This window comes from Cololabis saira, chromosome 5, assembly GCF_033807715.1.
Source record: "Cololabis saira isolate AMF1-May2022 chromosome 5, fColSai1.1, whole genome shotgun sequence".
Taxonomy (NCBI): Eukaryota; Metazoa; Chordata; class Actinopteri; order Beloniformes; family Belonidae; genus Cololabis; species Cololabis saira.
The window spans coordinates 2,902,602-2,974,690 of NC_084591.1; the positions used below are offsets into that span (position 1 = coordinate 2,902,602).

General features: G+C 41.6%; 15 non-coding genes across 15 annotated transcripts; 7 read left to right on the forward strand and 8 right to left on the reverse strand.

The window, feature by feature from the left end:
* Nucleotides 1-15,574: 15,574 nt before the first annotated feature.
* On the reverse strand, nucleotides 15,575-15,650 carry trnat-agu (transfer RNA threonine (anticodon AGU)). Its single transcript has one exon. It is a non-coding gene; the product is annotated as a tRNA-Thr (tRNA).
* A 57-nt stretch (nucleotides 15,651-15,707) lies between these two features.
* Nucleotides 15,708-15,779, forward strand: trnac-gca (transfer RNA cysteine (anticodon GCA)). The gene has a single exon. It is a non-coding gene; the product is annotated as a tRNA-Cys (tRNA).
* Nucleotides 15,780-18,994: 3,215 nt separating this feature from the next.
* Nucleotides 18,995-19,068, reverse strand: trnat-agu (transfer RNA threonine (anticodon AGU)). The gene has a single exon. It is a non-coding gene; the product is annotated as a tRNA-Thr (tRNA).
* A 284-nt stretch (nucleotides 19,069-19,352) lies between these two features.
* On the forward strand, nucleotides 19,353-19,424 carry trnac-gca (transfer RNA cysteine (anticodon GCA)). Its single transcript has one exon. It is a non-coding gene; the product is annotated as a tRNA-Cys (tRNA).
* A 3,496-nt stretch (nucleotides 19,425-22,920) lies between these two features.
* trnat-agu (transfer RNA threonine (anticodon AGU)) lies at nucleotides 22,921-22,994 on the reverse strand. The gene has a single exon. It is a non-coding gene; the product is annotated as a tRNA-Thr (tRNA).
* Nucleotides 22,995-31,366: 8,372 nt separating this feature from the next.
* trnac-gca (transfer RNA cysteine (anticodon GCA)) lies at nucleotides 31,367-31,438 on the forward strand. The gene has a single exon. It is a non-coding gene; the product is annotated as a tRNA-Cys (tRNA).
* A 1,972-nt stretch (nucleotides 31,439-33,410) lies between these two features.
* Nucleotides 33,411-33,484, reverse strand: trnat-agu (transfer RNA threonine (anticodon AGU)). Its single transcript has one exon. It is a non-coding gene; the product is annotated as a tRNA-Thr (tRNA).
* A 739-nt stretch (nucleotides 33,485-34,223) lies between these two features.
* Nucleotides 34,224-34,297, reverse strand: trnat-agu (transfer RNA threonine (anticodon AGU)). The gene has a single exon. It is a non-coding gene; the product is annotated as a tRNA-Thr (tRNA).
* A 6,612-nt stretch (nucleotides 34,298-40,909) lies between these two features.
* Nucleotides 40,910-40,983, reverse strand: trnai-aau (transfer RNA isoleucine (anticodon AAU)). The gene has a single exon. It is a non-coding gene; the product is annotated as a tRNA-Ile (tRNA).
* Nucleotides 40,984-52,043: 11,060 nt separating this feature from the next.
* Nucleotides 52,044-52,117, reverse strand: trnat-agu (transfer RNA threonine (anticodon AGU)). The gene has a single exon. It is a non-coding gene; the product is annotated as a tRNA-Thr (tRNA).
* A 285-nt stretch (nucleotides 52,118-52,402) lies between these two features.
* trnac-gca (transfer RNA cysteine (anticodon GCA)) lies at nucleotides 52,403-52,474 on the forward strand. Its single transcript has one exon. It is a non-coding gene; the product is annotated as a tRNA-Cys (tRNA).
* A 658-nt stretch (nucleotides 52,475-53,132) lies between these two features.
* On the forward strand, nucleotides 53,133-53,204 carry trnac-gca (transfer RNA cysteine (anticodon GCA)). The gene has a single exon. It is a non-coding gene; the product is annotated as a tRNA-Cys (tRNA).
* Nucleotides 53,205-54,018: 814 nt separating this feature from the next.
* On the reverse strand, nucleotides 54,019-54,092 carry trnat-agu (transfer RNA threonine (anticodon AGU)). Its single transcript has one exon. It is a non-coding gene; the product is annotated as a tRNA-Thr (tRNA).
* A 285-nt stretch (nucleotides 54,093-54,377) lies between these two features.
* On the forward strand, nucleotides 54,378-54,449 carry trnac-gca (transfer RNA cysteine (anticodon GCA)). The gene has a single exon. It is a non-coding gene; the product is annotated as a tRNA-Cys (tRNA).
* Nucleotides 54,450-55,095: 646 nt separating this feature from the next.
* trnay-gua (transfer RNA tyrosine (anticodon GUA)) lies at nucleotides 55,096-55,167 on the forward strand. Its single transcript has one exon. It is a non-coding gene; the product is annotated as a tRNA-Tyr (tRNA).
* Nucleotides 55,168-72,089: the final 16,922 nt, after the last annotated feature.

The following is a 72,089-nucleotide window of genomic DNA, read 5'->3' on the forward strand; positions in this document are numbered from 1 at the left end:
GCTTCATGGATACGTACGTGGGCTGGCCTGGGTCAGTACATGACTCCAGGGTACTACGGCACAGCCCACTGTACCTCCGGGCAATCTACCCTCCTCCAGGGCACTTGCAGACGACCTTGCAGACGGCGGGTACCCGTGCCTCCAACATCCACTCCCCCTCATCATTCCCTACAAATGACCGGTAGAAGGTGTGGGAGCCCAGCGCTTCAACAGCCGTCATTCCAGGGCACGCTCCATTATAGAGCGCGCCTATGGAATGATGAAGACCAGGTTCAGGGCCATCTTCCTCCAAGCGCTGGAGGTGCACCACACCTTTGTACCTCAGGTATTTCATCACAACAGGATTTTTTTTTTTTTTTTTTTACACAATACTGAACAAGAGTAAATTGTGGCGGGACCAGCTGTCTGCAGAGGTGTCTGCCCTGGAGGAGTTGCCATGTGACCATGATTATCTTTAGAAGGCAGGTGAAATAATTGTAAAGCTATTATTCCTATTTAAACTGTTTTGTAGACAGATTTGTTTGTTGAAATAATTTGTGATGGGATTTCTTTTATGTAAATAAGGTTGTGAAGTAGTATTTTGTATGCACGGTCTTTTATTCTCGCCTCTTTCTGAAAAAAATCTCAGTGACATGGCAGCCGTCGATTGCGTCAGCCCTGCAAACCCAGTTGATGGACGATGCGGTGGACAGTGGAGACACTCTGGAGACCATAGATGATGTCCCACTACCAGCAGAAGAAGACACCAGGTCATTGTGGCCTCCCATCAAGCCCAGCAGCTTGTCAGGGACTCCTGCTCAGCAACAACATTCACATTTCTATATTCATTTTCTTTATATATTATTTTTTGGTATTTGTATTTATTCATTTATATTTGTTTTTTTTTGCTGTAAATAGTTGTTTTAATTGTACTTTTGTAAATAGTTGTGAATGTTCAGACAAATCTAATAAAACAAAGAAAATCTATTGTTCTATTGTAACTATCTATTGTAAATACTTGATCTCTACTGTTGTGCTTTATCTGTAAATAGTAACAAATAAAGTGTACAATTATATTTTTAATAACAATATTTTTATTCAATAAACTTAAAAGGTAATAACTCAAATTGGAAAAATAAAAAACTATGTACAAAATTAACATGTAAAAAGTGAACTGTTTGATTAACAAATTAAAAATTAACAACCTAACAAATTAACATTTACAACAAAAAAACAACTATTTATTTAAAAATCTTTCGAGCAGGGAAAAAAGTCTGTCAGTTCTTTCCCTGCTCTCTTGCGCCCTCCTTTCTTCCGCCTCTCTCTGCAGCCTCATGTCCTCTTTTATCAGCTCGACAATGTCGCTCTCCCTACTCCTCTTTCTCCCTGCTGCTGCTGCTGAAGGCCCTGGCCGGCTACCCTCCTCTTCCTCTTCCTCCTCCTGGTCACCCACCGCTGCACTTGGCCCCGGTGTGTCCTCATGGATGGAGTTAATCAGGACAGGGGGGGCCACAGAAGGCCTCTGTCCCAATACCTCATCCATGATTTCAAAGAAGGCCCATTTTCTCCAGAATTGTCCTCAACACAGAGAGAAAAGAGAAAAAAAGGGAAACACAAATCAATCATGTTAACACAAGGACACAAATATTGGAAAAGGTGACAACAAGACAGACACAAAATCCCCCAAATAATCACTGGATGTGTTTTTTTCTCTACTGGATTGTCTTTTTATTTTAGTCTTTGTATAGGATTCGGGCTAATTAAAATAACTTTTAAATACAAGATGTAGATATTTGTTTATTGTCTTACCTCCATGCCACATTGGCACTATTCCTGGCCCCCGTAAACATGTTTTCATGCACCGCTCTGAGCCTGATGAACTTCTCTGTAAGCTCCTTGCTCCCTAAAACAAAATGGAAATGTTGAGGTTTTGTTGTTGTTTCATGTCAACAGACAATATGGTTCTTCAACAGCAAAATAATACTAATAATCCTCAGGTTAGCAATGTAATCAATACAAACATTTTACTGGACTTAGATACTCAACAGTCAACCAGGGTTCACAACCTAAATGTATTCATCTTGGTCCAGTTATGTACGTAATATTAAGGATAAAAAATAAATAAAAGTCCACAGTAACGATAAAATATATGTCAATCTCTTGAATGCTGTGACGAATGTGGAGGCAGCAGAGCCTCTGATGATTATCAGCAAAACTAACGCCGAGTATTTGAACTGATTTTTTATGTTTTAAAGTCCCTTAAACTTTAACATATATCTACCGTTACCTATTAGAGCGATGTGAAACCCAGTACTTACATTTAAAAGTGTATTTCTGACTCATCTCTCCTTCTCCGTTGCTTCCTTCATCTGCCATTGTTAAATATCTGTGTGCGCAATGCATCTTGGGATATGGTGGGCCGCGAAGGATACACCGATGGATCCTTCAAACGGCGGGAAAAGAAGGCTGCATCTGTAGGCTGCATCTGAAGGAGCCTTCGAAATGGGACAGCCTTCGGCGCGCCGCCGTGACGTAATCGGCCTTCAAATGCAGCCTTCGAAGGACGCAGCCCCTGAATTGAGACACAGCCCGTGATACAAGTGGCTGTGTCATCAACAGAAGTGTCAAGACCTTGATGACAAGCTAATTAGGACCATTAATTAGAATCAGGTGTGATGATGAAGGGAAACATCTAAAACATGCAGGATAGGGGTGCCTCGAGGACCAGGGTTGGGAAACACTGGTCTAAATGACTTGGTAGTAACTGCCATCTCTTATGTAAATTTGCTTTTCTTGTGAAAGTTGCACCCAAAACTAACCAGAGGAACTTTGACTATAACATTTATGGGTTCATATTCGCAGGAATCGTAGGTTATTTTGGGAGATGTTGCATAATTTCAATTTCAACATTTAAATAAACCTTTTTCCATCCAACTCTCTTTGTGCAACCTTTATTGGTGGTTAGGTGAAAAATCTTGTCTTAAATGTAATGAGATTTTCTTGGAATAAAAATTAGACATTTTAACTAGAAACCTAAGACAAATATTCTTGTTAAGATTTTGAGTTTTTGCAGTGTATGATAACTAGTGAAATCGATCATGTTGTTCTGATTTGCATTTGTAGTTATTCTATATGTATTAAGTAATAGAATAATCAATACAAATGGACACAGAGTAATTCCATAAATGTATTTAAAAAAACAAACATTTACATTCCCCCTGAAGCCAAGGTGTGGCGGCTGCCGTACCCAATTGACGCCCCTGAGACAGAGCACTAGTAAATGTGTAATTGAATGTATAAAAAAAGTCAGTACAACAGGACTCAAATTAAACATTTATTAACATATTAAACAGTAAACATATAAAACAGTAAACAGTAAAATGTATTTTATTTTTAAGCTGGTGTGGAAGCTGAATAAAGCATGTTACGCTTCACCTGCCAGGACCTTCTGAACAAAGCTGGTGCAACACACTGTGGTTGCATGTTCCATAGACATCGACTACGGATCCTTCCTGGTCTCATTTAGGGTCCGACAATACATTACCAGCTGAGTGAAACATGGCAAGACTTTTTGTTTTCAATACAATCAGTACCTTTCAAAACATGTGATGTACTGTACTTCATGTGACCTAAAGCCGTAAATATAGGGTTAGTACAGTACATCACATGTTTTGAAAGGTACTGACAAAAACTACATGAAAATCAATATCTTTTTCCAAATTAAATGAATATAAAAATAATATAAATAAAATAAATTAAATCAAATTAATATAAAAATAATATAAATTAATATAAAATTAATATAAAATGTGGGTTTTATATATATATATATATATATATATATATATACCGAACCCAGGACCCTCTTGCTGTGAGACGGCTGCACTACCAGCTCAGCTAAACCTAACGTTAACCCAAACCCCGAATTCTAACCACATAGAGAAAGCCATTATCAACCCAAAGAATAATGAGCTGGTAATGTATTGTCGGACCCTAAATGAGACCAGGAAGGATCTGTAGTCGATGTCTATGGAACATGCAACCTAAAACCAACATCACCACAGTGTGTACACAGTAAAAAGGGCGAAATGCAAAAAAAAAAACTATTGATGATAGCCTTGAATGAGCTGGGTAATTTCTCTCATCAGTCGCATTGCAGCATCTGGAGGTAGTCCCTGCATAAACGCCCCCGCCCAGTTTATAAAACTGGCGAAGACGTTCTGTGACGCACGCCTCTCCTCCTCATCCCGTGCACGCCTCTCCTCATCCCGTGCATGCCTCTCCTCATCCCGTGCATGCCTCTCCTCCCGTGCATGCCTCTCCTCCCATGTACGCCTCTCCTCCGCCCATGTACGCCTCTCCTTGTCCTCCCATGCACGCCTCTTCTCCTCCTCCTCCCGTGCACACCTCTTCTCCTCCTCCTCCCGTGCACACCTCTTCTCCTCCTCCCGTGCACGGCTCTCCTCCGCCCATGTACGCCTCTCCTCCCATGCGTGCCTCTCCTCCTCCCGTGCACGCCTCTCCTCCACCCATGCCCGCCTCTCCTCCACCCATGCCCGCCTCTCCTCCACCCGTGCCCGCCTCTCCTCCCATGCGTGCCTCTCCTCCTCCCGTGCACGCCTCTCCTCCTCCCATGCCCGCCTCTCCTCCTCCCGTGCGCACCTCTTCTCCTGCTCCTCCCCTGCACGCCTCTTCTCCTTCTCCTGCCTGTAGCCCTCGAGATGGTGGATCAGGGCTGCATCCAAGTTGTCCTGGCCCCGCTTCCTTTTCCGCCTTGGACCCGACGGTGTAGCAGGCGTGCATGGCTGTTCTGTTGTGGCTGATGGCGATGGCTCGTCAGTGGAGAGACAGTCCGTCGGTGCTGGTGAAGCAGCGGCCTGTGTGAGACTGGGTGTGGAGACGTCGTCATCCTCCTCAGCAAGGACCTGACATGAAAGTTTACGAATGACACAACTTAGTTAGTGATACTTGATACAAATGTAGGCAATTTATTAATTTTATATTCTATATTAATATGTGAATTATATCACATTTGTGGAAACACCACAAACAAAAACAATCTAAAACTAGAAAATTTCAGGAAATTTTGATATGGGCATGCCCTACTGCCCATTCGACCCCTCTCGCTGCTTTGGTTTGGGGCTGTAGTGGTTGTGTTTAGGGTGGTTCTATGTCAGTTTGAGGTGTTTTTACGCTTGTATTTCATTAATTCCTGTGCTCCCAATAGTTATTAATGGGGCGCACTTTTTGGCATCTAGCGTTGCCCGGTAACGCTTTTGACTGAGAATAGTAATGCCCATTGAGGCAAGATGGAGATGCATCTAACGATGTATGCCGTGCATGCGTGCATGTTCCGGTTCAGCCTACATTAACGGATAGGTTTTTTTTTCACCATGGTAAAAAACTCCATCCGAATGAATGGGGCCACTTGGCCTGGATTTTGACATAAAATTTCCTTAAATCCCAGCTTCATGAAATTTGAGTATGTTGAAGTCCACAGCGTGCCGAGTCGGGAAACATTTGTACCATGTCCCTACGATAACCTGTTGCATAGCAACAAGCTTCCAAATTCAAACAGAAATTTAAAAAAAAATGAAAGGTCAATATCGCAAAAACTGTAATAATTAGTATAATGAGGTTGTAGGGTCCGTTAGTGCCAATCGGGCCGAGTGTTTGAAAGTTTGAACGATGTCTCTACGATAAAGTTCGGCCGAGCAATAAGCGTCCGAATTTTCGCCTTTTTTTTTGCTTTTCGGCATCTAGCGTTGCCACGGTAACACTTTTTACTGAGAAAAGTAATGCCATCGAGGAACGATGGAGACGCATCTAATAGTGTTGTCCCGATCGATCGGGTGGCCGATCGATCGGGCCCGATCACGTCATTTTCAAAAGATCGGGATCGGCCAAAAAAGTATCGGGACATACTGTTATGGCTCGGCCGGCTGGTTTCCGACTCCGCGACCCGGTAGCGCTGGGAGCGCAGAGTCGGCGCAGCGGCCAGAAGAGCCGGGCGGCTCTGCTCTGAGCCCCAGCTGCAGCTCAGAGCGGCTCCAGCAGCTCCAGGCCAGTTCGTCTTATTTGTTTGCTTATTGCTCTGTGCCTATGTTTTAACATATATTAATTATTTAATCATTTTATAATTGCATTTAACAATACAGACAGTTGATGTGTGTTTATTGTAAGATTTTGGGCAGCGCCGGCGGCTGAAGAATCGTTTGTGCTGGTGGGGAAGGAAGCGTGGCTAACAGAGAGCTAACAGCAGCTAGGCTACGCTCAGATAAACGGTCTGAAAGTTTTAAAAACAAAGAAAAGCTGTCGGAGAAAAGTGACTGTAGTGTTATGTAAATGATTATCCGTCACTCGTAAATCATCTTTTGGTCCACTTTATTGACTCGGTAACAACACAGGGATGACGGACTGCTATTTTGCAGGCTGGTGTTACGGTCTAAAGGGTCCGTGTCTGAACAACCACAATTGGTTCCTACACTCTGCGTGACATCAGCACAACATAGTGACAGAAAACTATAACAGCCACAATGAATATCTGCTGCTATTCATTTCATGCTGTTGAGAATTCTGCACTACGGTTAAGCCAAAATGTATTTTCATTTTCTTATTGATTGTGAGTTTGACTGGATGTCATTCAACTTTTAAACCTCGTAAGTAAACTACCTCCTTTTGAAGTGAAATTGATTTATTTTTGTTATTTTACTATTCTGAACTTTTTGTTTTAGTTTACAATTTCATGTTTCTACATTTTGTGGCACCAGAGCTGATAAGCTTTGTTTTGATCCAATGATGCAGTCAGTGAAAAAACAAAAATATGTCCATGTTGGAGAGAATGGACAATACAGTTTTTTACTTAATTTACTTTACTTTTTTTTACTTTACTTTTTTACTTAATTCTTTGCCAAAATGTATCTGATTGGGAAAAAGTATCGGAAATGTATCGGGAGCCAAAAAAAGTGATCGGATCGGGAAAAATCGGGATCGGCAGATACTCAAACTCAAGTGATCGGGATCGGATCGGGAGCTAAAAAATCCTGATCGGGACAACCCTAGCATCTAACGATGTATGCCATGTATGGGTGCATGTTCCGGTTCAGGCTATGTTAACGGATAGGTTTTTTTTTCACCATGGTAAAAAACTCCATCCGAATGAATGGGGCCATTTGGCATGGATTTTGACATAAAATTTCCTTAAATCCCAGCTTCATGAAATTTAAGTATGTTGAAGTCCACAGCGTGCCGAGTCGGGAAACTTTTGTACGATGTCTCTACGATAACCTGTTGCCTAGCAACAAGCGTCCAAATTAAAACAAATAAAAAAAAAAAATGAAAGGTCAATATCACAAAAACTGTAATAAGTGGAAGAATGAGGTTGTAAGGTCCATTAGTGCCAATCGGGCCGAGTGTTTGAAAGTTTGAACGATGTCTCTACGATAAAGTTCGGCCGAGCAATAAGCGTCCGAATTTTCGCCTTTTTTTTTGCTTTTTGGCGTCTAGCGTTGCTACGGTAACACTTTTTACTGAGAAAAGTAATGCCCATCGAGGAACGATGGAGACGCATCCAACGATGTATGACATGCATGGGTGCACGTTCCGGTTCGGGCCGCATTAACGGACGAAAAAAAGTGCGGAATAAGAATAAGAAAAGGGAAACCTTTTCTAGATACTAATATATCGCCTTCATTTTTATGTTTTTCCTCGTTTTTCCGGCCGTGTTTTAGTTTTTGGGGATTTTTTTTTTCCACATACGAGCGGGGTCATGCTGTACACCCGCTGGTGCGCAGTGGGACTTTTGCGACTTTAGCTTGTTAGCAAAATGCTAGCAACATTGCCCTTTGGGCCATTCTGGACGATTGCAATATGGTCATGCCACTACTTGGCATGCCCATAATAAAACAAATCATTTCTCTGAATCCGTGTCAGTTATTGTCATATGTGCAGTACTCAAGTTGTAAAAAAAAAAAATTCGGGGGATGGTGGATTTTATCATATGGGGATAGATAATTTGTGCTGATTACAAATAATATAATATATTACAAATAATAGCAGATAACCTTCAGAAATACTGCAGGAATGACATAGCAGCAGTTAAATGCAGCCTTCTGTAAGCTTTAAATATCCACTGGGCTTACATCAAATACATCAAAACACAACAATAAAAAACACTTTTCTGAACTTATCAATATGACTCTGTCCTTCACAGGATAAGTAACATGGATCACTGCAAAAACTCAAAATCTTAAGAGTAATATGTCTTACCCCCCCCCCCCATAAACAAAAGGCTGTGCTGTACATGTGCATGCTTTCGGGAGAATCACTAATTATAATTAAATTAAATTATTACATTATTTATATACACTTACTTTGTCTGGACAAAAGTTGGTGTCCGTTGCCCGATGGTTTACAAACTTTTGGAGCCAGCTCAGACGTCGTATGATCGGCAGACAAAACGATCCCTCTGCTCCATCACCGCTGCGTCTGCCCTGCATCTTCCGACGTGCTCGGACATAGCGGTCACGCAACTGCTTCCATTTATTTTTTCATGTCAGCATATCAACCGCCAAAACTGTGCTTATCTCTCGCCAGGTGTTCTGGCAGGCATGTTTGTCACTATGCAGTGGCAGAGTCACATCATAAATGTGTTGCTAATTCCGAACCTGGAGGAAGACGGCTCTCAAGCGTGTTTTGAGCATCCCAAAGGTGCGCTCAATGACATTCCTGGCCTTGGCATGGTGCCTGTTAAATCTCGCTTCAACTTGGCCTGTTGATTAAAATACAGGTCACATAAAATACATGTAGTGTTTCAAATGGATAGATAGAAACGTCAGTGATCCCGAGGGAAATCCAGGAATGCAAATGCAAAGTAACAACTGTAATAAACGATTTATTCTGTGTTTTCTTACTTGCTACAGGAAGGCGGTGTCATGAGGGTCACAGGGTGCTGCAGGCAAGGGTATCCCCCGTCTCCGAGGAGGAAGAAGCCAGCTGGTGGATAGAGGGACTCCTTATACATAGGAGATCTCCTGAGGACTAGGGCATCATGGACAGACCCCGTGTTCCCAATATAAGTATCCAAGAATCTACCCCTCCTATCACACACACCCTGGAGTAAGACTGATGGGAAGAGCTTCCGGTTTATGTAGCTCTTCTTTTGTGGTTCAGCAGGTGGCACGATTCGGATATTCGATTCGACCCATCTATGGCACCAGCCGCACAATGGAATGCCTCATGGCCGGCCATGCGAGCAAAGCCTGCCCCCACCTCCTCCATCTCTTCTGGCTTGGGGAAACGGATGACGCGGTGAAGGATGGCCATCATCCCCTCCACTACGTTGTGGACTATCCTGGCAACTGTGGCTCTGGGCATTGCAAATACGTCTGCTGACACTCTGTAGGATGTTCCACATGCCAGCCAGTACAGACAGACAGACACCTCCATGTCATGGCTCCATCCGTGTTGCTTTTGCAACATAAGTAATGTGACTGTCCGTACAACTTGTACAACTTGTGATACTGTTCAACGTATTAACTTCTATAAGGGGAATACACCTCAGGTGACATATGACACTGATAGTTCTCGTGTGGGAGGTAAACATGAGGGTCATTCCAAAGACAACTATTTGGGATATGCTGAAACCTCAACCTCACATCACGCAGTTTCCTCTCCAACTGTATCATGCTGCCAACAAGAACAGCATTAACACCAGTTTGGACGAACTGTACATGCTAGAGTGTGCAGATGCACGTTGGCTGGCTTGCCTGGTATGCATCTTTGTAAAAGGTCACCAATCAATGTATAAAATGATATAAACACACAAATTCGTTTTATCAAAGGGGGAGATATAATGGACCGAAGTCAAGTTTCCTTATTTTTTGTGAGCAGTTCATGTGCAACCACCGCTGCTGTTGCTCTACTTGCATTGTTCTGTTCACACTAGTGGTGCAACAATTCAGTTAGCCCACGTTTCAGTTTGAACCTCTGTATTTGGATCACTGCTTCGCTTAATATGTAGTAAACTCCATTAAAAAAAAAAAAAATCTAACTCGTAGTGATGCAGCGTTCATGGATTTTCCATTTCGAAACGCGATATACGATATGGCAGCATCTAAATCGATCGAAGTAATTACCGATCCGATATGCATTTTTTTATTCTTAAAAGTATCTCTATGCTGTCTGCTATCTGGCAGGCAGCACACTTTTATATCATTACAATTTAATTTTGATTTTGTAGTCTGGAGCGTAAAATGAGAGAACATCCCCAGAATTTATCTGTGCATTTCATTGGTGATTTCCATCCGATTCCTGTGTTGTTTTTTTTTATATCGTCTCCGATATCCGATCAGCATATAATATCGCTGCATCACTAAAATTCCCCTAGTTCACAGGGATGTGATTTTTGAAATACACTCACAGTGTCATCCATAGCCAAATACCCAGGAAAGGAGACATCACATACTTCATGGAAGTCCAGCTGTGATGGGAGCGAGGTCGTCTGTGGTGGCCACTGAAGGCTGTTATACTCGGCAATGTTTTTTTTTAGTCTCCTGATACAGCTGTTGATTTGCTTTGACAGCCTCACAGCAATGCCCTGTCCATCTGCAACAGGATATCAAAACACAATGAGACTAAAGCCAGAGTGAATGTAACAAACACAATCTCTGAAATAACACACAACTGACGTTGGAAATATTGGTTAATTAATACCCAAGCATTACAAATTGGAAGAGACCTTGAAATATTACAATGTATTGTCTAGTGGAGGGGTCTCGGACTCCAGTCCTCGAGGACTGCATGTTTGAGATGTTTCCCTGCTTCAGCACATCGGGATTAAAGGAGCTGTGACACCAACAGAGCTGTCCAGACCTTGATGACAAGCTGGTGACGACCATTAATTTGAATCAGGTGTGTTGATGCATGGAGACATCTAAAACATGCAGGATTGCGGCCCTCGGGGACTGGAGTCCGAGTAGAAACTCAGCTCAGACATGTTATCACATCTTTAAACATCCAAATCTCCCCAGATTGTACGCAATCACCTCCTGCTTAATTTTGATAAACCAGAACCGGAAACTCAGAATTTAGTTTTTGCTGGATTTCAATGAGAACATCAGAATCAGTGCTTGGACCTGGATAGCAATATTTTAACTACACGAACCCCAGCATTTATAATAAAAGGAATAAAGAATCAGACTATCAGAATTACCTACCAAGACAAATCTTCAGTTAGTCCTAAAGCAATAAAGTTTGGGGATTTTATGTGACAAGATAATATTTACACGCATGCCTAAAAAGTATTTGAAATAGAGATTTCCCCAATTCACACTAAAATGGGCATTTTAATTAACAGTATAAAACCGCTTAGCAAAATGCATTGATTGATATATGGCTCATGTATATAGTAGTTATTCTACCTGAGTATTTGCGTTTCAGCTGGAGGAGAGTGGCTCTCTCCCTTGCCTCTTGCCTCTTGCCGTGCTCTGAGAAGGAGATCAGCCCTGACTTCCCGGTCCAGCTTTCCCAGTGTTGACTGGAACACGTCATCTGACTGACGCCATCTCTTTTTTATATTGTGTTGTCTCTCGATTGTCTGAAGAAAAGACTCTACCCTAAGCACAAGAAACATCAAGTTAGTGTTAAATCTGTAGCTGCAGCACATCCATGGAGTTAAATTGAAACTGAATACTTTGGCTTACTGCATTTCATCTGCATTTGATGACTCCTCAGCATGCAATCTGCAAAGGAAGATGTTTATGTTAAAACCAATAAAGGGGTGATTATCTGAATTCGGTGCCCTTTGGGTTGTCTTGGTTTGGAAAAAAATACTACAAATAATCATATTTCTGAACATTGCATCTGATAAAGGACTATCTGAACCTTTGAGAAATTACCTCTGTCCACCTCAGACTTGAAATCCCAAACATTATTAGTGTTACGGCCCTGTGGCCTCTGTGTCTGTTTGTGTTGCTCTGCTCTGCCTCTTCCCAGGTCCCGCCCCCTGCCTTCCCACTCATTGATCACACCTGCAGCCAAGCAGCCATGATTGGGCGTGGCCAGCTACAAATACCTGGGGAGAGCTGCAGTTCAGGGCTCTGTGTGGGCCTTTGTGTGTGACGAAGCCGTGTGTGTGGCAGGTTTCTCCAGGCTGCTGTGGTTGAAGTCCGGCAGACCAGCTTATTTCAGATTTGCATCCGTCGATGGACTTCGGTGCTGCATCACATCAGTGGTGTGCATCGATGGGAAGAAGACGGTGTTGAGTACACCTGCCATCATCAACCTTTGATGGACGAGCAACAGAAAGAAGTGGATTGAACCTGGTTCACCTGCTTCCAACGCCCTCAAAGACATCGTGACAGACAAAAATCTCCTGCGGGATCTGAAGCAGATGGCACTTTTCAAACACACTGGTATGTCCCTTTTTCAGAGTTATAATGTTTATGTTTAATAATTTCTCAATCGTTTATTCTAAATGTGTGGAACTGCAATCTGACGCGGCCGGCTTTGAATCACTAATGTTTTTCAGAGTCTTTATCTAGCCTACCTGTTTTGCAAAAAGGTGGCGCCCTGGCACAGAAAAAGCTACAGTTCAAATAACTTTACAGTTCACCAGATAATCTAAAATATACTAATCAAATAAACACATATATATTTATCTGTGGTTGTCTGTCATTCACTAACAGGATCTCTGGCGGCGTATCACTCCTTGGTGCTGAAATACGCTCCGAAAAGATTGCATTTCGGATATGACTCCATGTGGGCACGCACACAATTGGCAATAATGGACCACAACGAAAATGTAGGCACTTGTTTTGGGCGTTTCTTTAGAGCTAAACCATATTAGCCTCCGTGAATGTGGATGGTGTTTACTGACAGAAAGAAATAAAGACCAATAAACAACTGTGTTTTTATCATTTTTTTATTAGCATGAGTAATGAAATATAACAGTTCTCTGTATAAAATAGCTTATATTAATTGAGTCATTTATAGGCTATGTTTGGTCATGTATTTTGATTATCAAATGATATTGAAAATCTCCTCTGCCTCTGTGAATCCAACGTAGCTGTCTGTGGGTGATGGATATTTGCTTCTGATGGCTGTAACAATGCAGCTTGGAATCACTCTCCTGTGACCAGGTCCAAGGCGTTCCCCTCCTAGTGCCCACTCCAGCACAATGCGATATGCTACAAGTCTGCACTGCCTGTAAGACAGAGGGTCAAGTTGATTAGAATAAAGTAAATACAGAGAAGGGACAAAAGTTTGCGCTGTTGAAGTCTGGCTTTCTATGTGTAAAGCTGGTGCATAATGCCAGAGGAGTGTCAAATGGCTTGTGTCGAATGGGCCACACACTGCAAAAAAATCAGAGGCAATTTGTAAAGACAATCTTCTTTACAACCTGAACGTTTTCCTTTTTCTCACTGAGCACTATATGTAGTAAATCCACGTTTTGCATAAGTGCCTTTGATTATTTTGCAGTGTACGTGTCCTTCTAGGAAAATCCATGAGAATATACCAAATAAAAGTAAATTATTATAGTTATTTACTTATGAAGCAAACAAATTCAACGCAAATAAACACTTTTATGCATGTGTGTAGCCTACTTACTCCATCGAAAGTTGCCCGTTCGGTCCTGCAGGCTTTGGCTGGTTCTTCCAGTTTACTTTGGGGACCCGAAAAAAAGTCTCTACCACTGCCCGGTGGATCATGGACGTGAAATCCTCTGTTGTTGTGATGCATTCATTTATGGAAAGATCCAGGCGTGCATCTCCTGGCCTCAAATCCCATTCGGAGCAACAAAGGCATTCCTCCTCTGTTGGCAGAGGCGAACATTGTCCACACGAGCACCACCAGTTACTATCCATCCATGGACGTGCATGTTGTTCTGTGGCCAGCTGTTCCTCTCTGCCTCCGCATCCTCCGTTCAGTGAGCTCTTCAGCCGTATACTCTGGCTCAAAACGGTAAGGACGTCCATCATATTCAAAGTCGTCGTCCACAACCTCAGAACCTGACAAATATTCAGACATGTTTCAAATAACTAACGGTAAACTAACAGTAGTGAACTCCAGCTGTACACGGAGCTGTGTCTGCGATGCCCGCACAGAGATGACGTCATGAGTTCAGAGGTCTTGTTTACAAACTGATTTATTTGTTACACACACAGCCCCGGATGAAGACAACAGGTCCTGGAAGCAGATCTAGTGATTCATAAAATAAATGAAGAGTTTCGCGGCAATCATGTGTTATTTAGACACTGCATCGTCTGTGTCCCGCTGTGCCCCGTTCACTACCGTTATATGGAGAAGCGGCTCGCAAAAAACTAATATCTTCCGAAGGACTCCAAATGACACCAAACTTGCCTGGGTGAGTATACAACCATAAAAAATTTCATAAATAAGGTCCAGGTTGTTAAAAAAACGAACTTTCCCTTTAATCCCCAATAACAGGTCAGGTTTTGTAAAAGGGAGTGGTCAACTTTCCTCCTTTTCATGCTTGCAGGGGAAGATCCCTGCCTTTATTGGGAAAGAGGCAACGTATTTTCCTAAAAATGTTGCCACTTTGATCAGAAAAGTTAGTGCAACTGAGCTTCACTCTTACAAGAGACTTGAGACAGTAAGTTCTAGTGTCCTACCTCACATTCACTCTTTACAGGTCACTTCAGTTTGGCTACCGTCTCGGGTTATTGCAAATATACGGAGAGAGTAGAGATTCTCCAAAAACTTGAACTCTTGACTTCAAACTTTACATTTTGTTGACTAATGTTTCTGATTCAATCAAACATACACGTTTATTTCAGCTTTACAGAATTGATAACTGATGTACTTCCACTTTATGGACACTTTTGTTAAATGGGTGAGTATGTCAGAGAAAGTACTTGATGGTACATCCATTCATTATCTATGCTATAATCTTTGCAGGGTCACGGGGGTCTGCTGGAGCCTATCCCAGCTCATTTTCAGGCGAGAGGCAGACCCCTGGATAGGTCAATTTTTATAATCTGAAACTTTCAACAATAACCCAAGATTTAGTAGTAAACAGTTTGGACAGTATGGGGATGGAACCCATGACCTTGGTGTTATTAGCACCACGCTCTGACCTTCTGAGATAACCAGCCTTCGTGGTGAGTGATTCTTTTTCGTATGTACGTATGTATGCATGTGTATGTTTGATCCAGGCCTGGTTTACAACATCTTGAGTTCCATGCACAGTCTCCCAAACCAAGTAGAGACCTTTTTAGGTGAGGTCAAACTTGGGAAGTAACTGTCTGTCAGACACACCACGTAAAGAAATACACATTTGGTCAAGAAGAATTGGAGGAGTACCCCACCTTGTGGCACGAGTGAAGAACAGGAAAGCATTAAAGTGACTAAAAGGAGAAGAACCAGACACTACTGTACCTCCCTCTCAAGCAGTCCACATCTCTTAGAAGAACTTTAAGACTGGAATGTGTGAATTAACTTTGGTTAAGAAACCTTCAATGTGCCTTTCTTTTCTTTAAGCTACATGTCATTTTTCCATTTCACCACCATGGTTGAACTATGAATGAATGAGACATCTCTAATCTTTCTCTCATCCAAAAACAGATGAGTTTAGAGGCTCTGCTGGGATTTGAACCCAGGATCTCCTGTTTACTAGACAGGTGCTTTGACCAACTAAGCCACAGATGATCAGAATAGTTAGTGCAACTGAGGTCCACCCTTACAATCTGGCTCCACCATAGCAGATAGGGGGTATAGCTCAGTGGTAGAGCATTTGACTGCAGATCAAGAGGTCCCCAGTTCAACTCTGGGTGCCCTCTGTTGTGCCACACAGGTAGCTAAGCTGGTCAGTTATCAAAGGCTAATGATAATTCTATTAAAGAATTATTAATAATTAATTAAGTTGACTATTTATCAAATTGAATTACCAAAATGATAATAATTCTCGTAGGGGCACCACCACGGGGCCTTAATCCAGGGAAAAATGATAACTTCACAGCAGAAAATCAGTCTCATATGATTTGAACTATCCTGCAGAACAGCAAATCTTACTATCACTTACAGAATAACAATTGAAGGCGTGAGATCCGAGCACTGGTTCTGCTTAAACAATCAGTTTCTGACCAAATCTTGTATGAAATAACCGAAACCACTCATTAAAAATCAATCAGAATTTATTTACATACGGGTATCAAAGAAGATGTAAATAGATACCCAATAAATCCTGACGGCACACGACATTGTTATAAAACCATTAACTAACTAGAAAAACAACAATCAATAAAAATGAAATGACAGTTAAATGCATGGAATGAAAAAAAAGGAAATCAAAGCAATAATAAACATGGTATCAACGAACATGTACGGTTCAACAACGTGGGTGAAAGATGGCTGCCGTATTTAAAGATGGCGGGATTGTAACCACGCCACGTGCAATCAGACCGGATGGTGATCCCGGTGTTTAAACCGTGATCAACTGGCGAAACGGCGCTTTAAAGCATGAGTGACTAGCAGAAAGTGGTGACTACAAATTAATGACAACAGTCTTGATAATGATGCTGATGTAATCTCAGCTCTGAACACAGATTTAGCTCTGAAAACGCTCTTAAGTTACTGATAAACAGGGATCACGACTTCACACAGTTCTGAACCGCTTAGTCCTACTGATCACTGCTCACGGGCTCACGTCTCCTCTGGGATCCGGATCGGGTGCCTGCGGGTTTTGTCGACTGCGGGTCGCGGTCCTGCTGGGGGGTTTCCCAGTCAGGTTCTCACGTCCCGTCCCTTCCCCTGAAACGGATTAGACAGCGGCGGGGCCGCCTCGTGCCGGGCCGTGCTTCCGGACCAAACGGAGGCTCACACGCATTCCTAGGCGCGGCGGGGGGGCCGGTCTCTCCTGCCGTGCTTCCCTGCTCGCCGGTCGCCGACGCGCAGCCGTCCAGGCCCCGGGAAAGCTCACAACCGGGCGAGACGCCGGCCGTCCGCCCCGATCCCTGCGCGGTCAGCAGACAGGGGCTCGGAGCGGGGAGGGGGGCTTCAGTCGGAGCGTTCAGTCGCAGCTGTGTCCCGATCTGATTGCCGGGAGCGCGTGGGCGTCGGGAGCTCGGATCTGTAAAACTTAAAGAGGACAGAGTTTAGTGGGCAACTCCAACTTTCATGTTGTGGTTTTTTAGGCTTTGGATGCTACTGGTTTTCAATACAAAGAAAAACTTCTAGCGCGTTTGCTAAATTACAAAACTCTCAAATCACCAAGTATTTCATCCGCCTAACAAGTCCAAGTCCTGCAATCACTATTTATAACTAAGTCTTAATGGAAAACTCAGACGAGCCGCATTTCCAGTTTGCTTGCACGCAAAAGAAAGTAGAATCTCTGAAAGTTGGGTAAAGGCAGCGCTGTGGGGGTGTCGGAATTTCCCAGTTCATCCTTTTCAGGGTTTCAGGAGGTCAGGTGCTTATCCCTACTTTCATCAGCAAAGAGGTAGCATACATCTGGAACATTGTGGCAGAGTTGACCACAGTCAATAATCAAATAATAAAGAGTCTCCAAGAGAGTGTGAATATTCAGGTTAAAATTCTTCAGTTAACGTTGGTCCTAACGATTTTTCAACTTGATCGGAGCAGTTGGTTTAACTAAGGTCCAGTCTTACAATCTGGATCCACCAATTTCAAGTCATGGTAGTAAGGGGGTAAGCTCAGTGGTAGATCATTTGACTGCAGATCAAAAGGTCCCCAGTTCAACTCTCGGTGCCCCCTACTTGTGTTCAGTGTCTTAAAACTTGATTTCATAGCGAGTTTGAAGTTCAAAAGCTGTTCAAGACTCCTTCCAGCACTGTCGTGTTCAAGGATGCAAGCAGTTTGCTAAATTGAGTCCTGAATCCCAAATAACAGGTTGGGTTTTGTAAAATGGAGTGGTCAACTTTCCTCCTTTTCATGCTTGCAGTGGAAGATCCCTGCCTTCATTGGGAAAGAGTTAACGTATGTCCTAAAGATTCTTCCACTTTGATCAGAATAGTTAATGTAACTGAGGTCCACTCTTACAAGAGACTTGAGACAGTAAGTTCTAGTGTCCTACCTCACATTCACTCTTTACAGGTCAATTCAGTTTGGCTACCGTCTCGGGTTCTTGCAAATAAACGGAGAGAGTAGAGATTCTCCAAAAACTTGAACTCTTGACTTCAAATTTTACATTTTGTTGACTAATGTTTCTGATTCAATCAAACAAACACGTTTATTTCAGCTTTACAGAGTTGATAACTGATGTACTTCCACTTTATGGACACTTTTGTTAAATGGGTGAGTATGTCAGAGAAAGTACTTGATGGTACATCCATCCATTATCTATGCTATATTCTTTACAGGGTCACGGGGGTCTGCTGAAGTCTATCCCAGCTCATTTTTCAGGCGAGAGGCAGACCCCTGGACAGGTCAATTTTTATAATCTGAAACTTTCAACAATAACCCAAGATTTAGTAGTAAACAGTTTGGACAGTATGGGGATTGAACCCATGACCTTGGTGTTATTAGCACCACGCTATGACCTTCTGAGATAACCGGCCTTTGTAGTGAGTGATTCTTTTTCATATGTACGTATGTATGCATGTGTATGTTTGATCCAGGCCTGGTTTACAACATCTTGAGTTCCATGCACAGTCTCCCAAACCAAGTACAGACCTTTTTAAGTGAGGTCACACTTGAGAAGTAACTGTCTGTCAGACACACCACGTAAAGAAATACACATTTGGTCAAGAAGAATTGGAGGAGTACCCCACCTTGTGGTAAGAGTGAAGAACAGGAAAGTATTAAAGTGACTAAAAGGAGAAGAACCAGACACTACTGTACCTCCCTCTCAAGCAGTCCACATCTCTTAGAAGAACTTTAAAACAGGAATGTGTGAATTAACTTTGGTTAAGAAACCTTCAATGTTCCTTTCTTTTTTTTAAGCTACATGTCATTTTTCCATTTCACCACCATGGTTGAACTATGAATGAATGAGACATCTCTAATCTTTCTCTCACCCAAAGACAGATGAGTTTAGAGGCTCTGCTGGGATTTGAACCCAGGATCTCCTGTTTACTAGACAGGTGCTTTGACCAACTAAGCCACAGGGCCTGATTTCACTGTAAGTTTGAAGTATCAAAGCTGTCCAAGACTACTCCAGCACTGTCGTGTTCAAGGATGCAAGCAGTTTGCTAAATTGAGTCCTGAATCCCAAATAACAGGTTGGGTTTTGTAAAATGGAGTGGTCAACTTTCCTCCTTTTCATGCTTGCAGTGGAAGATCCCTGCCTTCATTGGGAAAGAGGCAACGTATGTCCTAAAGATTCTGCCACTTTGATCAGAATAGTTAGTGTAACTGAGGTCCACCCTTACAATCTGGCTCCACCATAGCAGATAGGGGGTATACCTCAGTGGTAGAGCATTTGACTGCAGATCAAGAGGTCCCCAGTTCAACTCTGGGTGCCCCTTGACCATGAGGGTTGACTGATCGGATATTTCTTAAAACAACCTACAGTAAAAGTGCAGGTGGCATCTTAAATTCTATAAACTCAATCCTGCACTTATTGTTTATAAGTAACTTTATAGGCAACACCAACTTTCATGTTGTGGTTTTTTAGGCTTTGGATGCTACTGGTTTTCAATACAAAGAAAAACTTCTTGCGCGTTTGCTAAATTACAAAACTCTCAAATCACCAAGTATTTCATCCACCTAACAAGTCCAAGTCCTGCAATCACTATTTATAACTAAGTCTTAATGGAAGACTCAGACGAGCCGCATTTCCAGTTTGCTTGCACGCCAAAGAAAGTAGAATCTCTGAAAGTTGGGTAAAGGCAGCGCTGTGGGGGTGTCGGAATTTCCCAGTTCATCCTTTTCAGGGTTTCAGGAGGTCAGGTGCTTATCCCTACTTTCATCAGCCAAGAGGTTTATTTGTTTATTTGTTTATTAGGATCCCCATTAGCTACTACCTAAGTAGCAGCTATTCTTCCTGGGGTCCATACACATAAAAGAAAATACAATACATAATATACAATATACAATACACGATATACAAAGGTTTTACTGAGCAGTATAGAAAATGAAATACATGATTGCAATTTATTCTATTAAAAAAATGATTAAAAATAATTAATGTAATGCATTCTACAGTATTAAATTACAAAGAACACATGATCATAATCCACTCTACAAAATCAAATACAACAAAACAAAAATAACACTCTAGTCATGTAGTAAATGACAACAAGTGTTTCTTTATAGCATATTTAAATGAAAATTTACTTTGTACTATTTTAATGTGGGGTGGTAACCTGTTCCAATAAGTTATTGATCGATACATAGCTGTTTTTTTGAGGAGGTTTGTTTTTGGAGCAGGGAGTGTCAGATGCCCAAGGCTGGCAATTCTGGTGTTATAATTATGTCTGTCACTTGACTTTAATAACTGTTTGAAAAAGTACTCCGGTGCTTGATTTGAAATAATGTTTCTGGCAAACATGAGGACACTGATTTCAAGTTTGTTTTTAACTGTTAACCAAGACAGGCATGCATGCATATATTCTATGTTTGTGCGAAGAGAACAGTTAAGTGCCAGTCTGGCAGCTCTGTTCTGAACAAGCTGAAGTTTGTTCAGGTCTCCTTGCGTCGTTGCTGACCATACTACAGGACAGTAATAAAGGTGACAGAAAACTAAGGACTGTATCACTTGACCCATGCTTGAGGATGTCAAGTAGGAGGAGCACTTCCTGACCATGGCTATGCCTCTGCCCATTTTAGTTACAATGCCATCAATATGGTCCGACCATGACAATTCACTGTCCAATAGGACACCAAGCAGCTTAGTTTTCTTTACCTGTTCTATAGGTATGCCTGACATTGATAGATGCAGTGGGGATCACCAATAAGCATATGTCTGGTGCCAAAAACAATACTTTTTGTTTTGGCCACATTCAGTGCTAGTTTGTTGTTATTCACCCAGTTGGACACCCTCTCTAGGTCCAGATTTAAAGTAGTTACTAACTCATTTAATGAAGGGGCAGTACTATACAGAGTTGTGTCATCAGCATACATAACCATGTTTGTATTCATAGTAGCATAAGGAAGATCATTAGTAAAAATAATAAAAAGTAAGGGACCTAAACAGCTTCCTTGAGGAACCCCACATTTGTTATAGTTACTTTCAGATAGGCTACCATTAAAAAACACTCTCTGTGACCTATCTGACAAGTAGTTCACCATCCAATCAAGTGCCTTACTACTAAGTCCATATTTTCTTAATTTGGATATCAATATTTCATGGTCTAGGACATCAAATGCAGCACTAAAATCAAGCAAGACAGTGCCAACCATCTTCTTGATGTCGATTTCAGTCAGCCATTCATCAGTTAATTGAGCTAAAGCGGTTGACGTAGAGCGAGGTAGCATACATCTGGAACATTGTGGCAGAGTTGACCACAGACAATAATCAAATAATAAAAGGTCTCCAAGAGAGTGTGAATATTCAGGTTAAAATCCTTCAGTTAACGTTGGTCCTAACGATTTTGCCACTTTGATCGGAGCAGTTGGTTTAACTAAGGTCCAGTCTTACAATCTGGATCCACCAATTTCAAGTCATGGTAGTAAGGGGGTAAGCTGAGTGGTAGATCATTTGACTGCAGATCAAGAGGTCCCCAGTTCAACTCTGGGTGCCCCCTACTTGTGTTGTGCAACTTAGAACTTGCTTTCAGAGCAAGTTTGAAGTCCAAAAGCTGTTCAAGACTCCTTCCAGCACTGTCGTGTTCAAGGATGCAAGCAGTTTGCTAAATAAAGTCCTTAATCCCCAGTAACAGGTTAGGTTTTGTAAAATGGAGTGGTCAACTTTCCTCCTTTTCATGCTTGCAGTGGAAGATCCTTGCCTTCTCCTTGCCTTTCCTAAAAATGTTGCCACTTTGATCAGAAAAGTTAGTGCAACTGAGCTCCACTCTTACAAGAGACTTGAGACAGTAAGTTCTAGTGTCCTACCTCACATTCACTCTTTACAGGTCACTTCAGTTTGGCTACCGTCTCGGGTTATTGCAAATATACGGAGAGAGTAGAGATTCTCCAAAAACTTGAACTCTTGACTTCAAATTTTACATTTTGTTGACTAATGTTTCTGATTCAATCAATCAAACACGTTTATTTCAGCTTTACAGAATTGATAACTGATGTACTTCCACTTTATGGACACTTTTGTTAAATGGGTGAGTATGTCAGAGAAAGTACTTGATGGTACATCCATTCATTATCTATGCTATATTCTTTGCAGGGTCACGGGGGTCTGCTGGAGTCTATCCCAGCTCATTTTCAGGCGAGAGGCAGACCCCTGGACAGGTCAAAATACAATTTTTATAATCTGAAACTTTCCACAATAACCCAAGTTTTAGTGGTAAACAGTTTGGACAGTATGGGGATGGAACCCATGACCTTGGTGTTATTAGCACCACGCTCTGACCTTCTGAGATAACCGGCCTTTGTAGTGAGTGATTCTTTTTCATATGTACGTATGTATGCATGTGTATGTTTGATCCAGGCCTGGTTTACAACATCTTGAGTTACATGCACAGTCTCCCAAACCAAGTAGAGACCTTTTTAAGTGAGGTCACACTTGGGAAGTAACTGTCTGCCAGACACACCACGTAAAGAAATACACATTTGGTCAAGAAGAATTGGAGGAGTACACCACCTTGTGGCACGAGTGAAGAACAGCAAAGCATTAAAGTGACTAAAAGGAGAAGAACCAGACACTACTGTACCTCCCTCTCAAGCAGTCCACATCTCTTAGAAGAACTTTAAGACAGGAACGTGGGAATTAACTTTGGTTAAGAAACCTTCAATGTGCCTTTCTTTTCTTTAAGCTACATGTCATTTTTCCATTTCACCACCATGGTTGAACTATGAATGAATGAGACATCTCTAATCTTTCTCACATCCAAAGACAGATGAGTATAGAGGCTCTGCTGGGATTTGAACCCAGGATCTCCTGTTTACTAGACAGGTGCTTTGACCAACTAAGCCACAGGGCCTGATTTCACAGTAAGTTTGAAGTATTAAAGCTGTCCAAGACTCCTTCCAGCACTGTCGTGTTCTAGGATGCAGTTTGCTAAATTGAGTCCTGAATCCCAAATAACAGGTTGGGTTTTGTAAAATGGAGTGGTCAACTTTCCTCCTTTTCATGCTTGCAGTGGAAGATCCCTGCCTTCATTGGGAAAGAGGCAACGTATGTGTAAATGCATTCATGAAATGTATGTAACGGTGCATATAATTTATTAACATTATTATTATTATTTTTTATTTTTTTCATTGTTTTCTGTATTTATTTGTAATTTGAAGAAAACATGATTAGTTTATTTGGGACTATTTTCCGTGATGTGTTTTCAAGTCTCGCGGGTTTTCAAGTCTTGCGGGTTTCAAGTCTCGCGGGTTTTCAAGTCTCGCGTTGTTTGGGCTCTTCCGGCTGTTAACTTCCGGTTTCGGCTCCAAACAAATAGGAGCATGGATGGACTTCATGTTACCTTGCGGTCATGATAGTTTAATGCTGATAACAAAGGCAGCTGATCACCCAAGTTGCAAGGATAAGCTCAACAACCTCACCACGTGCAAAGGACTCTTAATTCCCTCTTGTGCATGCAGCCAACGAGGTATTTGTACATGTCTTTATTTTTTTTGTAATTGTATTGTTAACTTCATGTATATTTGCTATATGTTTGTTTTTAGTTTCACGGTGTAATGGAGGAGTAAGGAAGATTGCCTTCATTAAATCAGTCAAGAAACCACTTGTGTTTGATGTGCTTGGAGGGAGTTACAGTGAAACTCGCCACTGTTTCAATGCAAGTGTAAAGGAAGATGGCGCCAGAGTCCCTCTGATCGCTCTTCATGGCTATGCGGCGGTGCATGGACTACGGTGACAAGTGAAAGCTAAGCTGACTTCACACTTCAAACACACAAATAAAGGCAAGAAGATTGCAAAGGAACTACATTTCATAAGAAGCCATAAGGAGCTTGGACACTTATCAAGTTTGTGAACCAAGTAAAAGGGTGATTTTATGAATGTACTAAAGTGAATTGTGTATTGCGAAGTGTGGGTTGTTAAAAGAAGGCAGTAATTTTAAGTTACCACTAGAGGGCGCAATTTTCCACGTTTTGAAGCATTTACGTCACCAGCCTGTGTTTTGTGCGACTTTTATGATAACCAAAGCTGACTGAATCCATTTGATGCATACATTGAAACAACTGTCCTTTAAGGTTTGGTATAATTTATTGGGTATATTTATTTGATGTATACAACTTCATAGGTCTAGCCTATACAAATAAAAAATATTAAAAAAAAATAAAAATAAAGTAAAAAAATAAAAATAAAATAAAAAATAAATAAATAATTAAAAAAAAAAAAAATTCACAATAGCAATAAAAGGTTTGATTTATAAATCCTTTATTCACTTTAGGTTTACATAGTAACGGGTATAAATTTAGTCTACATTGGCAAGCATTATAACATGTCAGGCACAGGAAAACGTACAGTTCAAAAGCAGGTTGCCACTAGTGATGAAAATGATTCCCAAGAACTTCCTGAAAGGAGTGAAGTTGGTGACATTGCTGAAAATGAGGAGTTAAGACGGAGTGAAAGACCAAGAGCTCTAACAGAGAAGGGCAAAGGAATGCTGGAGGAGAAGATTAAAGGTCTTCAGAGAAGGTTCAATTTCACATATGAGAAATGGAAATTCAGCATGAGATTTGCCAAGAAGACACTTTCACAAGAAGAGCCAATAACTGATGAGGAGCTCCATGAAATAATTAGTGAAGACCAAGGTCTATCTTCAGATGTGCAGCGTGCATATGAAGAACTAAGGAAAGTAATTACACCAGACCAGGAAACACGCCGAAGAGCCGATCAGTGCATCCAAGTATCTCATCTAATTTTCAACAGAGCCTCCAAACGACTTGGTGGACATGTGCCCGAAGAAGACGATTGGCCCGAAGGAGGATCTCTGTTTGCTTCTAGTGTCAATTCTCTCATCTCTGGCTCAAAAAGAAGCTCGTCACGTACGACTGGATCTATAGAAAGACGTCAAGAAGCTGCCGCCGAGGCCGCTGCTATTCAAGCCTTTATGAAAGTTTCACAAGAGCAAGAACATGAACGTCAGGAAATACAGCGACTGGAAGAAGTAGCTCAGAAAAGAATTGCTGAGGAAGAGGCAGCAGCGGTAAAACGCCGCTTGGAACGAGAAGCTGAAGAGCTTAAGCTTAGAATCCAAAGAGAGGAGAACGAAGCTAAGATCAAAGCTCAGCTGATGGAAGAACATGCTGCTCTCCAAAGAACGCTGGATGAAAAGAAAAGAAAGGTACAGCAATTGGAGGCAATCAAAAACCTAAATGCAGCCCAAGCAAGAATACAAGTCTACGATCATATGGATGTCAAAGAAGAAAAGAGAGACATACTAGAGAGACGGCTGAGAACAGTAAAACAAGCAGCTGCTCCCACAAGTCCTACTTCGCCGTATGTTCTCTCTGCCCAAAAAACCATGACCCCTTCCCCAGCTGATGGTATAGCAGAGCTTGTCAAAATGCTAGCAGATGCTGTGAGTACCAGTAGAATCCCAATTCCTGAACCTACAGTATTCAGTGGGGATCCATTGATGTACAACGACTGGCGACTGTCATTTCAAACACTGATAGATCAGAAGAACATCCAAGAAAATGAGAAGATCTACTACCTCCGCAGATATGTGAATGGAGATGCAAAGAAAGCGATTGAAGGCTATTTCCTGCTGGGCACCCCTTCAGCCTATGTTGCAGCATGGGAACTCTTGGATGAAAGGTATGGGAACCCATTCACCATCGCACAGTCCTATCGTGACAAGCTCCACATGTGGCCCAAGATAGGACCCAGAGATAGCCTTGAGCTCAGAAGATTCACAGATTTCCTCCGCAGTTGTGAAGCAGCTATGACTCACATAAAGACTCTGGAAATCCTGAATGATAGCAATGAGAACAGGAAGATTCTAGTGAAGCTACCAGACTGGCTAACGGCTAGATGGAATCGCAAGTCGACAGAAATTGAAGAACACAATGGCCAGTTCCCTAATTTCAGTCAGTTTGTTGCATTCCTTAACAAAGAAGTCAAGATCACCTGTCATCCTATCACCTCTTTGCAGTCACTCAAGCAAGGCGACGCAGAGCAAGCAAGAGGCAGTAGGAGCCGGATGGTAGGAGCCAAGGTCCTGGCTACACGCTCAGATGACAAAGAGGTCATCACATGTGTCTTCTGCAAGAGGAATGGACACACCTTGATTAAATGTTGGAAGTTCATGAAGGAAGAAGTTCAAGAGAGAACAACCTTTGTCAAAGTTAATAAGTTATGCTTCGGTTGTCTCAGGCCTGGACACCATTCGAAGAAATGCAGCAACAGAAGTGAGTGTGATGTGTGCCACAAGCAGCACCCCACCTGCTTGCACTTGGATAGAGCCAATGGAGACAACAGACCAGCTCAAGCTAAAGAAAAGCAAAGCCAAGAGGAGCCTGAATCGTCGCCTCCTGAAGAAAGTACAGCAGCTACTTCACACAGAGCAATAGTCGGTGATCCTGGCACACATACGTCAGCAATACTTCCCGTCTGGCTTTCATCTACAATGGTTCCAGAAGACGAATTTCTTGTGTATGCGCTGCTGGACTCCCAAAGCGACTCGACGTTCATTTTAAGTGAAGTAGCCGACAAGTTAAAGGCTAACAAGGACCAGATCAAGCTCAAGCTCACCACGATGACCGCAACTACCACAGTCAACTCACAAAGAGTGAAAGAACTACAAGTACGTGGCTTCCACTCAAAAAAGAAGATCTCTCTACCCCCAGCCTATACAAGGGAGTTCATTCCAGCCAACCGAGCTCACATACCAACCTGCGAAAAGGCTAAAGCCTGGCCTCACCTGCAACACCTTCAGGAGAAGATCGCGCCCCTACTAGACTGCGAGGTAGGTCTGCTCATTGGATACAACTGCTCCCAAGCACTTTTACCACGAGACGTTGTATCTGGCAAAGCCAATCAGCCTTACGCACAACGTACTGACCTGGGGTGGAGCATCGTGGGATGTGGAAGTCCTTGTGTAGAATATGGAGATGCCATTGGTACAAGTCATCATGTAGAAGTGAGACAGGTCACTCCTGAGTCTTCTATCAACCTTCGGACAGAAGTACACTATGTAAGCCGGATCAGCGTGAAAGAAGTCACCCCCACGGAAATCATCAAGGTCCTCGAGTCTGACTTCTCGGAAAGAGCCAAGGAAAATAACCCCATCTCACAAGACGACCTGAAGTTCCTGTCAAAGCTGAAGAACAACATCAAACAAAAGGAGAACGGTCACTATGAGATGCCACTCCCGTTCAAAGGGGAACGACCTGAGCTACCTAACAACAAGGTCAGCGCTATACACCGTCTGAACTGTCTTGAAAGAAGACTGAAAAAAGATGCTAAATACTACAAGGACTACTGCACCTTTATGGATGATATCATCTCCCGTGGTGATGCTGAGAGAGTCCCTGAGGACGAAATCGACAACAGCCCAGCCTGGTATATACCTCATCACGGGGTGTATCACCCGAAGAAGCCAGGAAAGATACGCATTGTATTTGACTGTTCTGCCAGGTTCAAAGAAACATCCCTCAATGACCATCTGCTCACTGGTCCCGATCTGACCAACGCACTGGTTGGTGTGCTCTGCCGCTTCCGTAAAGGCCACGTTGCAGTCATGTGTGACATCGAAAGGATGTTCCACCAGTTTGAAGTGCAGAAAGAAGATCAAGATTACCTCCGCTTCTTATGGTGGGAGAATGGCCAAATGGATTCTGCACCATCAGTCTATAGAATGAAGGTTCACCTGTTTGGGGCAGCATCGTCTCCTGGCTGTGCCAATTTCGGCCTCAAACATTTGGCAGCACACAGAAAGGGTCAGTTCAATGAAGAAACCAGACGCTTCATCCAAAGAGATTTCTATGTGGACGATGGTCTGGCAAGTGTGGAAAACAAAGAGAAAGCTATGCAACTTGTCAAAGAGTCAAGAGAACTTTGCAGCACTGGGAAGTTGAGACTGCACAAATTTGTCTCAAACAGCAAAACTGTCATGGAGAGCATCCCAGAAGAAGAATGTGCTGCAGTGAAGGAACAAGACATGGACTTTGGAGGACAACATGTGGAGAGAGCTCTTGGAGTAGAGTGGTGCGTCACATCTGACACCTTCCAGTTCAGAGTCCAAGTAAAGCCTCATCCACTAACGAGAAGAGGTGTGCTCTCTACCGTGGCCTCCATATATGACCCCTTGGGGTTTGTGGCGCCCTTTGTCCTTGTGGGGAAGCAAATTCTCCAGCAGATGTGCAGAGACAAAGTCGACTGGGATGAAGATCTACCAGAACCCCTCAGACCTCAGTGGGAGTCATGGCTCAGAGACTTGCCCAATCTCTCTGGGATACACATCAACCGATGCTACTTACCTCCAGAATTTGGCGATGTCAAAGGCTGTGAACTTCATCATTTCGCAGACGCAAGCATTTCAGGATTTGGCGAATGTACCTACCTGCGCTCCATCAACAAAGCTGATGAAGTCCACTGCTGTCTCGTAATTGGAAAGGCAAGAGTTACTCCAACGAAAGTCACAACTATACCCAGACTCGAACTCGCCGCTGCAGTAGTTGCAGTTCGAACCAGCGACATGGTCTGGAATGAGCTTGAAATTGAAGATCTACAAGAGTTCTTCTGGACAGATTCCAAAGTTGTTCTTGGCTACATAAATAATGATGCTCGGAGATTCCAAGTTTATGTCGCCAACCGCATTGAAAGAATCAAGTCAAGTACAAAACCTGAACAGTGGTCCTATGTTGCTTCTGAGGATAATCCTGCAGATTACGCCTCTCGAGGTTTGACTGCAGATCAACTTAAGGCGTCAAACTGGTACACTGGTCCGAGATTTCTTTGGCAGAAAGGTCCAATTCAGAGAGAATGCAAGGTGGGAGAAGTCAATGAAGATGACCCTGAACTCCGAAAGACTCTTGTTTTCAAGACTGAGACAAAGGAAGCAAGATCTTTACTAGATAACCTGAAGAAGTTCTCTGACTGGACAAGAGCTGTAAGAGCAGTGGCAAGATTACGGCGTGTGGTCAAGGAATACAAAGGTCTGAAGCAACACACCAATGAAGGGACAAGCATAGAAGAACGAAAGGAAGCAGAGCTTGCTATCATTAAGAAACTTCAAGAACAAGCATTTCCAGCTGAAATCAAAAGACTCAAGCAAAAGCAGGAAATTGCCATGACAAAGGAAAACAAGCTACAAAGGTTAAGCCCTTTCCTTGATGAAGATGGAATCCTTAGGGTGGGAGGACGTCTAGGTCAAGCTGCACTACACCCGCACATAAAGCATCCGGCAATACTTCCACAAAAAGGCCACATATCATCCTTGCTCATCAAGCACCACCATGAAAAGATACAACACCAAGGCCGCGGAATGACTACAAATACACTCAGAGCTAATGGATGGTAGATCTTGGGATGCAGCAGTGCTGTCTCATCGCACATTTACAAATGTATCAAATGTCGAACATACAGACGACACACTGAAGAACAAAGAATGGGCGACCTACCTTCAGATCGCATGGAAGCAACCCCACCTTTCACCTATGTAGGCATGGATTGCTTTGGCCCTATCCACATCAAGGAAGGAAGAAAGGATCTGAAAAGATATGGACTCATACTCACTTGTCTATGTTCAAGATCCATTCACATAGAGGTGATTGATGACATGACAACTGATGCATTCATTAATGCGCTCAGGTCATTCATTGCCATCAGAGGAAATGTTCGCCAGCTCAGATGTGACCAAGGAACAAATTTTGTTGGGTGCAAGAAGAGAGTTTGCGGAACTCATGAAAGGAATGGATGAAGAAAGACTAAAGGCTCTAGGATGTGAGTTTCTTATGAATCCTCCAGCTGCAAGCCACATGGGTGGTATATGGGAAAGGCAGATCCGAACCATACGGAGCATTCTTAGTGCAATTCTTGACCACTCTGCACAAAGGCTTGACTGCACCTCTCTCCGAACTTACCTCTATGAAGTCATCATCAACAGTCGACCACTTACCGCTGAGCATTTAAATGACCCAGCTGGACCTGAACCGTTAACCCCCAACCACATTCTAACGATGAAGTCGACGATCATTCTGCCCCCACCTGGAAAATTCATTGAACAAGATCTCTATCTACAAAAGAGGTGGCGCCGAGTCCAGTATTTGGCCAACGAGTTTTGGACCAGATGGAGGAAAGAATACCTTCTGAACCTGCAATCAAGACAGAAGTGGTGTAAAAGCAGAAGGAACTCTAAGGTCGATGACATCGTCCTTCTTCAAGACGAACAGACACCACGTAATGAGTGGAAGCTGGGAAGAGTCACTGAAGTCTACCCAGGGCTAGATGGTCGGGTCAGAAAGCTGAAGCTGCTAGTTAGCCACACATCATACGATAGTAAAGGGAAAGCTACAACTGGTACAGTATATCTAGAAAGACCGATACACAAAATTGTTACTTTGATAGAAGCAGAGTAAAGTACTAGACCTAGTTTAGCACTTGCCTATTCACTACCTAGGCTATCTATTTAGTATCTTTTACATTTTTAAGAAATATCCTTGAGATGAGATTATTTGGTTTCTAAGAAATCCCACATACTGTTAGTTTTGTGTGATTTGGTGGGAGTGTAAATGCATTCATGAAATGTATGTAACGGTGCATATAATTTATTAACATTATTATTATTATTTTTTATTTTTTTCATTGTTTTCTGTATTCATTTGTAATTTGAAGAAAACATGATTAGTTTATTTGGGACTATTTTCCGTGATGTGTTTTCAAGTCTCGCGGGTTTTCAAGTCTCGCGGGTTTCAAGTCTCGCGGGTTTTCAAGTCTTGCGTTGTTTGGGCTCTTCCGGCTGTTAACTTCCGGTTTCGGCTCCAAACAAATAGGAGCATGGATGGACTTCATGTTACCTTGCGGTCATGATAGTTTAATGCTGATAACAAAGGCAGCTGATCACCCAAGTTGCAAGGATAAGCTCAACAACCTCACCACGTGCAAAGGACTCTTAATTCCCTCTTGTGCATGCAGCCAACGAGGTATTTGTACATGTCTTTATTTTTTTTGTAATTGTATTGTTAACTTCATGTATATTTGCTATATGTTTGTTTTTAGTTTCACGGTGTAATGGAGGAGTAAGGAAGATTGCCTTCATTAAATCAGTCAAGAAACCACTTGTGTTTGACGTGCTTGGAGGGAGTTACAGTATGTCCTAAAGATTCTGCCACTTTGAGCAGAATAGTTAGTGTAACTGAGGTCCACCCTTACAATCTGGCTCCACCATAGCAGATAGGGGGTATAGCTCAGTGGTAGAGCATTTGACTGCAGATCAAGAGGTCCCCAGTTCAACTCTGGGTGCCCCCTGACCATGAGGGTTGCCTGATCACATATTTCTTAAAACAACCTATAGTAAAAGTGCAGGTGGCATCTTAAATTCTTTAAGCTCAATCCTGCACTTATTGTTTATAAGTAACCTTATAGGCAACTCCAACTTTCATGTTGTGGTTTTTTAGGCTTTGGATGCTACTGGTTTTCAATACAAAGAAAAACTTCTAGCGCGTTTGCTAAATTACAAAACTCTCAAATCACCAAGTATTTCATCCACCTAACAAGTCCAAGTCCTGCAATCATTATTTATAACTAAGTCTTAATGGAAAACTCAGACGAGCCGCATTTACAGTTTGCTTGCACGCAAAAGAAAATTGAATCTCTGAAAGTTGGGTAAAGGCAGCGCTGTGGGGGTGTCGGAATTTCCCAGTTCATCCTTTTCAGGGTTTCAGGAGGTCAGGTGCTTATCCCTACTTTCATCAACCAAGAGGTAGCATACATCTGGAACATTGTGGCAGAGTTGACCACAGTCAATAATCAAATAAAACAAGGTCTCCAAGAGAATGTGAATATTCAGGTTAAAATCCTTCAGTTAACGTTGGTCCTAACGATTTTTCAACTTGATCGGAGCAGTTGGTTTAACTAAGGTCCAGTCTTACAATCTGGATCCACCAATTTCAAGTCATGGTAGTAAAGGGGTAAGCTCAGTGGTAGATCATTTGACTGCAGATCAAGAGGTCCCCAGTTCAACTCTGCAAGTTTGAAGTCCAAGAGCTGTTCAAGACTCCTTCCAGCACTGTCGTGTTCAAGGATGAAAGCAGTTTGCTAAATAGAGTCCTGAATCCCAAATAACAGGTCAGGTTTTGTAAAATGGAGTGGTCAACTTTCCTCCTTTTCATGCTTGCAGTGGAAGATCCCTGCCTTCATTGGGAAAGAGGCAACGTATGTCCTAAAAATGTTGCCACTTTGATCATAAAAGTTAGTGCAACTGAGCCCCACACTTACAAGAGACTTGAGACAGTAAGTTCTAGTGTCCTACCTCACATTCACTCTTTACAGGTCACTTCAGTTTAGCTACCGTCTCGGGTTATTGCAAATACACAGGGAGAGTAGAGATTCTCCAAAAACTTGAACTCTTGACTTCAAACTTTACATTTTGTTGACTAATGTTTCTGATTCAATCAAACAAACACATTTATTTCAGCCTTACAAAATTGATAATTGATGTACTTCCACTTTATGGACACTTTTGTTAAATGTGTGAGTATGTCAGAGAAAGTACTTGATGGTACATCCATTCATTATCTATGCTATATTCTTTGCAGGGTCACGGGGGTCTGCTGGAGCTTATCCCAGCTCATTTTCAGGCGAGAGGCAGACCCCTGGACAGGTCAAAATACAATTTTTATAATCTGAAACTTTCCACAATAACCCAAGTTTTAGTGGTAAACAGTTTGGACAGTATGGGGATTGAACCCATGACCTTGGTGTTATTAGCACCACGCTCTGACCTTCTGAGATAACCGGCCTTCGTGGTGAGTGATTCTTTTTCATATGTACGTATGTATGCATGTGTATGTTTGATCCAGGCCTGGTTTACAACATCTTGAGTTACATGCACAGTCTCCCAAACCAAGTACAGACCTTTTTAAGTGAGGTCACACTTGGGAAGTAACTTTCTGCCAGACACACCACGTAAAGAAATGCACATTTGGTCAAGAAGAATTGGAGGAGTACCCCACCTTGTGGCACGAGTGAAGAACAGCAAAGCATTAAAGTGACTAAAAGGAGAAGAACCAGACACTACTGTACCTCCCTCTCAAGCAGTCCACATCTCTTAGAAGAACTTTAAGACAGGAATGTGGGAATTAACTTTGGTTAAGAAAACTTCAATGTGCCTTTCTTTTTTTTAAGCTACATGTCATTTTCCCATTTCACCACCATGGTTGAACTATGAATGAATGAGACATCTCTAATCTTTCTCTCATCCAAAGACAGATGAGTTTAGAGGCTCTGCTGGGATTTGAACCCAGGATCTCCTGTTTACTAGACAGGTGCTTTGACCAACTAAGCCACAGGGCCTGAGTTCACAGTAAGTTTGAAGTATTAAAGCTGTCCAAGAATACTTCCAGCACTGTCGTGTTCAAGGATGCAAGCAGTTTGCTAAATAGAGTCCTTAATCCCCAATTACAGGTCAGGTTTTGTAAAATGGAGTGGTCAACTTTCCTCCTTTTCATGCTTGCAGTGGAAGATCCCTGCCTTCATTGGGAAAGAGGCAACGTATTTTCCTAAAAATGTTGCCACTTTGATCAGAAAAGTTAGTGCAACTGAGCTCCACTCTTACAAGAGACTTGAGACAGTAATTTCTAGTGTCCTACCTCACATTCACTCTTTACAAGTCACTACAGTTTAGCTACCACTTCAAATTTTACATTTTGTTGACTAATGTTTCAGATTCAATCAAACATAGGTCACACTTGGGAAGTAACTTTCTGCCAGACACACCACGTAAAGAAATACACATTTGGTCAAGAAGAATTGGAGGAGTACCCCACCTTGTGGCACGAGTGAAGAACAGGAAAGCATTAAAGTGACTAAAAGGAGAAGAACCAGACACTACTGTACCTCCCTCTTAATCAGTCCACATCTCTTAGAAGAACTTTAAGACAGGAATGTGGGAATTAACTTTGGTTAAGAAACCTTCAATGTGCCTTTCTTTTCTTTAAGCTACATGTCATTTTTCCTTTTCACCACCATGGTTGAACTATGAATGAATGAGACATCTCTAATCTTTCTCACATCCAACGACAGATGAGTTTAGAGGCTCTGCTGGGATTTGAACCCAGGATCTCCTGTTTACTAGACAGGTGCTTTGACCAACTAAGCCACAGGGCCTGATTTCACAGTAAGTTTGAAGTATTAAAGTTGTCCAAGACTACTTCCAGCACTGTCATGTTCTAGGGTGCAAGCACTCTGCTAAATTGAGTCCTGAATCCCCAATAACAGGTTGGGTTTTGTAAAATGGAGTGGTCAACTTTCCTCCTTTTCATGCTTGCAGTGGAAGATCCCTGCCTTCATTGGGAAAGAGGCAACGTATGTCCTAAAAATGTTGCCACTTTGATCAGAAAAGTTAGTGCAACTGAGCTCCACTCTTACAAGAGACTTGAGACAGTAAGTTCTAGTGTCCTACCTCACATTCACTCTTTACAGGTCACTTCAGTTTGGCTACCGTCTCGGGTTATTGCAAATATACGCAGAGAGTAGAGATTCTCCAAAAACTTGAACTCTTGACTTCAAACTTTACATTTTGTTGACTAATGTTTCGGATTCCATCAAACATACACGTTTATTTCAGCTTTAAAGAATTGATAACTGATGTACTTCCACTTTATGGACACTTTTGTTAAATGTGTGAGTATGTCAGAGAAAGTACTTGATGGTACATCCATCCATTATCTATGCTATATTCTTTACAGGGTCACAGGGGTCTGCTGGAGTCTATCCCAGCTCATTCTTAGGTGAGAGGCAGACCCCTGGACAGGTCAAAATACAATAATCTGAAACTTTCCACAATAACCCACGTTTTAGTGGTAAACAGTTCGGCCAGTATGGGGATTGAACCCATGACCTTGGCTTTATTAGCACCACGCTTCAAGGATGCAAGCAGTTTCCTAAATTGAGGTCTGAATTCCAAATAACAGGTTGGGTTTTGTAAAATGGAGTGGTCAACTTTCCTCCATTTCATGCTTGCAGTGGAAGATCCCTGCCTTCATTGGGAAAGAGGCAACGTATGTCCTGAAAATGTTGCCACTTTGATCAGAAAAGTTAGTGCACCTGAGCTCCACTCTTACAAGAGACTTGAGACAGTAATTTCTAGTGACCTTCTGAGATAACCGGCCTTTGTAGTGAGTGATTCTTTTTCATATGTACGTATGTATGCATGTGTATGTTTGATCCAGGCCTGGTTTACAACATCTTGAGTTACATGCACCGAACCAAGTAGAGACCTTTTTAAGTGAGGTCACACTTGGGAAGTAAATCTGTGTATCATTCTTTCTTTCCATTTTCAATTGGCAATCAAAAACCAAAACATGAAAAATTGACTGGTTATTTTGTTATTTCTTTTTTATTATAACACAAAAAACGGTAAAACGGCCGGTTTTTCATATTTCAATTTTAGGCACAGATCAAAAATACGAAATCGAAAAACGGGCCACAGGACTGAATTTGATTTTAATATTTAATTGGTCGGATTTACGTGACCCGGAAGTTTGGTAAGGAGCTAACACGACAGGACCAGAAGTCAGTTAGCCCCATCAGCCATGGAGACTTACGTGTTGTTTCGAGGAGCAAAGCGTGTGACTTTGAAGGAGGAGAACATGACAACCGAAAAAATCAGCAGGATTTTCCAGGTAAATTTTTCACAAAGATGCTTTTCTGTGAAATTGCACTGTACTTTTAACCACCAAACGAAGCCTAGCCCAGTGGTTCCCAAATGGTGTGCACACCGAGACAAGCTTTTTTGGGACAGCTATATATTATTACTGCTTAATTACATAACTTGTCTTGGCAAGGCACACTCGTATATTTAGTTTTGGGAAATTGTGATGTCTTCAAAGCATTATCTGAAGTTGGCTGCAACTGACAGGAAGTAGTTAACGTCAGATGTATTTCCATTGAAACGGGGTCTAACACTAGCAAAAAACCTATACTTGGAGAGCGTATTGTTCCACATTATGGATTCATTTTGATATATGAATATATTTTTTTCTTATTGGTGTTGAATGCATATGCAATTTTACAAATGTTCAATAGAACTTGGAGAAAATATTTTTTGATTGATATTAATATTTTGTTAATTAATGATTAATGATCATCATAGTTGTCAAGTTTTATTTAGTTTAAGTAAATTAAGATACTGTAAACATTTATGGAGTGGTGACAGTGATAACACGTGTTATGGAAGCTATTTTGCATGAATACTGTATGTATACAGGTGTGCCTTGAGATTTTGGCTTGGCCTTTGGTGTGCCTTAGACAAAATTAAGTTTGAAAACCACTGTCCTAGCCTATATTTTGCATAAACCTCTCACTTTACTTTTTCAAAAGGTTCATGGCCCCAGTCTCTACATCCCTGATGGTGTAAATGTTGCCATATTTCCTGGGAATGATGGTCACTTCAGCACTATTGAGCTCATAGTAAGGGGACATTATGAAGTGCATGGAGAGAGCAACGATGTGGGGGAGCCATCCGGTGTGCCTGGACCATTGAACCCTACCCGCTTCTCCTTCCGCCGGCCATCCAGTGCTGCTGCGGGTTCTGCTTTAACTGCAAGGCCTTCCGCAAGAGCACCCATGGCAAAGGCATTCCAAAGGTGACCAAATACTTTAACACATCAGATAAACGCATCAGGCCAATATGAGAGTATGTCTCTCTGTCTGTCTCTCTTTCTGTTCTAAAAAAAAAACCTTCATCTTCAGGAACGTCTTCATTGCTGATCTTGTGGAGGGCAGATTGGAAACCAGCAAAACACTGACAGTTCGATTCTTGGAATTTGAGGCTTCTGTCATGGGCATCACAAGTAAAGTCAATGATGCCCTTGAACAAGAGGAATCGGTCATCCTTACCGATGGTCAGGGAAACCAGATCTTGGACACAGAGGGAACCAGAGGTAAATTAATAAATAAAAACAAACATTTATAACCCTCTGGTTTTAAAAACACTACTCACTTTTTTTCTGAAAAATTGTATACTTTATGTTCCACTAAATCAACTATTTTCTTTTCAGGATCAGCATTTTGGAAGCAAAATGCAAGGAAAGTTTGTGCTGTGAAGGAAGGAGATTTGTAGCAGTTACAAGGAAGCAAAAAGAGGAGACTCAGGTATGTAAAATAAGCATTTTTTTGTCAATCATCGTGATGGCATATTTCTATGGATATTCTCCTCAATCAACAAGTGAAGAGGACCTTCTTTGTGAGAATTTTTGCCAATATAGGCCATTCAAGTCTCTGTAATTTCCATTGCATGAGAGTTAGGATCACTATGAATACATTAACTTATAGACTTCGATTAATTGTTATGTATTAATTAGTTTGACAGATCATTGGAAGTTGCAATGGTGGAGTTATTGCATTTAGAATGCTGGATTTGAAATATGACATGAAATATGATTTTGCTGAGACCAAGTAGGTTATAACATGTATATTTTGCTTGTTTTTCAGTCAGCGAGATGATAATGGTCTAGATGCAGTGTTGGATACAATTGAAGAGGTGGTCCTGGCAGCACAGGGTCTTCAGGAGGTGTCAACTACAATTAAAGAGCTGACAAACCTGGCAAGTTCCAACCGAAGAACAACAGTGTCCTTGACAGAGGCTGAAGCAGCAGCTATAAGGATGCCTTCGGCTGTGTTGTCTGCAAGGGTAAATAAAAGTCAGTGTCCGTGAAGAAAATAGACCCCAACGACATAAATAATGTAACCACTTGTGCAATAACTGTATTTAAAAAAAAAAATGTTTTCTGATTCAAATGTGCAGGTCCAGTGGTTGAGCCCATGGTTTCATCGTGTTGCCATAGCATTATTGGCTGCAGGAGTTGCATCGAACAATGGCAGCAAAATTCTACATTTTGCCCAAAATGCAGAGCGGATGATTTTGACATCAATACACAAAAACTCACCGGACTGTCCGATGCATTGGCTGCCCTGGAAAACATAATGTGCAATTAAAACTGTACAGTATGTAGTTGCGATCATGCTGTTCTTCATTGTTCAGTTTTTTCCACTTGAATAATGTTTTGGATTCGTATGCATTCAAAGCACTTTTGACTTTTTTTGTTTGTGCATCTTCATGGTGTTGTTTTATTTTGGCCAAATCATCTTTCAGTGTTGTAAAAGCCAAAGCACCTCATATTTGCACTATTTTTACTATATTTTGAAAGTATAAATCTTTTGTAATATTTTTCTACGCCTTTGTAAGCCTAGAAAGGTTAAATAAAACAGTTCAAAGAAATAAGGGAGACATTCAAAGCACTTTTGACTGCTAAAAATGTTTGTGCAGCTTCATAGTTTTATTTTATTTTGGCAAAATCATATGTCAGTTTTGTAAGAGACAAAGTACCTCATATTTGCAATATTTTATGTTGTGGATTTTTGTTGAAAGTATAAAGCTTTTGTAATATTTTTCTAAGCCTAGAAAGGTTAAATAAAACAGTTCAAAGAAATACAACTTTATTTGTCAAATTATTCACCTGATAACTTAGAGGCATGGCATCTTTGTAACACATACATCAATAACTACATCCAAGTTTTTTCAGTAAGTAAAAAACAGACCAAATGGTTTGCTCATCCAGTTACTCAAGAACACCACAGGCAGTGAGAAAACACAACTAAAACAGTTTCTTTTTTCAGACATATCTTGCAGTCACATTCATTAGGCAGATTAAAGCATCTTGGAAAGGAGTATCATCGTTGTTTACCACATGATTGAAAAGAAGAGAGATGTCAGGGTAGTTCTCTACAAAGCTCTGTTCTGCATGGCATCTGCCCTCTTCAGATGAAAACGGATTAGCTCCAAAAGCAGACTCCCACGTCAGTGAGCATCTTAAGTCTTGCTCATACATGTTTGCCACAACAGAAGCACATGGCAGCAGCTCCTCAGAGACTTTAGCTAGGCAGCCACCTGCTGCCAGTTCATTGGGTATTCCACGACCTAAGACATGGAATCAAAGCAATACTGGTTAGGCTGGATGGATTGGGAGTGGAAAAAATGGATCAATATTTTAAAATATTAAAGTGTAAATAATCATTTAAGCATATCTGGAATCTTGTGTGCATTCCATGAACGCACCACTCTGTCAAGTCCAATTTGGCTTACTTGACATGTCAGATTTGAGATGCAAAATTTAGTGAGGTTGTCCTCCATGTTCACAAGCTCTTGGTCCAGCAGGTGCACCAGAGCCCGTTTAAGTGGATAGTTCACTCGATTGTTCACCTCTGGCCACAACCTCTCCACTCCAAGGTTCTGTTGATCAAAAGTCCAAATGATGTTTTTAGGTGAAAGGGAAATACAAAAGCAGAAAATGTGACAATACATTATTGATTAAAAAAAAAATCTGAATCAACTTAATATTCGATGTATGTGTGTGCCACACATACAAGGACTTTGACTCCATTTTTACATTACTTTTGATGTAAAACTACCTAATAATAACATGGGCACTAACAAATCAAGTCAAGGGATAGATGAGATCATACAAAAGTATGTAGAAATAAGTATGAACACATAAAAGCACCAAACCAAACATGAAAAATGAAAAGTGTATGTAGAATCAGCTGTTAAGATGTAATCTAAACAAATGTGCAATGTAGTGCAATGTAAATCAATACTGGATGGATGTACATGGTGTATAAGGTGATTATGTAGAGTATATGTCTACAATCTGCATTCGATAGATAGATAGATAGATAGATAGATAGATAGATAGATAGATAGATAGATAGATAGATAGATAGATAGATAGATAGATAGATAGATAGATAGATAGATAGATAGATAGATAGATAGATAGATAAAAAAAATAATACATGTATTAATAAAACTAATAGTAAAAAACATATTTCACATTACAGAACAACAATTGCACATGTACAGCAGATGCACAGGGTTTCTCTTACAATCTGGATCCACCAATTTCAGGTCATGACAGCAAGGGGGTAAGCTCAGTGGTAGATCATTTGACTGCAGATCAAGAGGTCCCCAGTTCAACTCTGGGTGCCCCCTACTTGTGTTGTGCGACTTAGAACTTGCTTTCAGAGCAAGTTTGAAGTCCAAAAGCTGTCCAAGACTACTTCCAGCACTGTCGTGTTCAAGGATGCAAGCAGTTTGCTAAATAGAGTCCTTAATCCCCAATAACAGGTCAGGTTTTGTAAAATGGAGTGGTCAACTTTCCTCCTTTTCATGCTTGCAGTGGAAGATCCCTGCCTTTATTGGGAAAGAGGCAACGTATGTCCTAAAAATGTTGCCACTTTGATCAGAAAAGTTAGTGCAACTGAGCTCCACTCTTACAAGAGACTTGAGACAGTAAGTTCTAGTGTCCTACCTCACATTCACTCTTTACAGGTCACTTCAGTTTCGCTACCGTCTCGGGTTATTGCAAATATACGGAGAGAGTAGAGATTCTCCAAAAACTTGAACTCTTGACTTCAAACTTTACATTTTTTTGACTAATGTTTCTGATTCAATCAAACAAACACATTTATTTCAGCTTTACAGAATTGATAACTGATGTACTTCCACTTTATGGACACTTTTGTTAAATGGGTGAGTATGTCAGAGAAAGTACTTGATGGTACATCCATTCATTATCTATGCTATATTCTTTGCAGGGTCACGGGGGTCTGCTGGAGTCTATCCCAGCTCATTTTCAGGTGAGAGGCAGACCCCTGGACAGGTCAATTTTTATAATCTGAAACTTTCAACAATAACCAAAGTTTTAGTGGTAAACAGTTTGGCCAGTATGGGGATGGAACCCATGACCTTGGTGTTATTAGCACCACGCTCTGACCTTCTGAGATAACCGGCCTTCGTAGTGACTGTTTCTTTTTCCTATGTACGTATGTATGCATGTGTATGTTTGATCCAGGCCTGGTTTACAACATCTTGAGTTACATGCACCGAACCAAGTAAAGACCTTTTTAAGTGAGGTCACACTTGGGAAGTAAATCTGTGTATCATTCGTTCTTTCCATTTTCAATTGGCAATCAAAAACCAAAACATGAAAAATTGACTGGTTATTTTGTTATTTGTTTTTTATTATAACACAAAAAACGGCAAAACGGCTGGTTTTTCATATTTCAATTTTAGGCACAGATCAAAAATACGAAATCGAAAAACGGGCCACAGGACTGAATTTGATTTTAATATTTAATTGGTCGGGTTTACGTGACCCGGAAGTTTGGTAAGGAGCTAACACGACAGGACCAGAAGTCAGTCAGCCCCATCAGCCATGGAGACTTACGTGTTGTTTCGAGGAGCAAAGCGTGTGACTTTGAAGGAGGAGGACATGACAACCGAAAAAATCAGCAGGATTTTCCAGGTAAATTTTTCACAAAGATGCTTTTCTGTGAAATTGCACTGTACTTTTAACCACCAAACGAAGCCTAGCCCAGTGGTTCCCAAATGGTGTGCACACCGAGACGAGCTTTTTTGGGACAGCTATATATTATTACTGCTTAATTACATAACTTGTCTTGGCAAGGCACACTCGTATATTTAGTTTTGGGAAATTGTGATGTCTTCAAAGCTTTGTCTGAAGTTGGCTGCAACTGACAGGAAGTAGTTAACGTCAGATGTATTTCCATTGAAACGGGGACTAACACTAGCAAAAAACGTATACTTGGAGAGCGTATTGTTCCACATTATGGATTCATTTTGATAATATATTTTTTTCTTATTGGTGTTGAATGCATATGCAATTTTACAAATGTTCAATAGAACTTGGAGAAAATATTTTTTGATTGATATTAATATTTTGTTAATTAATGATTAATGATCATCATAGTTGTCAAGTTTTATTTAGTTTAAGTAAATTAAGATACTGTAAACATTTATGGAGTGGTGACAGTGATAACACGTGTTATGGAAGCTATTTTGCATGAATACTGTATGTATACAGGTGTGCCTTGAGATTTTGGCTTGGCCTTTGGTGTGCCTTACGCAAAATTAAGTTTGAAAACCACTGGCCTAGCCTATATTTTGCATAAACCTCTCACTTTACTTTTTCAAAAGGTTCATGGCCCCAGTCTCTACATCACTGATGATACCAATGTTGCCATATTTCCTGGGAATGATGGTCACTTCAGCACTATTGAGCTCATAGTAAGGGGACATTATGAAGTGCATGGAGAGAGCAACGATGTGGGGGAGCCATCCGGTGTGCCTGGACCATTGAACCCTACCCGCTTCTCCTTCCGCCGGCCATCCAGTGCTGCTGCAGGTTCTGCTTTAACTGCAAGGCCTTCCGCAAGAGCACCCATGGCAAAGGCATTCCAAAGGTGACCAAATACTTTAACACATCAGATAAACGCATCAGGCCAATATGAGAGTATGTCTCTCTGTCTGTCTCTCTTTCTGTTCTAAAAAAAAAACCATCTTCAGGAATGTCTTCATTGCTGATCTTGTGGAGGGCAGATTGGAAACCAGCAAAACACTGACAGTTCGATTCTTGGAATTTGAGGCTTCTGTCATGGGCATCACAAGTAAAGTCAATGATGCCCTTGAACAAGAGGAATCGGTCATCCTTACCGATGGGCAGGGAAACCAGATCTTGGACACAGAGGGAACCAGAGGTAAATTAATAAATAAAAACAAACATTTATAACCCTCTGGTTTTAAGAAAACTACTCACTTTCTTTCTGAAAAATTGTATACTTTATGTTCCACTAAATCAACTATTTTCTTTTCAGGATCAGTATTTTGGAAGCAAAATGCAAGGAAAGTTTGTGCTGTGAAGGAAGGAGATTTGTAGCAGTTACAAGGAAGCAAAAAGAGGAGACTCAGGTATGTAAAATAAGCATTTTTTTTGTCAATCATCGTGATGGCATATTTCTATGGATATTCTCCTCAATCAACAAGTGAAGAGGACCTTCTTTGTGAGAATTTTTGCCAATATAGGCCATTCAAGTGTCTGTAATTTCCATTGCATGAGAGTTAGGATCACTATGAATACATTAACTTATAGACTTCGATTAATTGTTATGTATTAATTAGTTTGACAGATCATTGGAAGTTGCAATGGTGGAGTTATTGCATTTAGAATGCTGGATTTGAAATATGACACACGCACCAGGACTAAACAACTGGTTACAATGATTGCATTTTTACTGGTTAGGATTTTGCTGAGACCGAGTAGGTTATAACATGTATATTTTGCTTGTTTTTCAGTCGGCGAGATGATAATGGTCTAGATGCAGTGTTGGATACAATCTAAGAGGTGGTCCTGGCAGCACAGGGTCTTCAGGAGGTGTCAACTACAATTAAAGAGCTGACAAACCTGGCAAGTTCCAACCGAAGAACAATAGTGTCCTTGACAGAGGCTGAAGCAGCAGCTATAAGGATGCCTTCGGCTGTGTTGTCTGCAAGGGTAAATAAAAATCAGTGTCCGTGAAGAAAATAGACCCCAACGACATAAATAATGTAACCACTTGTGCAATAACTGTATTTAAAAAAAAAATGTTTTCTGATTCAAATGTGCAGGTCCAGTGGTTGAGCCCATGGTTTCATCGTGTTGCCATAGCATTATTGGCTGCAGGAGTTGCATCGAACAATGGCAGCAAAATTCTACATTTTGCCCAAAATGCAGAGCGGATGATTTTGACATCAATACACAAAAACTCCCCGGACTGTCCGATGCATTGGCTGCCCTGGAAAACATACTGTGCAATTAAAACTGTACAGTATGTAGTTGCGATCATGCTGTTCTTCATTGTTCAGTTTTTTCCACTTGAATAATGTTTTGGATTCGTATGCATTCAAAGCACTTTTGACTTTTTTTGTTTGTGCATCTTCATGGTGTTGTTTTATTTTGGCCAAATCATCTTTCAGTGTTGTAAAAGCCAAAGTACCTCATATTTGCACTATTTTTACTATATTTTGAAAGTATAAATCTTTTGTAATATTTTTCTACGCCTTTGTAAGCCTAGAAAGGTTAAATAAAACAGTTCAAAGAAATAAGGGAGACATTCAAAGCACTTTTGACTGCTAAAAATGTTTGTGCAGCTTCATAGTTTTATTTTATTTTGGCAAAATCATATGTCAGTTTTGTAAGAGACAAAGTACCTCATATTTGCAATATTTTATGTTGTGGATTTTTGTTGAAAGTATAAAGCTTTTGTAATATTTTTCTAAGCCTAGAAAGGTTAAATAAAACAGTTCAAAGAAATACAACTTTATTTGTCAAATTATTCACCTGATAACTTAGAGCATGCATGGGCAACTGGCGGCCCGCGGGCCGCATGCGGCCCGGACCGTCACTCGCTGCGGCCCTCGGCCAACATCAGAATATTGATAAAATGTTATTGCTCTCTGCTGTTGCAAACATACAATTTTCCATGAGCCATTTTAATTACAACAGTCAACCAGCAGAGGGCGCTCTCACTACTGACAAGACCTCCTTTTGGTACTATCAACGCTGAGTTGCGGCAAGTGCTTGGAGAGGTTTTTTGCGCTGCGCAATGAAATCCCCACATTCCTGAAGGAGCATGTATCGGTTGATACAAGCGCATACTGCACTAAACTGAGAGATCCCGAGTTTCTCTGTGATATGGCCTTCCTCACGGATATCACTGGGCACCTTAACCACTTTAATTTCAAGCTGCAGGGGAAAAATCAAACCGCACATCAATGCATTTGAGAATAAACTTTCCCTTTTCAAAGATGGCTTTTCATCTGAACCCCCGATGTTGGCGCACTTTACTGCATGTGAAGAGATGCGCACAGATGCCGCCGAATGTGAGGATGTGTTCAAAAAGTACCGAAGTGACATTGAAACACTGCAACAACAATTCAACGACCGCTTTCAAGATTTCCATGGCATGCAGACACGCATAGCGCTCTTTGCCGCGCCCCTCACAGCCACAGTCACAGATCAGCCCCGAGCGCTGCAGCTTGAACTGTGCGAACTGCAGTCTGATCCGTTTTTTCAAGGAAAGAAAAATGAGACGGGAATTTCGTTTTGGAAACTGCTACCTGAGCTCCGCTTTCCTCTGCTGAGGGACTTTACTCTCTCAATGGCCAGTATGTTTGGAAGCACATACATATGTGAGAGCAACTTCTCTAACATAAAGCACATTAAGTCAAAAGAGAGAAACAAGCTGTCAGATGAAACGCTGTTCCATCTCATGCGGATCGGATGTACCAACATTGAAGTTGACATTCCTGCTATTGTGCGCCAACAGGAGAGACCACAAGTGTCTCATTAAAGACAGAACTATCCATAAATCCACAGTGGGTGAGGGTAAATGACTGATAATACATGCCAGTTATATGGGAAGCATGTGGAATTGCACTACAATTGATTAATAATCTCTATTTCTCTTTATTTACTTTTGTAGTGTTCAGATAACACTGAAACAAATGCACTCCTCACTGAAATGTATTGCATGAAGCACTCAGGAATATTTTGTTTTGTTAAGCAGCTGGCTAAAATGTATACAAAACAATTATTATTGCACTTTGATTTTCTGTTGTTGGCTTCATTTTTGAGAAACAGTATTATAAGCCTACCTAGAAATGCACCAGTAATGCTACCTTTAGTTTTAGTTTTTTGAGCAGCTGGTTAAAATGTTATACATAGCAATTACTATTGCACTTGGATTTACTGTTGTTGGCTTCACTTTTGAAAAGCAGTATTATAAGCCTGCCTACCTATACTGAAATACAACAGGAATGCTACTTTTTTTTGTTGAGCAGTGGGCTACACAGCATGAAGTTACATTTATGATTATTTTTTTCATTGAAGCCTTATTGTCTAATTTTGGCATATTTGTATGTTACATCAATACTCAGTCTACAGTTGTGTTTAAAGTGCATGAAGCTGACAGAAGCATTACTAAATGCATTTGAAATTAAATAAAAACAAGTTACTTTGAATAATAACTGTTAATATCCCTTATTTATCACATCTGTGACTATTTTGGGCTATTTGAGTGATGTCAAGAGCGCCGATACAAACCATGTGGCCCTCCAGAGCAGTTGGGTAAATTTAGTGGCCCTCACCAACTGCAAAGTTGCCCATCCCTGACTTAGAGGCATGGCAACTTTGTGGGAGTGGAAAAAATGGATCAATATTTTAAAATATTAAAGTGTAAATAATCATTTAAGCATACCTGGAATCTTGTGTGCATTCCATGAACGCACCACTCTGTCAAGTCCAATTTGGCTTACTTGACATGTCAGATTTGAGATGCAAAATTTAGTGAGGTTGTCCTCCATGTTCACAAGCTCTTGGTCCAGCAGGTGCACCAGAGCCCGTTTAAGTGGATAGTTCACTCGATTGTTCACCTCTGGCCACAACCTCTCCACTCCAAGGTTCTGTTGATCAAAAGTCCAAATGATGTTTTTAGGTGAAAGGGAAATACAAAAGCAGAAAATGTAACAATACATTATTGATTTAAAAAAAATCTGAATCAACTTAATATTTGAAGTATGTGTGTGCCACACATACAAGGAGTTCTACTCCATTTTTACATTACTTTTGATGTAAAACTACCTAATAATAACATGGGCACTAACAAATTAGCACTGAGTGAGGCAGAAAGGATTCTGATGAGAATTGTTGAGGGAGAGTCAGATATTGAGCTGTCAGAAGATGAGGAAGAAAGTGACCAGGCAGTAGAGCAGGAAAATGAAAGCTCAGAGGAGGACTCATCAGCTGACGAGGAAGAAGAAAGTGATGTCATCCAACGGCCATTTTGGATCAGAAGTGACAAGTAAGCTAGGGCTCTGATGTTTAGTTAGTTTATTAATACAGGGTCAAGGGAGGGAAAACAGGCTATTTATCTTGTACACACATTCACACACACAGACACGCGCACACATGGACACGCACAAACACAGACACACACTCACGTAAACATGCACGTGCACACACACGCACAGACACGCGGACACACGCACACAGACACACACACACGCACACAGACACGCAGACACACACGCACACAGACACACACACACACGCACACAGACACGCAGACACACACGCACACTGACACGCGGATACATGCACACACACACACACGCACACAGACACGCGGACACACGCACACAGACACACACACACGCACACAGACACGCAGACACACACGCACACAGACACACGCACACAGACACGCGGATACACGCACACAGACACACGCACACAGACACGCGGACACAGACACGCAGAAACACGCACACTTACACACACGCACACAGACACGCGGACACACACACACACACACACTCACACACACACACTCACACACACGCACACAGACACGCGGACACACACACACACACAGACACACATATAATATTACATTTGTTATAGTTAAATTTAATTATACCTCTCCTTTCTCTTCAAATTAAGTTTCAACCCTGTCCTTGATGAGAGGAGGATGGACATCAACACCCCAAACCACGAAGTCTTGAGGCCCTCTGGGTACTTCAAACAGTACATAGATGACCAGGTTTTTGAGGAAATCTCTAGTTGTACCAACCAGCGGGAAGTGCTGGTCTCTGGGAACACCCTTAAAACCACTCCAGAGGAGGTGAAAACCTTCTTTGGAATGGCAATGTACATGTCATGTCTCAAATACCCGAGGATCCGCATGTATTGGGCAGCAAAGACAAGGGTCCCTATCATCACCAACTCAATGACCAGGGACAGATTCTTCAAAATCCGCCAGTCCATCAAAGTGACAGATGACTTTGCCATCTCAGATGACCACAAAAAAGAGGATGCACTCTGGAAGGTCAGGCCTCTGTTACAGTTTTTTCTGAAAGCTTAGGCGCTAATTTTGTTCTTGTAGCACAATTTCTAAAACTATTAACACACATGGCAAAACCACTCACTGAGTTATCCAAATTAAAAGCACAAATACTGCTTTGCACTCAGTTTGTAATTTTGTAACACACACTTTGCAAAACTGTAGGCACAATTCACTGCTTACACTCAATTGCCAAATTTCCAAAACACTCCTAGCAAAATTATACACATGTATGGCTATTATTTACACTATTTTGCCAACTGTCTGGCACACTTTCACATGTGAAAACAATTTTAGAGAATTAGTTCACTTTGCAATCAGCGTAAGCACTATGAATAAGCCACAGGTAAGCTGTCTGTGTGGAGTACAATGGAAGGAGCAAGAAGAGTAATTATCAGAGGAGGCCGAGGAAGAGGACGTGTAGGTGAAGGAATTGGAGGAAGAGGACATGGAGGTGAAGAAGCAAGAGGGAGAGGACATGGAGGTGAAGAAGCAAGAGGGAGAGGACGTGGAGGTGAAGGAGTTGGAGGAAGAAGGCGTGGAGGTGAAGGAGCAAGAGGTTTAGAGGAAGTTAGAGGAAGAGGACAAGGAGGAGCAAGAGGAGGACGAGGAGGGGGAAGAAGAAGGGCCAGAGCAGACCTGATATGTCATCATATGGGACAATGTTAGTTTCCATAGGGCTGCTTTGGTCCGCAACTGGTTTACTGATCACCCACTCTTCATGGCACTCAACCTCCCCCCATACTCTCCATTCTTACTGTAAATCTGATTGGCATCAGGCATCATGTCAGGCCTGGATACGGCATGCAAGGAGGTATTTTCCCCGGTGCCTTGGACTGGAGGACATCGCATGCCATGTGGATGAGATTTTGTAGCCGGACCCAGAGAGACGGCATGATGTAGGCGGATTGTCTTTTTTTTGTGAATGTATTATTTTGTGTTCTGTGCTGTGTCTTTGTTTTGATGAGTGTGAATAAACACCAATACTTGAAGTTTGGATCCCTGTGTGTTTACAGAACTATGACAAAAGTATGACCTCAAACTGACCTAGCCTACCTTGTGCACAGAAAAAGAAAAAATCCAGATGTGTTTTGTATTCATACCATCAGTGTGTAGTTGGCACATTATGTGCTTAGTAAATGATGGCATGTGTTTACTGTCTGATATGAAAACACCATTTTTACTAAGGTGTGAAGAGTTAATCAAGCTGTGTTTGCTTTTGCAAGAGAACTATAACGTTTTGATAATTTGGTGAAAGGTTTTCTCATTAGTGTGTAGAGTTTAGCAAAAATAGCCAATGTTGCAAAAAATGTACTTAAGGATTCAGAAAAAACTGTAAACAGAGTGCAACAAGGCTGCCTCAATCAGCCAAGACCATTGAAGGCCTGCATAGATGAACAGATGATTCCTTTCACAGGCCGGTGTCCTGTTCGCCAGTTTGTGCCAGGCAAGCCAAATCCTACTGGTCTGAAGGTTTTTGTGCTTGCCAGTCCCAGTGGCATGGTGCTTGATTTTGAAGTGTACAAGGGGAAAAACACATTCAGAGATAAGCAGGTGGGCATCCGGGGGAATGCTGTCATTCGCATGGCAGAATCACTGCCAAGGGGTTCCCACCTGTACTTTGACAGGTATTTCACATCTGTCAAAGTCCTGGATCAACTGAAGGCAAATGGTCTCCTGACAACAGGGACCATTATGAAGAATCGAATCCCTGCCATCTGTAAGGCCAAGATGTCCAATGACACCATGCGTCGGCAACAAGAGAGAGGTGCCTCCGAAATGGTTGTAAGGAAACCAGGAACAGAGATTGCTGTGACTAAGTGGTTCGACAACAAAGAAGTCCTCATGGCATCTACTATCCATGGGATAGAGCCCCAGGATAGCTGCACAAGGTGGTCAAAAAAAGAGAAGCGCCATGTCACTGTGCCTAGACCTGCTGTTGTGGCGGAGTATAACAACAACATGGGTGGGGTTGATCTGTGTGACCGCATGATCAGCTATTATCCCATGTCAAGCCGCACAAAGAAGTGGACCATCCGCACCATGCTGCATTTCTTTGATCTGGCTGCCACAAACAGCTGGATCCAGTACAGGTCAGACCACCAGGCCTCTGGTGGACCCGAGACCAGCAAAAGAGAGGATGCAGTACTTTGATTTCAAGCTGCTACTGGCGCGGAGGAAATGCTGTCCCAGGCACAGGGTGGTGCAGACAGTCAAGATGAAGAGGTGTCCAGTGGTGAGGAAGATGAGGTGAGCACCTGGGGGGATGAAGAGAACATTCCCAAAAAGAAAAGGAGGTCTGTTAAGCCACAGCCCAACAAAGAAGTGAAGAAGTATGGAGCACTACATTTGCCAAAAATGGTGGAGACAGCGAATTCTTCAAGGTGCAGGAGAGAAGGATGCAAAGGGAAGACATTTGTGAAGTGTGTGAAGTGCAACATGTTTCTTTGTGTCTCAAAGGCCAAGAATTGCTTCCTGATGTACAATGCATGATGTGTTCATGATATTGTATGTGTATTGACACATCCCCGGTTCAGTTTTTAAAGTTTTTAAAGTTTTTAAAAGGTAGTATTTTTTTGTAGTTAAAAAATGTTTCTTAAAGTTACAATATGAATGTTCAGTGATGTGTTTTATATTGGTTTTATATTGTTTTTAATGAGAAAAAATGTAAAATCAAATGAGATCTCGCAAATACCAAACTGATGGTTTTCAATGTATTTTTACTTCAAAGTAGACCCGATGTCCCCTACAAGGGACATGTGATAAAAAGTAAATAAATATTTTTGAGAAAAAAAAAATTGTGACATGTTTCTTATGTCTCAGTTACTTGAATTATGTAAAAGAAATCCAAATATAAAAACCTTTTTTCTTCCGGGTCTCAGGAGGATATTCAGCATGGTAGGGAGTTGGATTTAAATTACGAGCACCCTGGGGGAAAAAATAATTAGCACACAATCTTCATAATATGTTTTTATAATGACTCATTTGTACTATATATTTACAAAAATTACCAGTAAACAAACACAGTTGTGTTGCCATATCATTAAAGTTTTACCTGACGCTGGAATTCATGGCTGATGGAGCTCTCTGAGGGTTCTTCCAACCCGACCTTCTCCAGCATGCACCCCCAGTGAAGACAGATAGCCGGTCATGAATTTTCGGCCATATGATGGTCCCGTCTGTCACGGGATTTCACATTTACTGTCAGTGTTTGCTATATAATATATAATATTTGCAATATACTGTGGACATCTGAATAAAAACTTATCTCATAAATAGATTGAATCAAAGCGCTCTCCAGCTCTGTGTCTGATATATGTCTTTTTCTCCTCAGATCATGCCGCGCACAGAATCTTCTGACGCTCATTTCTGGGCATTGTAGGAGACCCATCTGCTGCAACGTGCAGGAAATGTGTTTGTGCGTCAAACCGCTGTGAAACAAGTCCTTAATCAAATCTGTGTGTTGTTCCAGCGCCGCCATGGTAGCTATGGTTACCCGAACTGCCGTCGTACCATGAATGTAGAACCGCGTACAGAGCCATTTCCGGGTCACGTAAACCCGACCAATTAAATATTAAAATCAAATTCAGTCCTGTGGCCCGTTTTTCGATTTCGTATTTTTGATCTGCGCCTAAAATTGAAATATGAAAAACCAGCCATTTTGCCGTTTTTTGTGTTATAATAAAAAACAAATAACAAAATAACCAGGCACTTTTTCATGTTTTTGTTTTTGATTGCCAATTGAAAATGGAAAGAACGAATGATACACGGATTGAAGTAACTTTCTGCCAGACACGCCACGTAAAGAAATACACATTTGGTCAAGAAGAATTGGAGGAGTACCCCACCTTGTGGTAAGAGTGAAGAACAGCAAAGCATTAAAGTGACTAAAAGGAGAAGAACCAGACACTACTGTACCTCCCTCTCAAGCAGTCCACATCTCTTAGAAGAACTTTAAAACAGGAATGTGTGAATTAACTTTGGTTAAGAAACCTTCAATGAGCCTTTCTTTTTCTTAAGCTACATGTCATTTTTCCATTTCACCACCATGGTTGAACTATGAATGAATGAGACATCTCTAATCATTCTCACATCCAAACACAGATGAGTTTAGAGGCTCTGCTGGGATTTGAACCCAGGATCTCCTGTTTACTAGACAGGTGTTTTGACCAACTAAGCCACAGGGCCTGATTTCACAGTAAGTTTGAAGTATTAAAGCTGTCCAAGAATACTTCCAGCACTGTCGTGTTCAAGGATGAGAGCACTTTGCTAAATTGAGTCCTGAATCCCAAATAACAGGTTGGGTTTTGTAAAATGGAGTGCTCAACTTTCCTCCTTTTCATGCTTGCAGTGGAAGATCCCTGCCTTCATTGGGAAAGAAGCAAAGTATGTCCTAAAGATTCTGCCACTTTGATCAGAATAGTTAGTGCAACTGAGGTCCACCCTTACAATCTGACTCCACCATAGCAGATAGGGGGTATAGCTCAGTGGTAGAGCATTTGACTGCAGATCAAGAGGTCCCCAGTTCAACTCTGGGTGCCCCCTGACCATGAGGGTTGCCTGATCGCATATTTCTTAAAACAACCTACAGTAAAAGTGCAGGTGGCATCTTAAATTCTTTAAGCTCAATCCTGCACTTATTGTTTATAAGTAACTTTATAGGCAACTCCAACTTTCATGTTGTGGTTTTTTAGGCTTTGGATGCTACTGGTTTTCAATACAAAGAAAAACTTCTAGCGCGTTTGCTAAATTACAAAACTCTCAAATCACCAAGTATTTCATCCACCTAACAAGTCCAAGTCCTGCAATCACTGTTTATAACTAAGTCTTAATGGAAAACTCAGACGAGCCGCATTTCCAGTTTGCTTGCACGCAAAAGAAAGTAGAATCTCTGAAAGTTGGGTAAAGGCAGCGCTGTGGGGATGTCGGAATTTCCCAGTTCATCCTTTTCAGGGTTTCAGGAGGTCAGGTGCTTATCCCTACTTTCATCAGCCAAGAGGTAGCATACATCTGGAACATTGTGGCAGAGTTGACCACAGACAATAATCAAATAATAAAAGGTCTCCAAGAGAGTGTGAATATTCAGGTTAAAATCCTTCAGTTAACGTTGGTCCTAACGATTTTTCAACTTGATCGGAGCAGTTGGTTTAACTGAGGTCCAGTCTTGCAATCTGGATCCACCAATTTCAGGTCATGACAGTAAGGGGGTATAGCTCAGTGGTAGATCATTTGACTGCAGATCAAGAGGTCCCCAGTTCAACTCTGGGTGCCCCCTACTTGTGTTGTGCGACTTAAAACTTGCTTTCAGAGTAAGTTTGAAGTCCAAGAGCTGTTCAAGACTACTTCCAGCACTGTCATGTACAAGGATGCAAGCACGCTGCTAAATTGAGGTCTGAATTCCAAATAACTGGTCAGGTTTTGTAAAATGGAGTGGTCAACTTTCCTCCTTTTCATGCTTGCAGTGGAAGATCCCTGCCTTCTTTGGGAAAGAGGCAACGTATGTCCTAAAAATGTTGCCACTTTGATCAGAAAAGTTAGTGCAACTGACCTCCACTCTTACAAGAGACTTGAGACAGTAATTTCTAGTGTCCTACCTCACATTCACTCTTTACAAGTCACTACAGTTTAGCTACCGTCTCGGGTTATTGCAAATATATGGAGAGAGTAGAGATTCTCCAAAAACTTGAACTCTTGACTTCAAACTTTACATTTTGTTGACTAATGTTTCAGATTCAATCAAACATAGGTCACACTTGGGAATTAACTTTCTGCCAGACACACCACGTAAAGAAATACACATTTGGTCAAGAAGAATTGGAGTACTGTGGCACGAGTGAAGAACAGCAAAGCGTTAAAGTGACTAAAAGGAGAAGAACCAGACACTACTGTACCTCCCTCTCAAGCAGTCCACATCTCTTAGAAGAACTTTAAAACAGGAATGTGTGAATTAACTTTGGTTAAGAAACCTTCAATGTGCCTTTCTTTTTTTTTTAAGCTACATGTCATTTTTCCATTTCACCACCATGGTTGAACTATGAATGAATGAGACCTCTCTAATCTTTCTCACATCCAAAGACAGATGAGTTTAGAGGCTCTGCTGGGATTTGAACCCAGGATCTCCTGTTTACTAGACAGGTGCTTTGACCAACTAAGCCACAGGGCCTGATCTCACAGTAAGTTTGAAGAATTAAAGCTGTTCAAGAATACTTCCAGCACTGTCGTGTTCAAGGATGCAAGCAGTTTGCTAAATTGAGTCCTGAATCCCAAACAACAGGTTGGGTTTTGTAAAATGGAGTGGTCAACTTTCCTCCTTTTCATGCTTGCAGTGGAAGATCCCTGCCTTTATTGGGAAAGAGTTAACGTATGTCCTAAAGGTTCTGCCACTTTGATCAGAATAGTTAGTGTAACTGAGGTCCAGTCTTACAATCTGGCTCCACCATAGCAGATAGGGGGTATAGCTCAGTGGTAGAGCATTTGACTGCAGATCAAGAGGTCCCCAGTTCAACTCTGGGTGCCCCCTGACCATGAGGGTTGCCTGATCGCATATTTCTTAAAACAACCTACGGTAAAAGTGCAGGTGGCATCTTAAATTCTTTAAGCTCAATCCTGCACTTATTGTTTATAAGTAACTTTATAGGCAACTCCAACTTCCATGTTGTGGTTTTTTAGGCTTTGGATGCTACTGGTTTTCAATACAAAGAAAAACTTCTAGCGCGTTTGCTAAATTACAAAACTCTCAAATCACCAAGTATTTCATCCACCTAACAAGTCCAAGTCCTGCAATCACTGTTTATAACTAAGTCTAAATGGAAAACTCAGACGAGCCGCATTTCCAGTTTGCTTGCACGCAAAAGAAAGTAGAATCTCTGAAAGTTTGGTAAAGGCAGCGCTGTGGGGGTGTCGGAATTTCCCAGTTCATCCTTTTCAGGGTTTCAGGAGGTCAGGTGCTTATCCCTACTTTCATCAGCCAAGAGGTAGCATACATCTGGAACATTGTGGCAGAGTTGACCACAGTCAATAATCAAATAATAAAAGGTCTCCAAGAGAGTGTAAATATTCAGGTTAAAATCCTTCAGTTAACGTTGGTCCTAACGATTTTTCAACTTGATCGGAGCAGTTGGTTTAACTAAGGTCCAGTATACAATCTGGCTCCACCATAGCAGATAGGGGGTATAGCTCAGTGGTAGAGCATTTGACTGTAGATCAAGAGGTCCCCAGTTCAGCTCTGGGTGCCCCCTACTTGTGTTGTGCGACTTAAATCTTGATTTCAGAGCAAGTTTGAAGTCCAAGAGCTGTTCAAGACTCCTTCCAGCACTGTCGTGCACCTTCTGAGCTAACCAGCCTTTGTGGTGAGTGTTTCTTTTTCATATCTACGTATGTATGCATGTGTATGTTTGATCCAGGCCTGTATTACAACATCCGTACGTTGCGCATCGCCACGTACCCTACACGTAGGTCTGTGTTGATTTAACGCAGAACCATAATTCAGGCTTTACTGTGTGTTTGGTCGTTACAGACGCGATCCAAAGCGAGCCGACGACTCTTTCACTCTTTTACTTTGTTATGTCAGATACTTGGCCTCCGTGGTTCTGCCTCCGAGCAGGAAACCGTTGAAAAGTTAAACCATTAGCGATCTTTTCCCCACGTCTGTTGTGTGGAGCTGCTGCAGCCACAATGCAGCAACAGCTTCTGCGGAGCTCTCGCTCCACGCCCCGCCCATTTTCGTCTCGACTACGAATGGGGAAGGAGGGGGAAGTGACGTATTCCGTAAAGCAGTCAAAGCTGTAAAAATGTGTAGTTTTTTAGTGTGGCAGGGTTCCTACCATGCTCCTCAAAGTTACATAGTGCCAGTGAAGGCGATACAGACCCCTCAGACCATGACAGAGGTTCATTAAACCGGTTGGAAGTTGATGTTCCATCACAATGACTCTGGAAATATGATATTAAGGTGGAAAAGTTACGTAGTGTCGCTTTAAAATTCCTTTTATTTTTTCATAAAAATGATTAGATTTTTTTCAAAACATCAAATAGAGGATTTCTTTCCTTCTTTTTGGAAAGCATTTTTGTTATATTTACTTTTTTATTAATTGGTGATTTAATTTGAACATTTATTATTTAAAACCAATTGTAACCCAAGATCTGGTGACGGAGCAGCAGGAAGGTATAAATAGAGCAGGAGGAGCTTAAATTAATATATTATTATATTAATATATGTTATATTCATTCTGCTCTCGCTCCTCGGACAGTGGTGACGTGCTTCACAGCTCTGAGCCAGTGTTTCTTTGTGCCTTTGCCTGAAGAAGACTCTTAAAGAGTTGAAACGTTGCATCGAGGCACACATTTATTTTATTGATTATGAATCACTTTTTTCATTTTCTTATTTTTTTTTTTCATTTTCTTCATCATATAAAAAAATCCTAATGGTGATGAATGAGTGAACAAGCGTCATCGGGAGCTGCCCGGACAGACCGGACACCTCCTGTCTACGGGAACAGGTTCCTTTTCCCAACACTAACCTTAATCCTATTCATCTAAAATTCAAGTCTTAGATTTATTTAATTTAAAAACAGGGTTAAAAAGATTTTAATCTTAAAATAAGTATGGTATTAATTATTTAAAAAACAAGGTTAAAAGTTTTTTTTTTTTAAATAAGTAATTAAAATAAACTACATACATTTTTATTAAAAAACAAGGTTCAAAGGTTTAAAATAATAAAATTATATTTCATTCAGTATTGAAGGGGTTAAGACAGGAAATTATTTATGTGTAAAGTTGCTGGTAAAACCCAGCCCCCGGGTCTGGCACTCAGAAGGCGCGCCGATTTTTCCCAGTGGCCAGCCGCGGTACTGCAACCAAAAATCCCATGGGGCCCAGAAAGCTTTTTTCCCATAGACCGCAATAGTAAAAGAGAAGCCTCTAAAACTGTTCACAGGACACCTCCAGCTGTAATCACCGGCAATTACTAATCTTTGTATTCTATATTTTTAAGTCATGGACTTTATATCCGTCAAAAATGTTTAATAACGGCCAGAAAAGTCAAAGAAAAGTCTCTTTCTGGGCGTGACGTCACGGCTGACGTCACAGCCGTGTCCGTGCATTCCACGGATGTTTATATTAATATATATTATGTAATTATATTATATTAATACATTAATAATATATGTAATACTATACATGTAATAATATACATTAATTAATATATTATATTAATACATATTATATTAATACTCGCGTCATTGCCCCGGGGCATGATGGGAGGCCCCAGAGCATCATGGGAGGGGACTCAACTGCGCATGCTCTATGGGCCGCATAACGCGGAAGTAAACCCGGAAGCCAGAGATTTTTTCGGCTTATGCGCTGGCTGAGAAGAATGCATTGAAATGAATGGGCGGCCATTTTTGATATCCCATCCAGTTTTATAATAGATCCTCCATGGTAAAACCTAGTACCCCTCGCTGCAGCACCGCGGAAGGGGGCGGGGTGTCGGACATCACTGGGGCGGGGCGTCGGACATCACTGGGGCGGGGCGTCGGACATCACTGGGGCGGGGCGTCGGACATCACTGGGGCGGGGCGTAGGACATCACTGGGGCGGGGCGTGATATCAAAATGACACAGCACCATCTGGTGGCCATTTCCAAGAATTACAAATGCAAATTTATATTCAAAGTCATCATTTATATACAGATGAATCTCCGAAAATAAGAATACCGTGCAAAAGTTAATTTGTTTCAGTAATTAAACTCAAAAGGTGACACTAATATATATACTCATAATATGCAAAGATAGATATTATATAAGATTATAAAACATACTTGTGTAATATAATTATTATGTTTAATATTACATAATTATAATAAAAATATATAGATTGTCATTGGGTATTGAGTGTGATGAGTAGGCTAGCACTAAAAATCATTGGTAGTAATGATTCCATATATACAAATTACATTTTTTCAACAAACAAAAGAGGGACAAGGACAACAAAAGCAGGTGTTTTGTGTTAATGTGTTTATTCATTCAGCGAGTCAGCAGTGAGGAGACGCTGCCCAGAGAGTTGGAAAACTCAAGAGATGACTCCATTTATACCAGTGGCTCACAGTGAATTCAGTAGCAAGACTTCAGTTCAGTTGCAACTTTTCCACCCAAAAGCTCCCCACACACTTTCCACAGAGTTTTTAAAATGTTTTAACATTTAAAAAACAATCCAAAACAAAAGCAGGGAGGTGGATAGGGTCCTCGCTGCAGCACTAGGGGAGGTTGGAGTCAAAACTAAAACTTGCCTCCATTTGCCATTACATATTCCGCCTGCAGTCGGGTCACTCCTTTGTGCTGCAGGATTAGGATTATGATCTGGAAAACAGTTAAATGATCCGATCATAGAAGTGCACTGTTACTTTCATATGTTAATCTCCCATTTCCCAAGCGAGCTAGATTGACCATTTACCTCTGGGAGCATGACATCGAAAACGAAGTCAAGCAGCCTTATTGCCCCTTTTTTTATTCTAGTGCCAATTCCTGTGACCTCCTCAATAATTCTGAGGAGCTCCTGTAGCTATTTCAAAAGAAAAGTTAAAATCAACAAATTAATCATTCACATGCATGTTACATCTGTGTGTATATACACATACTGTACACATGACTGATGACATTTTGATTTACCCGCTGGTCACTGAAAGGCAGACTCCTCAGCTTCAGGTGCTGTTTCAGTGAGAGGGAGGTGGTTGGGTTCAGCCACAGGTAGAATCTGTTAGAACGGACTGTTCCATTTAACAGATCATCATGTAATTTCTGAAAACAAGGAGTAAAGGGTGAACATATAATCAGTGATAAAGAATATAATCAGTAACAGCACAGTCTATAAAAAAAAGTTACCTTGATCTGATCCTTGGTGATGACTGTGAGAATCCCTCCTTCCTCAACAGCATCCATGATCCTGCAGAAACAAATGCATGGATGAAAATATATGAGGACTGCCGGCAGTTACTGCTAAAACCAAACCAGACATTAGCCACCTCCAGTGACTGTAGAAATTATTTGTCAAAACATTTATCACTGAGTATATCTATAATATAGACAGGATGAACTGTCATCTTCTTTATAATAATTTAAAGTTTTTTGGAGACACACACAGACCATTTTTAACAAAACGTGTAAAAACAGCTAATATTATCTTAGTATTTTAATTAACAGTCATTAAGCCTCTTAGAGAAGTGCAGGCTTTGTATGTCAGCCAAGTGTTCATCTTCTCTTGGTCTTTGTCTCATGATTTGTGACACAACATACAAATATTTAACTAAAAGTGTAGTACCTTGTGCAGTCATTTGGATCTGTGCATCCACAGTTGAATGACTTGTTGTCATGTTGAGGGCATCCAGCACAATCTTTGTGCAGCCAGCCCTCACATGTTTTGCACTGCACCCATTCCAGAGACTGCACATCTGGGTATAAGAGTCTAACCACATAAAATACATATTAACATTTTATGTTTTAAATTAAACACAAACACTGTTGATGTATCAAGTAGACTATAGGATCAATGCATTGTTACAGACCTTCTACGATGCCATAGCAAGTTAAAATATTTGCTCTACAGGTGATCAGCTGGGGGTCGCCAAGAACACTCTGTTCGGCACATTCTTTGCAGGTGACCTCAGCAGGGACAAGCTGTTTCGGAAACTCAGATGTTCTGGAGTCTGCAACCAGTGTCTTCGACAGTTCCGCTGGCAAGTTTTTGTGGGACATGATGTACCTCAACATTCTTCCAATAGTTCTGTCACAGTTTGTGTCATTTCCACTGTACCTCCCTCTCAAGCAGTCCACATCTCTTAGAAGAACTTTAAGACTGGAATGTGTGAATTATCTTTGGTTAAGAAACCTTCAATGTGCCTTTCTTTTTTTTTTTTTTTTTTTTTTTTTTTTTTTATCCCGGTTTTTTTTCCCATTTTTACCACCCCGTGCTCCTACCTACTGACAGTCCTGGGCATTGCCATCCTCTACCAACCCCGGGAGGGCCCTGCACTGAGCTCAGGTCTCCTCCTTAACCTGAGGAGTGAGCAGGCCGCATCTTTTCACCAGACAGGGTGGGGCTTCTCCGGCCGGACGTAGCGCGTGGAAGGATCACGTTATTCCGGCCGGATCCTCCCCACCCCATCTGGCGCCCCGGTTGGCCAGAGGGGGCATGTATAGCCCAGGACTGTGTGCATGTTTTTGTGAGGGTAGCTCCCATTAGCTACCCAAGGGAACACGGGGAGAACATGCAAACTCCACACAGAAAGATCCTTTCGCCAACCCCACCCATGGTGTGGGCACTGAAGTCATGGGGGAACTAACACGCACTTCAGCGCCCACAGCGTCCCCCGGCGGGAATCGAACCCAGGACCTTCTTGCTGTGAGACTGCTGCACTACCAGCTGCGCCACCGTGCCCCCCCGTGCCTTTCTTTTTTTTTAAGCTAAAAAGAAACCGTCACTACGAAGGCTGGTTATCCCAGAAGGTCAGAGCGTGGTGCTAATAACACCAAGGTCATGGGTTCCATCCCCATACTGTCCAAACTGTTTACCACTAAAACTTGGGTTATTGTTGAAAGTTTCAGATTATAAAAATTGTATTTTGACCTATCCAGGGGTCTGCCTCTTGCCTGAAAATGAGCTGGGATTAGCTCCAGCAGACCCCCGTGACCCTGCAAAGAATCTAGCATAGATAATGAATGGATGTACCATCAAGTACCGTATTTTCGCGACCATAAGGCGCACATAAATTTTTTTTTTAAATGTGCCGGGCGCCTTATGAAACGGTGCGCTGTGTCTATTACCTGAATTACGGTAATGTAAGGCCGGCCACCATGAGAACGGTAAAAAGAGAAGGGGGCGGGTGAAGCCCCCGTGAGTTGCGGTTTGAATGAGACTCCACTGAGCTGTTTAATGCGGAAACAGAAGATGAAGACTTTTAAGGATTTGCTTGATGTGTAAAGTGAAATAAAATACAATCGAACTAAGTTTTGCTCCTGCTCTATTTTTAAATAAGCACACTTGTGTGTGTGTTCTGCAGCGCGTGTGTGTTTTGCATGTCGGGAAAGAGGAAGCACCTGCCGTGGGGTTGCGGGCCCAGCGCGCCGCATCCCCGGGGCAGATCCGGCTGAAATGCCGGTGCTCTTTCCCCGGGAGCCCCTGCTACCAGTCCATGTGGGCTCCTCCGGTCCCGGCCGGTCGGAACCGGTCACATTCCCCGTTTGAAGCCGCGGTGATGCGCGCTGCTCCTCCCGACTTCCTGGTTCCCAAAGCGGTCCGATCGAATTCTCCTGGTTCCCGGCCGCTTTGCGAGCAGAGATTTCTGGGGTACGTCTCAGGTCGGACCAGCTTCCCCCTCCGAGATTTTCAGCCAAATCTGTCGGTTACAAACCCGGTACCGGATCCCCAACATTATTATTGTCATATTTTTCTGTCTTGTGTTATCTTACTTATTATCTTATCTTATTATTATTATTATTATTATTATTATTATTATTATTATTATTATTATTATTATTATTATTATTATCTTATTATACATACTCTTATTGAATTAGTTAAATTCAGTGCAGTCCCATAAACATTATTTTATTCCAGATCTGCAGTTGTGAACCATGGCATGTGGGACCAAGTTGGGGTTGATCATGGCAGGGAGTTCTACCTGTGTCTTTACATGCAGGAGAGGCTGTCAAGATACAGACACAACCTCAGCCGGCCACCATACCTCCAAACCAAATCAACAAGGGTAAGGGTTGTATGAAAGATCTAATAGAAATTATTGGTGCTTCATGCACTCTTCCTTAATTGAGGATGAGTATTAAACATTATTAAACATGACTAAGCTCTCCCAGAATCCCTGTGCATCTGCTGTACATGTGCAATTGTTGTTCTGTAATGTGAAATATGTTTTTTACTATTAGTTTTATTATTTATTTTTCCTTTAACTTTGAACTGCACTTCATACTTTTTATATTTGAACCCTCCCAAGGGATTACTAAAGATCGATCGATCGATCGATCGACCTTATACACCATGTACATCCATCCAGTATTGATTTACATTGCACTACATTGCACATTTGTTTAGATTACATCTTAACAGCTGATTCTACATACACTTTTCATTTTTCGTGTTTGGTTTGGTGCTTTTATGTGTTCATACTTATTTCTACATACTTTTGTATGATCTCATCTATCCCTTGACTTGATTTGTTAGTGCCCATGTTATTATTAGGTAGTTTTACATCAAAAGTAATGTAAAAATGGAGTCAAAGTCCTTGTATGTGTGGCACACACATACTTCGAATATTAAGTTGATTCAGATTTTTTTTTTAATCAATAATGTATTGTTACATTTTCTGCTTTTGTATTTCCCTTTTACCTAAAAACATCATTTGGACTTTTGATCAACAGAACCTTCGAGTGGAGAGGTTGTGGCCAGAGGTGAACAATCGGGTGAACTATCCACTTAAACGGGCTCTGGTGCACCTGCTGGACCAAGAGCTTGTGAACATTCAATTCAATTCAATTCAATTTTATTTATATAGCGTCTAATACAACAGATGTTGTCTCTAGACGCTTTCCAGAGATCCAGAACATGAACATAAACATAAACATAAACATAAACATAAACCCCCGAGCAATTATTATATAAACAATGGCAGGTAAAAACTCCCTTAGTGGGAGAAAAGCCTTAAGCCAAACAGTGGCAAGGAAAAACTCCCCTTTAGGAGGGAAGAAACCTTGAGCAGGACCAGGCTCATAAGGGGGGACCCTCCTGCCGAAGGCCAGACTGGGGGAGTCAGGGACGTCGACAGCACAGCAGGCAGGTGGAAGCAGCAGCGGGATGACCAGAGGTGGGGGGGGGGCGTCAGCAGCACACAACAGTCATGTGGAAGGAGTAGCGGGATGACCAGAGGGGGGGGGGGGTGCAGGCAGGCGGAAGCAGCAACAGCAGACATCCACGTAGGCAGGTGGAAGAAGCAATGGGATGACCAGAGGGGGGGGAGGGCCGGGAACACAGGCCAGAACGCAGCTCCTGAGGCTCCGGCCTGCAAACATAGACAAAAGAGAAAAAAGGGGGGCCGGCACAAGAAACTACAGGAACGATGGACAAAAATTATAGCTATGAGATATTTATAATAAATAAAAATGGTAATGGAGAAGAGAGGCAGGGAAAAGGAGAGGAGAAGAAGGGTGAGAGGCACCGCCCAGCGGATCATGTCGGTGCCCCCCTGCAGCATAAGCCTATAGCAGCATATCTACCGCGAAGCTATATTTGAGACTAACTATTATAGTTTTGTTCTATAGCTGCGACTATGACTACTGACTCTAACACACTAAAGTTTACACTACCTAGAGATTTACCAACACCAGCTAGAGGTTTACTAAACACTAACTATAAGCTTTACTAAACAGAAAGGTTTTAAGTTTAGTTTTAAAGGTGGAGGTGGTGTCAGCCTCCTTAACCCAGATTGGAAGTTGGTTCCAAAGTAATGGTGCCTGATAGCAGAACGCCCGCCCTCCAAATCTACATTTAGATACTCTAGGAACTACGAGTAAACCTGCACCCTGGGAGCGGAGAGCTCTGCCAGGAACATAAGGCTCTATCAAATCTTGTAAATACTGCGGAGCTAAGCCGTTTTGGGCTTTATATGCAAGTAATAAAATTTTAAATTGGATTCTGAATTTTACGGGTAACCAATGGAATACAGTAATCTAGTCTAGAAGATACAAACGCATGAACTAATTTTTCTGCATCCCTCTGCGAGAGGATTTTCCTAATTTTTGCAATATTACGGAGATGGAAAAACGCTATTTTACAAACCTGATTAACATATGGTTTAAACGACAAATCCTGATCGAAAACAACACCAAGGTTTCTCACAGTTGCACTGGAAGCCATCGCAACACCATGTAATCCCTTCCTAAGATGCTCTGGACCAAGAATGATAACCTCTGTTTTATCTGAATTTAGAAGCAGGAAATTTCTGGACATCCAGTCCTTGATGTCCCTAAGACATGCCTGAAGTTTAACTAACGGTTCTGTTTCATCCGGCTTCATAGACAAGTAGAGCTGCGTATCATCAGCATAACAATGAAAGTGTATGCCGTGATTCTGGATTATACTTCCCAACGGCTGCATGTATAAACTAAACAAGATTGGCCCTAGCACTGAACCCTGCGGAACACCATAACAGACCCTTGACTGTTCTGAAGAAACCTCATGTACATGAACAAACTGGAACCTGTCAGATAGATATGATTTAAACCAACGTAGAGCTGTCCCTTTAATCCCAACAACATGCTCTAACCTGTGCAGTAAAATACCATGATCAACAGTGTCAAAAGCAGCACTGAGGTCCAGTAGAACCAGTATGGACACTAATCCCTTATCTGAGGCCATAAGGAGGTCATTCGTGACTGGAACCAGTGCTGTCTCTGTGCTATGATGCATTCTGAACCCTGACTGAAAGACTTCAAACAGATCATTTCTATACAAATAGTCACATAACTGGCTTGAAACTGCCTTTTCCAGAATTTTAGATACAAATGGAAGGTTGGAAATTGGCCTATAATTAGCTAAGGTGTCTGGGTCAAGGGAAGGTTTTTTAAGTAAAGGTTTAATTACTGCCACTTTGAAAACCTGTGGTACATATCCTAAACTTAGGGATAGGTTGATTTGGTCCAGTATTGTCGTACCAATAAGAGAAAAAATATGTTTGAATAGTCGAGTCGGGATGGGGTCTAACATACATGTGGTAGACTTAGTTCTATTAATGAGTGAAGTCAGCTCAGGGAGGTCTATAGGATCAAAACAGTCTAGAGACAAGTCAGAGCCTAGGGAAGTCGCTAAAGCTGAAGAAACACCTACAACCGGCTGGTTGATTTCTTCTCTAATTCTCGTGATTTTACTGTTGAAGAAGCTCATAAAGTCCTCACTACTGAGAGCTGCAGGAATACACGGCTCCACAGAGCTGTGACTCTTTGTCAGCCTGGCTACAGTGCTGAACAGAAAACGTGGGTTACTTTTGTTATCCTCTATCAACGTTGAATAATAAGCTGTTCTTGCTTTGCGAATGGCTTTTTTATATACTATTAGAATATCTTTCCATTCACGATAAGAGTCTACAGACTTACAAGAGTACCACTTCCTTTCTATTTTACGCACGTTTTGTTTCAACATGCGAATATCTGAATTATACCAGGGAGTTAAGCTCCTGTGTCCTTTTCAAAGGAGCAACTTCATCTAAAGCTGAGTGCAACAGATCAGCAGTGTTACTAACAAGAAAATCAACATCAACATCAGAGGTAGAACCCAGGTCACTGGCCTCTATTGCTTCAGTAGAGGCGTCACTATTTTCCACTGTCGCAAGACGAGCAATGGTCTCCTTAAATTTAGCAATAGCTTCATCAGACAAACATCTGCTAAAATAATACCTCCTGCCCTGCACTTCAACATCAACAACATTCAATTCCAACGTTATTAAATAATGGTCGGATAAAAGGGAGATAAGTAAGAAATAAATGAGTAATTAATGAAAACTTTAAGAGGAATAAAATTACATAAAGGAAAAAATTAGTAAGTAGTGCAAAACAAGTAATAGGAGACTCAGTTAAAAGCTAATTTAAAAAGGTGACTCTTGAGCTGGCCTTTAAAAGCATCAACAGTCTCTGCAGCCCTGAGTTCCTCCGGCAGGCTGTTCCACAGGCGTGGCCCATAAAAGTGAAATGAAGCTTCACCAAACGTTTTCGTTCTAACTTTGGGAACAGATAAAAAGAACAGTACCGGAGGATCTCAGGGTCCGCGAGGGCCGATATGGTACAAGCAAGTCTGAGAGATAAGGGGCAAGGCCGTTAAGACATTTAAAAACAAGTAAAGAACCTTAAAATCGATCCTGAAGCGTACAGGGAGCCAATGCAGCGATTCTGAAACTGGTGTAATGTGAGCCCGCCTTCTGGTCTTCGTCAGCACGCGTGCTGCTGAATTGTGGAGCAGTTGGAGCTGTGACCTACTCTTTTTCAGAAGACCAGAAAGCAGGGCGTTACAATAATCTAACCTGCTAGAAATAAAAGCATGCATTAGCATTAGCATTAGCAGCTCTGTGCTGGCCAGAGAGAGAAACGGGCGGACTCTGGCTATGTTCTTAAGATGGTAAAAACCTAACTTTGTGGTGTTTCTGATGTGTGGAATAAAATTAAGCTCAGAGTCGAAAAGGACGCCCAGGTTTCTCACGCACTGTGAGGGTTTCAAATCATTCAATTTTGGTAAAAGTTTCTCTCTCTTGTCTTCAGGACCAATAACTAAAACCTCTGTTTTGTCCTGGTTGACCTGTAAGAAGTTCTCTGCCATCCATGACTTGATATCTAAAATACAGTATAAAAGGGAATCAATGGGCCCTGTGTCATCAGGAGACACGGCGATGTACAGCTGTGTGTCGTCAGCGTAGCTGTGGAAGCTGATGCCGTGTCTCCTGATGACGTCCCCAAGTGGAAGCATGTAGAGATTAAAAAGTATTGGACCTAAAATTGAACCTTGGGGCACCCCCCACTTACTTTCATGGGTTCTTGAGGAACATGTATCCAAACTTACAAGAAAGCGCCGATCTGTGAGGTAGGAATAAAACCAGTTAAGAACAGTACCAGAGAGGCCCACCAGGTTTTTCAGTCTATTTACCAAGATGTGGTGGTCTACTTGTGACAGGCTCACACGGGGGAACCCAAGAGCGAGACAGTGGTGGAGTGAAGAATGGATTTATTGTAGGGAAGGGGAAAAAGGGGGTCCGGTTAGGGCAGAGGTGGTTGCTGGCACGGGGAATGGCTGGCGTCGGGAGGACTGAGTGGAAGCCAGGGGTAGCTTGGAGCTGGAGGGTGGCTAGGACAACAGGCTGGTTGGTAACTGGCAGATGAAAGTGGTCCTGGGGGAAAAGCAGTCGGTAACAAGCTCAAAAATAGCAAGAAGATTTCACTAGGGTTTTCACTGGGATCGGCCTGAATTGGCACCACGGAGGTTTGACAACAACCTGGCGAGGAGTGGTGGAAAAGCCGGTGTAGAAATACTGCAGCGGAGATGAGTTGATGGATGGCAGGTGTGGAGACTGAGGCAGCTGATGAGCTGATGGCAGACAGGTATGGAGGAATCCAGGAGCTGAGAGTGAGTGGCAGATGACCACACCCACGCCAGCACACAAAACAAAACACAGGGCAGTGTTGTGCTAGTTCATACTTCTCATGAACTAGTTCAAAGTTCAGTTCACATAGTTTAAAAATGAATAGTTCACGTTCATAGTTCACCATTTTCATTTTGAACTAGTTCAAATTCAGTTCATTTCAATATTTTTAGGTGAGAAGTACGAATGAAAAGCCCCCCTATCCTAAAACTGTTCACCGTATACCAGTGGTCTTCAGCCCTGGTCCTCAGGACCCCCTGTCCTGCATGTTTTAGATATTTCCCCTCAGAACCCTGATATAAATGTCATTAACAGACTTGTGCAGACCTGGATGACAAGCTGATGACGGCCATTAATTAAAATCACGTGTGATGATGCAAGGAAACATGTAAAACATGCAGGACAGGGTTGGAGACCCTGCTGAATACAATCATGTATTGTCCTAGTGGCGTTTCAACTTTATTCAGAGGCTGTAAATCTCCAACATTGTAGTGCATTATCAGTTTGTCTACCTGTTACTGGGAAATCAGACCTCTTGGTCTTTCTGGGAACTTTTTTGATTGTTAAGGACTCGCAGATATTTTCTCCCACTGGGCGTATGCTTCAACTCGACATGACGTTTCAAATTTGAAGTTGACGAGGCAGACGTTCAGACTTGTTTTCTCAGCGCAGGTGGACATAATTTGCACAGAAAGGTTAGTTTCCTACCGTCAGACTCTTTGGGAGACGATGTGTAAACTTCCTGCAGATAAAGATAAACGGATCATCATCTGACGGCTCGCTGACGCTGCGTCTGCAACGTCTCTCTTCACCCGTCAAGGCTGATTTATGGTTCCGCGTTAAATCGACGGCGAAGACTACGGCGTAAGGTACGCGGCGACGCGAAGCATACGGTCCGCACGCCGCGTATCCTACGCCGTAGGCTCCGCGTTGGTGTAACGCGGAACCATAAATCAGTCTACATTCGTAAAGACCGCACCGGGCGAGTATTTTAAATGTGCCGCCCGCTGGTGAAATAAGGATTATTCCGTAATAATTGGACCTAAACAGTGAAGCTGCAACTCATAATCTGAACAGTTCAAATTCCAGTTCATGATCTCCAGAATGAACAAGTTCACGTTCAAGTTCTTTATGTGTAAATATGTTGCGTTCAGTTCAACGTTCTCACAGAAATGAACGTGTTCAATGAATGCGTTCATTTGAACGCGTTCATGCACAACACTGACACAGGGGCTGAATCCCAAACTCCACCCTAAACCCTCCAGCCCTGAGCCCTCACAGACTTCAGTGACGTCAGCGTCACGTGATCAAGTGTGCGAGGGTGTGAGGGCTCCAAATGGTAGAAATAGGAATGGGACACACTTAGCAGAAACCGGAAACAGGGCAGATCAAAATGTTACCTACCGGTATTATAAGTTTGGGAATGATCATCCTACGGATGTTTGAAAACAAAGTGGTAGCCGATATAAAGGAGCATAAAATTCAACAAAGAACACAATTTAAACATGCGCACAGTACAATATGTATTTCCTTGTTAATGTAGTGTATTTCTTTCAATCTATCCATACCAGCGCATCCAGTATGCCAGGCTCAATCGCCCAGTAATTTCATTTTTGTAAGAGCGTGTTTACTGATGGTATCCTGAGTTAAATATTCCATCTGTGTTATGACCATCTAAGATTACTTTCCATTTTGAGCATGATGTCATTTCATTTTTGTAAGAGAGCGTATAAATTGATGGTAACCTGAGCTAAATATTTCAGTTATCACTATTTACTGCAACGTTTTTGTTCAACTTGCTGAAATTGTTTAAATTTTGTGGTCATAAATAAATGAATAACCAAATTACTGCCTGACTTGTTTGTGTTGGATCTAAAACTATCTTGCTAGTATTTACATGTATGCATTTCTGTTAACATAGGGAATCTTAATTCAAACACTGTACTCAGATTAAAGAAAAGCAAGTCTTGTTTATTCAACACCAGCAGGTCAACTGAGGATTTTTCTAATATAAAATGAAAGCAAAATAAATTGAACCTCAAATTACGAATGAAAAAATGATGAAGAAAACTACATTTTGTCCTCCATCTTCCCACAAATGTCAATTAACTGAGATAACTGGTCATCCCTCTTCCTTTCCCTCTCCTCCTCCTTTTCATCCAGCTCCCTCAGCCTCTTTTCCTGTCTTTAGTGTTGAAGAAAGTCCAAAACATCATTTGTCCTTTTTTTGGTTTTCTTCCCTCCGTTTGAATGAATGAATGAGTGAATGAAAAACTTTATTTCGAACATGGTCACAAAGAAAAGAAAAAAGAAATATATATATATAAAGAACAATAGTTAAATAATATGTTTGTTGGTCGCTCCCTGTTTGTAAAGGAAATAATAGGCCGTTGAAAAATCATCACGGGACAACAGTTTCTGAATTTAAATCACCAGTGATATGTATTTATATTTACAGGTGAACTTCTTTCTTCTGCAGTCGCACATGGTTCCTTTTCCTCCGCCCCCTGTTTTGTTTACTTTTTTTTTTTTAGTTTAGTTTAGTTTATTTTCGGTCATGACACAAAAAAAATAAATAAAAAACCAAGAGTAAAACTGACAACAAGAAAACGTTTAATTGTTCAAAGATAACATAACAAAAAAGTTTCCAGTATACAAATAAACAAATAACATCTAGACCGAAAAAGGTGTAGCTGAAGCAAAGCTTATTATTTGCCTACCCTCAAAAAGATTAATTAAATTAATGAAATAAAAGCAAAAAGTAAGAGAAAGACTGCCCGTAAAACAAATTGCCTCTGTAGGGATAACAAACATTCCTCAAAAAATAAAAGATTTTTAAAATAAAGGTGCAGTCTACATGTTACCTTCATCCTTAAAAAATCAAAGCAAATCACCAATTAAATAAATAAATACCCAAATCAACATCAAGCCACTCATTAATTTAATATAAGGAAATCATCCTTCTTTTCAATGTTTTTTTTTAAATAAAGTTAAAGTTCTACATAATTTCAAATCTATATCTAATTTATTCCAAACATCCACCGCTGCCACTGTAGCATCTCAGTTTGGTGTTGGTTCTGATTGTTGATTTTCTGTATATACTTTCCCCTCTGAGGTTGTAATGGCTTTGTCTTAAATTGAACATATTTTGGATACAGTCTGGCAGCATGTTATTGTTGTCCCTGGTAACCTCCTTTTATGTCACAACGCAATGAACTGTGGGTAATTCCCTTTCCCAAAGTGTGCGGGGATGCTGACTTACGGGAAGGGGGCAGTAAGGGCTCAAAATGGCTGCCGGGAGCCCTCGCGCACTTAACCACTTGAGGAATGGGACAGCCCTAAGCCCTTACGCAAGGTGCGGGAGCGCGCACGTAAGTCTGAGAGTCTGTGAGGGTGCGGATTGGGATTCAGCAAGGGAGAGACACAAGGAAACACAAGGGAAGGGAGAACACAGGGAAACACAGGGGAGGAGGGAGGTGCAGCCATGGCTGTAACAGTCAGGGGCGCCGCTAGGGATTTTGGGCCCCATGAAAATAATTTTTACCGGGCCCCCCAACACAGCGGCAAAATTTGTTAATGCTATTTTACATACAATGCATTTTAATGGTATTTTTGACTATCATTACCATATTTGTGAAAGAAGAGCAACATGACAGTAGGGGAAGAACTGAGCACTCTGAATACAATGGACTAATTCATGTTTATTAATTACCGTATATAGTATTTCCTACAATATAACTATTTGTAATAGCATAGTCACCAATATGTAAACTTCTCTGATTGGACTGAGAGCGGTCACCCCAGTTTGCTGCACACACCACAGATGTTCCCCTCTGTTTTTACTGCACGTCTTCTATTTAATTTTTAAAAGGGTTTATGCTTTTTAAACCATTAAAATTGTTCAAAATTACTTTTTGCAGGCGTTGATGTTTCCAAAACAAGTAAAGTTATTGTTACATTGAAAATAAAACATTTGTGATTATACGTTATTTAATAACTTAGTGTCATTATTTTTCTTTATTATAATTTTGATCGTCATTAGGGGCCCCCCTCAATCACGGGCCCCTATAATCCGTATCCTTTACCCCCCCTTTTCGGCGCCCCTGGTAACAGTACTGTATGGAAGGCAGCGCTAACATCCAGTAGCACCAGGACTGATAGTTTCCTTGAGTCCATGTTACACCTGAGATCATTAACAATCTTCACGAGGGCCGTCTCGGTACTGTGGTTCATCCTAAAACCAGATTGACATTGTTCTAAAATATTGTTTCTGTTTATAAAATCATTTAAAGGAGCTTGAGGCTGTTTTTTTTATTTGCAAAATGTAATGCAAGTCGGTCCCGATTTTCCCGCGCTGGGCTGTGGATGTGACGTCACATGACGCTGCATGTGCGTTCTCCCCGTTCTCCCGTGCCGGCTTCACTGTTGGCTGCAGTACCCCCAACGGCCATCGTGGTGAAGGGTGGCGCTAGAGAGTCTCATTTCTTAAAAGGAGCCTCATGCTCCTTTAACTGGATAAAAAACAGTTTTTCTATGATTTTACTTAAAAAGGGTAGGTTGGATACAGGTCGGTAGTTATTAAAGGAGCATGGGGCTCCTTTAAAGAAATGAGACTCTCTAGCGCCACCCTTCTCCACGACGGCCGTTGGGGGTACTGCAGCCAACAGTGAAGCCGGCACGGGAGAACGGGGAGAACGTGCATGCAGCGTCATGTGACGTCACATCCACAGGACAGCGCGGGAAATTCGGGACCGAATTGCAGCACATTTTGCAGCACACAGCCTGTTCAAGGCAACAGAGAGATACACTAGAGGATCATTCTTTTGGGTTTGGAACGCTTCATCTGACATTATTACTAGAAAACTTAAAACGTATACGCATTTTTTTTCATAAATCCTGCCTCAATCCTGCCTCATGCTCCTTTAAGCATCTCAGGATCCAAGTTGCTCTTCTTCAGAAGGGGCCTCACTACTGCCGTTTTGA